At 36.2% G+C, this 72,089-nt stretch overlaps 2 long non-coding RNA genes across 2 annotated transcripts; one reads left to right on the forward strand and one right to left on the reverse strand.

Annotated features, from left to right (window-relative positions):
• Positions 1–44,871: 44,871 nt before the first annotated feature.
• On the forward strand, positions 44,872–55,058 carry LOC149171405 (uncharacterized). The gene is made up of 5 exons (XR_016259553.1): positions 44,872–45,645; positions 45,818–45,884; positions 54,434–54,508; positions 54,594–54,672; positions 54,805–55,058. It is a non-coding gene; the product is annotated as an uncharacterized LOC149171405 (long non-coding RNA).
• A 12,813-nt stretch (positions 55,059–67,871) lies between these two features.
• LOC149171406 (uncharacterized) lies at positions 67,872–68,849 on the reverse strand. The gene is made up of 2 exons (XR_016259554.1): positions 68,126–68,849; positions 67,872–67,940 (listed from the first exon to the last, which is right to left on the reverse strand). It is a non-coding gene; the product is annotated as an uncharacterized LOC149171406 (long non-coding RNA).
• Positions 68,850–72,089: the final 3,240 nt, after the last annotated feature.

Consider the following 72,089-nt stretch of genomic DNA (forward strand, 5'->3'; position numbering starts at 1 on the left):
TGGCAATGTCAATTGAAATTTCCATTGCCATTGCCTGTCTATGCACTCATGACAGGGTATGCCCTTTGTTGATTTTCATTACCACATATGTCATGTGAATAGTAGTTTTGCATGTGAAGAGATTTAATGTGATATGAGAATGAGCCAACACCTTCCATTTGAGATGCACCGCTTAGCCATGTGATTTTTTGAATTCCTACAACATTGTGTGTGTGTGCATGCATGAATATGAAGTTATCAGTTACATGTTCTCATCTAGGGCTGTTGAGAGATCTATATTGTTTTTTATTATTAAGAATAATATTTTTTTATTGCATTTCATAATAAATGCTTTATTTTATTTCTAGAATAATGTTGTTTCAACTTTCAGTCCCATAGGCACTTGTTTTATTTGTTATTATGTAACCACCCTAGTGAAAATTCCATATTATAAAAGTTAATGAAGGCAAAATAATAACCACGGTTTATGGGACACTTATTCCAAGCCAAATGTTGGGAAGATATCCTAGTGTGGGTGTTCATTGGTTTATTATGGCTAAGGAAATTGGAAATGACTAAGGCTTTGGAAAAATGGAATTTTTGGCACATTTATTTATGAAAATAATGGAAATTAGGAGAAAAGGAAGGTGAAAGGTCACATGTTGCATGTGAGGAGGAAAATGAAGAAAATAGAGGCCTAATTGATAAAGAGGCTTATGAGGATCAATTGGTACCTTTTGTCAATTCAGTTTTGGAGCTCTCTCTCTCTCTCTCTCTCTCTCTCTCTCTCTCACACACACACACTTTGGCATTGGATCAAGAAAGGAAAAAAAGGTAAGAGGAAGGTAGGAGCGAGCAAGGAAGAGCGGGATCAAGCAGCTACAATAGGATTCTTTGTAGGTATTGATTTGTATGTGTGTTTTCCTTGCTAGATTTGGCATGCATGGTATTGCATGTAGTTTTTTGTTGTTATGACATGGGCTTTTCCAGGTGTGATAGTGTTTTTCAACCCAGTCTTGCCATTTCTAGATATCCATGGTGTGATAGGGTTCTCATGTTTTGGTTGAGCTGGATTGTCGGATGGATTTGGAGTTGAGAGAGGTGGATCTCTGAATAATACAACACATGGTCTAGTAACCCCTGAATTGGACTGTGGGTTGCGGTAAAGCCAGATTTTTTTTGCCTCGGTAGGCCTAGGAATCCTTGACCGGTTAATGTCGTGATATATGGTAAATCCTAGAGGTGGTTTCCCTTAATTATGACTAGGAATCCTTGCCGGTGAATGGCGAGATATATAGTAAAGCCTAGAGAGTGGAGTCTCGGTTTTGGGCCTCGTGATCCTTGGATCGAAATGTGGATTGCGGTAAAGCCTAAGGGATTAGGAGACAGGAAAATTCCTCATGGTGTAGGTGGAGAAATTCGGTGGCATCCATGCTTGTTTTGGCCTAGTGATCTGGTGGAGATCATGGTAAATCCTGTTATTACATGTTTATTGTGTTGTCGTAGTGATATGGTGTGGATTAGGGTAAAGCTTGGTTTCCATTGATGAGGGTGAGGTGGTTTAGCCTCGGGATGCCCTGGTTAGTTCTTTTGGTTTGATTCCCACATTCATGCTTAGAATAAGGCATGGGGGTGAATGGATGAAGAGAGAATTGGCTCAGCCATTCTATGGTCTGGTGGAATGTGGTAGCCTCATCCATGAGTATAATGGTCTAAAAATTCAGTTGACCTCAAGGATGGCTACCTGAGTGGTTGGGATGGCTCTTGGGAGTTCTATTGCTGATGTGGAAGGTCTGTATGGTGTGTTTCTGTTGATTCCACTTTCTTAAGGTCACCTAGGAGGTTGAATCCCATCATAGTAGCCTCTCGTCACATTATACCCCGCTTGGTCGGTTATTTGGATAGATGTGGGAGGAGGGTGTTACATATTATTTATGAATTGTAATCATTAATGACATTATTTTCTGAAATTGATGTAAATCCTCATGTTGTTGAAAAGACTAAGAATTATGAATATGATGATGACAATGATGATGATGAAAAACAATGTATAGTAGAAAGACCCCATTAAATAAAGCAATAATCTCACTAGAGTAACATGAGTACATATATCGGTCCTTGTGGAAAGCAAGAAACAACCAAAGAGAGGGAGGGACTGAAAAGGAATGTACACATTCAAACTAGTAGAGATTTCCAGGGCCATAGGATGAGTGGCTCAAGTCATATACAGGGGAAATTTTAAGGATGGAAATTTATCTTAAAGTTTAGAAACCTTGGCGAATCCCACTAGTCCATAATATGAAATCTATAAAATGTTTAGAGATATTTTTGTAAAAATATTCAAATTTATAATATTTGTATATAGTCTATATATATATATATATATATTGGCGATTTTTAGGGTAAAATAATTACATTTTATAAAATTTGGGCGAATCAATTTTACAAAAAAAATGGAAATTAGCGAATCTTTTTTTGGAAAAAGTATAGAAAATTAGCCCATGGGTGAATATTAGCCCCTAAAATTTTCCCTGGTCATATAATTACCAGTTTTGGGCCTGGGAGACATCCAATAAGTCCTAAATTTATAGTATCTCAAGAGAATGTGCAGCAATAGACATATGTCAATAAGAATAAGATCAAGCCCAACTCCTTGACTCTCCAAAATGTAAGCAAATTAGGATGCAAAAGCTAAATTGAAGATAAATTTGTGGATAATTCATTGTTGATGGAACATGCCTTGCTTTTTGGATCTTATGTAACATATAATTTTCATAAATTTGAGAATTACTATTTTTGACAAAAAAAAATTCAAAAATATATTGAGGCAAAATTTTGTTGTACTTGTTATCTATTGTTGGATGGAACATGTTGCAAGACAATCTACTTTGATTATTTGAAGGTTTTTGTAATATAACAACATTTTTTTAAACTTGAGTTTATGTATTTGTACAACAGAAATCAAAATATCCAGATGATGCATCTGTTAAGGCGAACTTAGCTAGATCATCATTTACACCTTTTTTTCACATAAAATGAATGGCATGTCTCTCGATATAGATGTTTAGTTTAGTTTTATATGTGAAGCTTATTTGAAAAAATGGTTACATATATTTAGTTGGATCCTCATTTAAGATTGAAACTCTACCAATATATTTTTGTATACTATACATTTTTACATTTAACAATATAAAATGTGTATGTTTATGAAATATATATTTCACAACAATGATTATATTTGTATTAAAGGAGATTTTGCTTCAGCCTAACTCAAACAATGTTCAAAAGATATTACAAAATTAGGTCAGACAAGAGAGGAGAGACTCCACCCTATAAGGTGCTTAGTGAAATATAAAATTTCTCTTCTATTCCAAATATGATAACTACATTATTTAACATCTTCATGGGAAATGTGCAGGTTAAGCGTCATGTTTTTTATTTTCTTCCATGTCTTATACGTATATATGTTGGGGTTGTGTATGAGTGCCTCATGGCCTATACTCATACCTTAGCTTCATGACTTGGTTTTCTATTACAAATTTTTAGACTTTACCTTCAATAAGGATGGGTGAGATTGGTATTATTGTTAGTAGGGGGATTCCTACTATTCTCTGTGCGGTGGAGGTTACTTGGGTTCTGTTTTTTTTTTCTGAATTGAAGCAAATAGACAAGGCTTCCCTACTTGCAGAAGTGATTGATCATGTACGAGACTTGAAGTGACATGCATCAAAGATTGCTAAAAGAAATTATGTGCCAATAGACATGGATAAATTGGGAGTAGAAAAAGCAGATGGAGATGGAGATAACAATGAGGGTAGGCTTTTCATCAAAGAATCTCTATCCTTTGGTGACAGGCCAAACTTTTTTGTTGATTTGAACTGGAACCTTCACTCTCTAAGGCTCAAATATGTGGAGGCAAAGATTTATACTTTGGGTGGTAGGATGAAAAATGTGTTTATTATGAAAATCATAGGAGTCCCTGGAAAAGAATAAGACAACCCATTTGTTAATTGTGTGTAGGAAGCCCTAATGGATGTGATGGAGAGGGATGGTTGTAATGAATTTTCCTCTGGAATCTTGGCTTCAAACAGAAGGCAAATAATTATTCATTTGGATGCAAGAGGCTTTGTTATTTAAGATCTTATCATGAAGGTGGCAACATGGTAGAATGTTAACATTTATACAATGTGCAACGTTGTAACACCCCCTACCAGTTCTACCCAAAGTAACCATGCCAACTGGGGTAAACATGAGGAGATATGCTACTACTATTAGATTCGACCTCCTATGTCACCTTAAGGAATTGTAATCGATGGAACATCACATACAGTCATCCAACATCATCAATAAAACCCTTAGGAGACAAGTCAGCCACTCAGATAGGATGTTCTTAGGTCCCACTACTTTTTTACAGCTCTTAGAATATAGTCACTCTCATGGTATGGGCAATGGAGTGACCAGCAACATAAAGTCTCTCTCACAGGCCTGCCTTCCAACGACTGTGAACCATAATTTCCAAATTTGTGCCAGTGACCCCGGGATTTAAGCCACTTTTCTAGGCCTAAGCATCCCCAACCAAGACTGGCGTTATGTCAAACACTTGGCATCAATGCAACCTACAGGTCTAGGACACAAGACAGAGCATAAATGACTGAAAAAACTTATGAAACATAACCATAAGGATCACCTCCTTCTCCATTGAACTACTACATCATCAATTAGGTCTTTCATCCATCCATTTAACAATTACAAGTAAATATATGAAATAACCATGACATGAACCAATCATTCAACCATGCTTATAACCAACATAAAACCATATAAATATCATAGATATGACAGCCATTAAATCCACATATAAATCAGTGCAAAAGTAAGAGAACTTATCTTTTATTAATCATAGGAAAATCTGACCACGTTCAGGACTTCCACGTACCACCCAACCATAGACATAGCTGAACTAAATCTCTCTTTCAGACAATGACCCTCATGCCATATTCCAAGAATGAATGCAGGATCTCATAGAACAACCAAGGGAATCTAGAGGTTAAACCACATCCGCCCTCATCAAATCGTGATCATACCAAAATCAGTGCTCTGATCACAACCGAATAGAACTTGGAATGCCATCCAAAATACATCACTATACTTGAGGAATTTTCCATCTCCCTGTCTCTCATGCTTTACCATAATCCAAACCCAGATCACTAGGCCCTAAATCGAGACTGCTCCCTCAAGGTTTACTGTGTATCCCGCCAAAACCGGTCAAGGGATTCCTAGACCTTTGGGAGTGAACCTTGAGACCATCTCCGCCCCAGGTTTTGAAATCCATCCAACAATTCCAAAGATCAAAAACCAAAATAACATCCCAACATACCATGGCATATGGAAAAAGGCTAGGCTAGGCTGAAAACCACTTCATAACTCGACAAGACCATGCCGCCAACAACAAGAGAACCATACACCAACATGCAAAGCCATGCATGTCCAAACCAGCTAGGAAATCACACATGCAAAAGGTTACCTGCAAGTATTCATGTTGAAGCTGCTTCATCCTACTTTCCTTTCCTTGTTCCTTACTTGCTTTTCCTTTCCTTTACGTACTTTCCTTTCCTTGCTCCAGAGTCCAAACTAGAGTGCTCCAAGAAAACTCTAAGTGACCAAGAGTGAGTGAGAGAGAGAGAATAATGAGAGAGCTCCAAACTTGAACTTGACAAAATCTTAACACTGAGCAAGCCTAACACTGAGAAACCTGCCAATTGATCCTCAGAAGCCTTTTTATCAACGAGGCCTCTAATTTCTTCATTTTCCATTATTTTCCTTCAAGTTCCTCCTCACATGCAACCTGTGACCTTTTACTTTCCTTTTCTCCTAATTTCCTTTATTTTCATAAATAAATGTGCCAAAAATGTATTTTTCCTTTTAATGCCTTTGCCTTAGCCTTTGCCAATTTTCCTTAGCCAAAACACACACATCTAGTGATGCCCACTAGGATATCTTTGCCCAACATTCGGCTTGGAATAAATTTCCCTTACCCGTGGTCTTATTTTTGCCTTTAGTTACTTTTGTTACATGAAATTTTCGCCAGGGCTATTACAGAATCCTCCCCCTTAGGGAACATTGTCCTTGGTGTTAAACCACACCATGACCTCAACAAAACCATTGAAAAAGAAACATACTGCCCATGGAGCTTTATAACTTAGCTCGTTGCCATATTTACAATGAAATACCTGCTCAAAGAAAAACACATGACTGTAGAATTTATTGCAAATCCTGTACAAATCTACCTCTGAGATCTATGTAGAAAATCTGACTGTAGATTAACTCGATAATGCAATATACGAAAGCAAAATACTATAATCTACTTCTACTATCAAACTTACGGAAGATTAAAGATCGAGTTGAATCAGAGCTGAACACCTATAACAAGAAGAAGAAGAATCAATGCACATGAAACACAGAAAATACTCAAGGGAAAGCCTCAGTTAAAAACCCCACTATCTGTATATCATACAAGGTGGAAATACATCAAAATTATACAAAGCCTTAGCTCTCATAGCTAGCCATCTCTCAGTACAATCCTCCTAGATGCTCACATGCAATCAAAGCTTCTCTCAAGCCTTCTCCTCTGCCCTCCAAGCTCCTATTTCCTTGCGCAGTTTCTCCTGGGTGATCCTCCTGTTACCAAGTGGAAGACTGATCACTCACACTGATCCTACACCCTGTCAGAACTACACAATCCTCAAGGAACCTTTTCTTGACTGCATGGATGAGTTTCCTTTATAAGAGAAAACATGAAACTAATAGTACACTATCCTTGACTTTTAGCTCAACTAAGTCTTTCTCATAATAGACATGCATGAGTTTCTGATGAGGGACTCTTCAGTTATCTGGAGTACACTGGTTGAGTGCATGCATGCATCAACTGACTAATAACTCACAATTAGTTCCTCAAATAGTTTGGAACTAATTTAACTGGACTTAACTCAGTAAACCGAGCTAACTAATTACAACTCAAATATAACTCAATCTTATCTCCTTAATTAAGGGATAATCTCCTTAATTTAAGGGATAACTGTTGCATGACTTCAGAAATACTTCTAACTTGAATTTCTCCAACTAATTAACTCAAGATGAATTAATTAATTATTTTTCAAGCAGCTGGTGAGACTAAATTCGAATTTTAATTCAAGGACAAATTAAAATTGGAATATTCTGGATTCTATTTTTATCATTTCTTGTTGCTATTTTCAACAATGACAATATAACAATGATACCGCATATTGGAGCTTTATAACACAACTCATTACAGTATTTACAATAACCATATATACACATATGCACATTTTCTAAAACCAGAAAATAAAAGGGTGCGATGTCCGTATCAATCAACAAGGGAATCCAGAGGATCACACCTCCACCCTCAAAGTAATACTAGGATTCACCTCCTTCCCAGGAAGTCCATAATCCATTGTCATAGTCAAAGTTGCATCCAGTGTCCAGCACTACAATCCTGCACCACTTGTCCTCTCAGTGAACGGATACCTGCTCATTGTTTCAGGGCGTACTCCCAATGTGCATCTGATTCCATTTGGCAATGCTAATGACCAAAATAAATATATCTGCGACCTTACCTTCTCTGCTACATAGGCCCTTGGGAAATTCGGTCAACCCTTCCATGCAGTCACTCACCTTCCAAGCTCCCTAGCATCCCATATCTTGGGCGATCCATCCCTTAGCAAGGCTTCCTCGCATCAGAAGATACAAAACCAAGGTATATACTTGTCTCAATCATCATACCGATCGTAGCATGCTCATGGAAATCAATGAACACTATTGGGTACCAGTGTCCCATAATGGACCTCCTCCTAAAGTACTCTGCCAGCATACCGCTGAATGTTCCAATTTATTTCGCTATTGTTGTCAATTCTTGCAGTTGATTTCAATCACCCAACCAGGCATGTTCATGCATTCTTGCTCCAAGCACATAATTTCCATTAGATTCAAATAAATTGAAATGACCTCAAATCATACCTTATTAGTAGTTTGTCAATAAGGTACACTTGCAATCCTATTCTCTTTCTGTCACAACAAGTCAAACTAGCATATTTGACCAAATCAACATGTATAAATATATCACATCAGGTTAGCTCAAAACAAAACCATCAAAATCATAAATCATATGTAACCATCATAAACCATAATCATAAATCAAATGCATAATAAAATTGAAGTAAAATGCTGATACTTATCCTTTAATCAATCCTTAGCTTCCACCTTTGCTTGTATTTTGTACGCACTCTAGATCGATTGCCACACCAGACAAGCACCCAATGTCTTCTCCTCAACCATGTGCACATACACATAGTGTGCATCACACACATACAACAGACATCATACAACGCCATGCATTGTATGCATCTACACCAGTACCATATGTACCACATGTACACAGTACCACTTGTACACTGCAACCACCTTGTTACACAATAATTTGTCACCATTTGTCACCGTCCCTGTCACCCCTCTCCCACACTTTGGAGGACTCATTCCGGGACCTGTGAGAAGTGACATAACTTGAAAACACTTGCATTATATTCCTCTAAGTATGGACTTCATATGCCCTGAAGACATCTCCTGCAGAAAATCCTTAAAAAGATCCCTTTTTCCATTAGCGCGGATCCACAGTGTACTACTCGCGCCAATAGGGGAAATCCTCCAAAGAGGATGCACCAGTTGGCGCTCTATCTCAGAGATATACTCGCGCCAACCGAGTTTGGGAAAGCTTTTTAACAAACGTACGCGCGAAGGTTCTTTCATTTCAACTCATGAAGCTTTTTAAGGATAATGCCAATCCCATGGATGTCGTGATTAATCTTATCTCCCTTTCCTCTATCCATAATAGCTTTTTGAGGATAAACCCAATCCCATAGATGCTGTGATTGATCTTATCTCCTTCTCCTCCATCTATAAAAGCTTGTTTCGTTGCCTTTGACAAGCTAGTTCGAACATAGGGAGAATTATAATTTCAGAAGTCTAAGAGATTGCTGTAAGAGTCTTCTTTGCATTCATAATCAAAGAGAGAGAGGCTCGTTCCCAATCCCGACAAGCTTTGCAAGGCATATGTAGCTGATCACCCAGCCAAAGGAGGATTTGACGTCAGAACTATGGTTGTATTCTTCTTTGTTGTTTATCAATAATAGATGACTATCATTATGGTTCCACTCTTGTTGTTTATTGTAATGATGTTTGAGTTATATCTTTTCTGACCGATATATAATTGCATCTATTGGATTTTATGCTTGTATTTGTGTCGTTCTTTGCATGTGCAGGTGTCCATTCACGGAGATCGTGAGGATCATGACTGGCCGGAGCAAAGGAACGAGAGTGTCGACTCTTCTACAACACTAGCGTTGGAATCCAAGTAGGCTCTCATCATTTACCTTTAATTTGTAATTGGGAACCTGCGTGTTAGCATTGTTTGATTGTTGCTAGACCCATTCTAGGCTAGTGGGGATCGCCTCTGTCCCCAGAGGGGATTTACCTCGCCAACACACCTACACAATGTGTGCACAACATCACATGTACATAATGTTATACTCCTATAGTAATAGGTGTCATATTTCATGATTGACTGGCTGAGCTCTGTAATATGTTCATCCTTTCCTTGCTGTAAAGGTTTCCATATTATCAAAAATCAAAAAATTTAAAAAAAATGTAAAGAGGGTATACCCTAAAAGAAAAATCAAAGGGTAAAAGAATAAAATGGTCAAAAGAAAAAGTGAAAAAATGAACCCAAAAAGAAAGACCAGGAAAGTGTGCAAGTCCAAATCGCCACTACTATTTCATTTTTGCAAAATAAAGCATTGTGTGCAGCTTGTTTAACTTTATGCCACAGTTGATGAATGGCCAAACAACTTAATCTTGGCCAGTTCATGTTTGAATTTCCTGTTTTAGAGATAGAGAATAAAATCTGTCCAAATTGTTTAATCTTGGCAGACAAGTAGATAGGTAGAGAAGCAAAGGAGCTCAACTGTTTAATCTGAGCCCTTGGAAGAAATAAGTGCAGACTTAGGTAGGCTTACCATGCAAAAGAAAAGAAAAGTTGATAAGGGTTTGCCAGTCTAAGTGCACCCAAGAAAGAAGAAAAAATGTTAGGCAAAGTAGGCTGGGTAAGTAGATTGCTATTGCAGAATGAGACTTGTGATTGATTTTGTCTTTTAAAATGTGTTAAACTTACACTTCTATCACAAGTGCCAAGACAGATATTTTGGAGCAGCTCAAGCGAGGCATGACTAACTCCCCTTCATGTTTTTCCCCAAAACATTTACTAACTTCCCCAATGATATTAAGATCTGCTTAATATCACTAAGCCACTCATTCCATTTCATCATTTGCCTAAGTGAATTCCCATTTTACTTAGGAAAAATACATTCTCTCACCTCAAAACCCCTTTTCACCCTAAGCCTAAGTTTATCACTTAGCGCATTCATTTATATTTCTTTCATATTAACCATTAACTTTATTATGTAAATCCCTATAATTTCTACCCTATCTCGTATTGTATAAATATAATAAAAACCCGCAATATTTAATATCCCCGCCCGTGGTTGAAATATAACCGTATATATGTTTGTTGGTCAGGGATTAACAAGGTTAATTGAAACTTGTTAATAACCTTTTTCCTCGCGCGCAAATAATGGGATTAGTTAACCTTTCGTTAATTAATAACCTAACCAAACCCCGCGAACCAATAATAACATTGCGCCCAAAACCATTAAAACCATTGTTTTATTGTGTCGGCCCCGCACATTAACCACCTGCCATCTCCGTAGTACACCCATCGTCAGATCTCCGCCCTCACATTAGACGGCTGATAATCATTTCGCGACCCCCTTATCTGCCACTACTTAACTCCCGGGGAAGCGGCAGTATTGCCCCCGTACCACTGCCACGCATCGACCGCCCGCTATGTTCGCTGCCCCTCCGCCCGAAACCGCCCAAGCCCAAAAGCGGTGCGGGCAAAACCATTTACCGCCCCACCTCCCCCCCCGACGTCACTGCCACATCATCTGTCCCGTACGTCATGTTGACATCATTCATCCTTCGAACCAAAATTTCCCGCCAAAAATCATTTTTGTTCAATAAAGGGTAAAAAAAGAGAGTCATTTTTGTTGTGTTTTCGCTACAAACAGCGCTCCGAGCATACAATCTTTCGAGGTCGCATTTCCAATGTTTCAACCGCCTTCCCACCAGAAAGACTACACCGACGAGTTCACGGCCTCAAACAACCCACCATTTCACAGTTTCTTCCTCTTTTAATCAGGAATCAGCAAAAAGAGGGACTTCCGAGCTTACAGAAGAAAGAAATGAAGATGTACAGGGATATTTACTACCCTAGCCAGTGGCAACCTGCGAAAACATAAAAGGCCAAAGGAAAAGCGGTGAACAGGGGTCATCTCAGCATTAAAGAGCGTCAAAACAAGTCAAAGAGTATCAATGCAGAATTAAAGGCAAGTCAAGTCAGAATTAAAGAGTATTGGAGCCGACTAAGAGAAGCAGATCAGAATTTAAGAGCGCAGTTAAGACAGGCAGATGCGCAGAGCTACTACAGGACAGCTGCAAGCCGAACCCTAAAGAGCCAGCCTCCAGCACAGCATAAGTTAGTTGTTTCTACTTTGCTTGTAAATTACTTTAGGTTAAGATCCAGATATTATCTCACAGCTTTGATGAGATACCTGTTGTACATATTTTGTTGTATAAATACCCCCTTCATTAGAGTTTTGAAGAGGTTGGGTGTGTGCCGATTTCTTAGACTCTGTTGTAATATTGAACTTTGGAATAAAAAGTTGTTGGAATTAAACTCTTGACTAGCCTACTGAATGAAGAATTGAAGCAGAAGACTTGTCACAGAATTCTTGAATCAACCTCCGGATCAATAAGTCCCTTATATCTTGTGTTTTACAGTTTTCATGTTTACTATATCATCTGTGTTTCATAATCTGAATGATAAAGAAAAAGGATAATTCAGAATTTGCTTAACTTCACTTTGTTTTTAGTCTTTATTATTCTCTGTGTTTTATTCAGAATTAGCATAAACAATGAATTCTTAATTGCTCCTGTTTCCTGATTCTCTCATGTCGAGTATTTGCTAAGGAATTCTTAACTGCTCCTTATCAGTAATCATCCATTTTCCCTCTTTCAATATGTTGAAGGATTCTTAACTGCCCTTCACCCATTTGAGCCCATTCCATCTGATTCCATCCTTTATTTGTTCCCTATTTGACTACCTTGCTCTATGATTCCATCCTCTGTTAGAAACCAAATCTAGAAAGCCATCTTTCTTTAACTCCATCATGACCAATGGACTGAACTATTCTGCCTTACCTCACTGTTCCATTGAATCTCACCACCCAAACTCAAAACAAAACCCTTGAACTTCATAACTAGCCTAACACCTTTAAAAACAAAGCTAAATCATAAAGAGAGAGCCCTCTTTGGATACAGATTGGCTAGATTTTGTATCTAAAAGATTGGTCTGTGGTTATCTCTACTGTATTCCCTTTCTTACAACTTTTGGGAACAACCTGAGTGATAACACATGGCACCACTTGCACAACATGTACACAATGCCACATGTATACTGCACCACTGTACAATGTGTACACAATACCAAATGTAGCCAACATCACATGCATGACATGTGCATGACACCACATGTACATAGCATCACATGCACGACATGTACACAACACCACATGTACAACATGTACACGACACCACATGCACACAACACCACATGTACAACATGTACACAACACCACATGCACACAACACCACATGTACAACATGTACACGACACCACATGCTCACAACACCACTTGTACAATCATGCACACAACACCATATGTACATAACACTACATATCCAACATGTAGATAACATCATCTGTACACAACACTGCATATCCAACAATGTGCACAACACCATATGCACACAACACCACATATACATCATGTACATAGCACCATCTATACGCAACACTGCATATGCAATATTCACACAACACTATCTGTACCATCATGTACATAACATTGCATAAACAACATGTACACACGCAATGCATACACAACATTGCATGTGCACAACATCACAAATGCAACATGTACAATATATACAACAATAGTACCTCGCATCCAAAAACACATTGTCTCTACTAGGAATCCTTGCTCCCAGTGTCATATATATGCTTGTCCCAGCATGTCACAAACCACACTGCTTTCATTTCGTTGATGTATCCTTCCACATTACCTGTCATAAATATAGGTATAATACAAGTATACAATATCAATTCATATCAACATGATATTGACCTCATATATTTGTCGTGACTATTCTTCCTACTCGATTCCTCATGAACTAGGAGTCTCTTCATGCCATTCACCTGCACAAGAAATCATTCCTCCACAAGAACAATCCCTGACAACCCTCTCAGACACTGACAACATACATACATACATATATGATCATTAGCATAAAACAATCATCATCATGTCAGACAATGACATACATACATACATGCATACATATGTAAACATCAGCATAATCATGATCATGACATAATTACCACATAACATAAGGTCTAGGTTAAGATAACTTCCTTTATCCATGTACAACATGTACAACATTGAGAACAATTCTTCCCAACATAGCCAAGGCATTTGACACCTTGGATCCATTTAATTTACCTTTTCTAGTTACCTTTCACATGTTTGTACTACCATCTTACATTTACCACAATGGACCAACCAGTCCAACTGACTGTCATAGTCTTACCTTCCGTTGTGCTTGCTCATGCACCAAGCTTCATCCATGTCTTACATTACCTATTGAGTACCACACAACTCTCCTAGATCTCCATTAAATTTATTGTTTCCCAACCAATTCCCAAGACTCAAAACAGTAAAAGGCAAGAACAGAAACAACAACAAGAATACCATGAAAACAAAAATCAATACGACACCACAACAAAGTGGCATAGCTATGCACCAAACACAATCAAAATTTCAAATCAAGTGCAACAATCGCAAAAGACCAAAAGAACAATACTAACAATGGACACCATCACTCAATCCCCATGGTTCCCAGTGCTTCCAAAGGAAAGCTCAACCTGAACCTTCTTCAAGGTTCATGGAAATCTCTCTTGCCATGCAACTCCCTGCATTATACTACCATAAACACATAATGCCAGTGCATAAATAAACATAACAATACATCAGTTACCTTATCTTGTCGTGCCAAGCTTGTTGCCTTACAACTGAACACATCCACACCATCTCTCAAGGGACTCCAATTATCTTGACAAATCCACCTGTAACTAGAGACTAGCTAATATACCTATCAAGTACATGTCCATGAATCTAGCACATATTCATATAATGTCAACAAAATCAAGGTTAAGAAGACTCCCTATATGCAAAGCACTCATTTGTTTGGAATTAGGGTTTCCAAACCTAGCCAAAGAAATTCTTTCCCAATTCCTTTCTTTTACCTTTTTCCTTGTTGCAATCGAGGCTTACTATGCATTGTTGCATCACCCAATTGTTAGTTATATAAACATATCAACTATTACCTTGTCACTCTAATACCAAGCATGTTTCCTGCAACTTCTCACACATGTCAGCCACATGTTCCAAATATCAAGACAATCATATCTATGAATTCCAAATCAACTTTTACAAACAATCATGTCACAATCCATAGTCAACTCATAGTCACTAGACATAATGCTACAGCTATCAACTACATTCAATTACATATCAACTATCTCAACACATATATGTTAGTACAATCACCTTTAAACAGAATCATTTGAACACATACTCATATTATGCAATTCATCAAACATTCAACCAACTTGCAACATACCATGTTAAATAATTCAACTAGACGACATAATCAAACAGTCAAGCACCAAATATACAACATAAGCAAACTCGTACCTTACTATGTCTCAAAGGAGGCTATATTGTCTGCACAATCAATCTAGTTAGCACGATATAACTTCACAACATATCAACTCAAACATAAATAAGACCATGATATCCATAATAGTCACTAACTAACATGTCTACTTCATAACTCATACAAAATTATCGTTCACACATATGCAAAGTCAATCTAGATTAGTACAACACCATATCACAAATATGTTGGCTCATACCTGAATCTCATAACCCTAACCATCTGCATAGGCCAATCCAATTTAGCATGATACATATAACATAATGGTATAAATGATATAACCCTAATCATCAAGCTAACTATCATTATCATCAACAACATATAACCTAATAGTAATCGTCAAGCTAACTGTCATATAACAACAACAAGTTAACCTATAACATTATCATCAACAACATATATCATAATCATCAGGTTATCTAAGATAAAACAACAATGGCAATGCATACAACTACAGGTTACTATCATTCTTGACTATCCAACACATGTGCATATAACTACACTAATCAACTAACATCTATCATGAATGTAACCATAACATAAAAATACATGTACATAACCCTAATGTATATAAACCTAATGCATATAACAATCATTGACTTACATATCTGCATGCCAAACATACAATACATGTATGACGATTTTCTCTTACCCCAAAGTCCAATGATGCAACCTCATTATGATGCTTTGCATCTCCTGCTCTATCACAGCCAACACATTAGCATCATAACATACCAATATCATCATAATGTCCTACATTGCATACCATGACTTCACAAGGCATGTTTGACCTACTATTCATGCATAACTATAACCAAGACCATACATGCATGACCACAACCATTACTCCATTGTACACATTGCCTCATGCAACTATCAACCTGCATAAGAAATGCTTAATCAACTACACATACACATAACCGCATGTAGTCGAGCATAAGCGATCAATTATTGTAATCAACCTACAAGACTGATGCATGTAATCAAATAACCAATAATTCAACCCAACATACAAGGATATAATCAAGCTGCATATACTCATGTAACCAGTCATATACTCCTGACGATGCATTCCATAAAATCAACATCAAGTTCCTCATGAAAACCTTACTACAACCATGATCAATCATTATGCAATGAAACAAGCACATGGAATGCAAGTGTAAGAGACACACATGCAACTGACATGCATGCATGACCAACACATTCACCCAAGGAGAGCGCAACCACGCTTTGATACCACTCTATAACACCCCCTCCCAGGTCTACCCAAAGTAACCATGCCAACTGGGGTAAACATGAGGAAAGATGCTACTACAATCAGATTCAAACTCCTATGTCACCTTAAGGAAGTGGAATCGATGGAACATCACATATAGTCATCCAACATCATCAACAAAACCCTCAGGAGACAAGTCAGCCACTCAGATAGCATGTCCCTGGGTCCCACTATTGTTCTGAAGCTATTAGGCCATAGTCGCTCTCATGTTTTGGGCAAGGGAGAGACCAACAACCTAAAGTCGCTCTCACAAGCCTACTTGCCAGTGGCTATGGACCAAAATTTCCAGTTCTTTGCCAGCGACCCCGGGATTTAAGCCAATTTTCTAGCCCAAAATCCTGGCCTCTGCCCATAAATTTTTCTAGCTTCCATAATTAATTAAAAACATAATAAAAATGTTGATCAATAAAAAATCACCCTCAGGACTAGGCCCAATCATCCCCAACCGGGACTAACATTCTGTCAAACACTTGGCATCAATGCAACCTAAAGGTCTAGGACACAAGATAAAGAATAAATGACTGGAACAACTTATGAAACATAACGAGAAGGATCACCTCCTTCTCCATTGAGCTAGTACATAATCAATTAGGTCTTGTATCCATCCATTTAACAGTTACAAGTAAATATATGAAATAACCATGACATGAACTAGTTATTCAACCATGCTTATAACCAACATAAAACCATATAAATATTAGAGATACGACAACCATTAAATCCACATATAAATCAATGCAAAAGTAAGAGAACTTAGCTTTTATTAATCATAGGCAAATCTGACCAGGTTCGAGACTTCCACGTACCACCCGACCATAGACATGGCTGAACCAAATCTCTCTTTTAACCATTCACCTATGTGCCATATTCAAAGCATGAATGTGGGATCTCATATAACAACCAATCCAAGAACAACCAAGGGAATGCATAGGTTAATTACCTCCACCCTCATCAAACCGTGATCACACCAAAATCGACACTCCAATCACAACCAAACAGAACTTGGATTTCCATCCGGAATCCATCATTATCCTTGAGGAATTTTCTGTCTCCCTATCTCTCAGGCTTTACCGCAATCCAAACCCGAATCACTAGGCCCTAAATTGAGATTGCTCCCTTAGGCTTTACCGTGTGTCCCGCAAAAACTAGTCAAGGGATTCAAAGACCTTTGGGAATGAACCTTGAGACCACCTCTGCCCTGGATTCTAAAATCTATCTGTCAATTCCAAAGCTCAAAAACCGAAATAACATCCCCAACATACCATGGCATCCAAAAAAAGGCTAGGCTAGGCTAAAAACCACAGTCATAACCCGATAAGACCATGCCACCAACACCAAGAGAACCTTACACCAAAATGCAAAACCAGCTAGGAAATCACACATGCAAAAGGTTACCTGCAAGTATTCCCACTGAAGTTGCTTGATCCTGCTTTCCTTTCCTTGTTCCTTGCTTGTTTTTCCTTTCCTATTCTTGCTTTCTTTTCCTTACTCCAAACTAAAGTGCTCCAAGAAAACTCTAAGTGACCAAGAGTGAGAGGAAGAGAGAGAATAATGAGAGAGATCCAGACTTGAACTTGACAAAAGATTAACACTGAGCAAGCCTAACACTAAGTAACCTGCCAACTGATCCTCAGAAGCCTTTTTATCAGTGAGGCCTCTAACTTCTTCATTTTCCATTATTTTCCTTCATTTTCCTCCTCACATGCAACCTGTGACCTTTTACCTTCCTTTTCTCCTAATTTCTTTTATTTTCATAAATAAATGTGTCAAAATTTCCTTTTTGCCTTAGCCTTTTCGAATTTTCCTTAGTCAAAACACACACATCTAGTGATGCCCATTAGGATATCTTTGCCCAACATTCAGCTTGGAATAACTGTCCCTTACCCGTGGTCTTATTTTTCCTTTATTTACTTTTGCTACATGAAATTTTCACCAGGATTGTTAAAAACACATACTCTGGCCATTATTTTTATGAGACAATTTTGTAAAGTCTTGCTTCCTATATGCAAAGATATTGTAATGAAAAGATAGTGATAGTGGGCACCTTGATGAAGACCACAGTATGGTATTTTAATTATAAAACCCATATCCATGTGGATGTTCAATATGAATGTTGTACTATGAGATGATATTATCAAGGAAAGGTCCATCCCCATGTCTGTAGTATGAAATCATATTGTCAAGGAAGATTCCAATGCATGTTATGAAGTTGTGCTTCTTCATGTCTCTTAATCTATGTCTTTGTATGGTTACAATGCCATCAAGAATGGAGATTTTGAACAATAGGTGTGCACCCATTTTATTTTCGGCTTCTCTAAAAGAGCAGGTTAAATTTAGGAAATCTAGCATTAGTAAGGGGAACTGGTAACTTTGTATACTTGCAACGCATCTATATCATGACCCAAAAAATGGATGATAAGTCAATAATTAATAGCTATATTGTTCAAACATTGCGACAAGGTTATGAATGATTGTGGTTGATGATAATGCCTATATTTTTCTTAATATGTTGATCCTTTTTGGCTGATGATTGATGGTTAGGTAGATGGCATCAAAAGTAGCCTTTATATATGGATGTTTCATTGATGTAACTTGAATTTTGCAGACATCACCTACACTCCATTTGATTAAATGTTGCACTCATCTAGTTGTTTAATGAAGTAGTTATGATCCCTTGCTTTATTGTGTTGTAGGACCTTTGTGAAAGTAAGGTTCCATCAACCTATATGGTCGACATTAGAGGATAACACCACTGAACATTTTAGACTACCATATCAAAGCATTCATCCGCTTGGGATTAGATTTCTACTAGATTCAAATTTTTATCTCACGTGGATTTTTTCTTAACCAATAAATTTGTCTTTGGAGGAGAGTATTAGAATTGTTAATATATTAATTATTATTTTCTTTATTGTCAAAACCAAAGTAATTTTTTTCAATTTAGTAATCTTATCGGTGTTTCCTTGTACATTTTGGGGCAATTGAAGGTATAGCTTTAGTGAACAAAAATGAAGCAAAAACACGATAACCACAATTCACAATTTACATTTGAGATGAAGCTAGAAATGAAGGGATAATTCTTTATTAGGAAACAAGTTAACTACATATAAACACATGTCCTCAAACATTTCGTGTGTCGTATCACATAACCCGTTAACCATGAGCGGTTTTGTGAAGAGCGCTTCCACACTAATTTGAACTAGATTTAATGACTTTAGAGTGGAAGTGACCAATTTTTTTGTTGTTGTTTTATATGGAGTGAAATGAATTCTTCTTAATTTTGATTAAAGGCATGATTCTCCATCTTCTTTCGCCTATGTGTCATTCCAAGTTACCTATTTCTTGAGAAAATCGTTTGATAACAATAGATAAGGCATAAAACTAATTAGCTTAGGCCTGAGATTACTTTTGCTAGTTGTTTCTTTATTACAAGCACTTAGTCTTACTAGGCTTGTCCTTTTACATCTAACTTCAAATGGATATTTTTGTACCTTTCTTATCTCTTTTCTTATGGTTGTTATTTAACAACCTTAGCTTTGATACCATGTTGAATTTTCTTATAGAAACTAATCTTCTAATCTTGATAATTACTTCCAATGATTTATTAGTTCAATTTATCTCATGCCACATGTATCATTAATAAATTATACATAGAAAATCTTCAACAAAAATGTAATGACAACAATAAGATCATAAAGAGACAACCAAACACAAGAGACACAAAAATTACCCTAGGAAATCCCAACCTTGGGAAAAACCCAACCAACTTTTCTTCTTAGGAGAATTCAATCTTTAGCAAAGTTTACAATAAAAATTGTCTAGAAACCAGTGCCAATTTCCAAGCCCAAGATAACAGTCAAACATAGTAAAAAATGTCGAACCAAATCCTTCAAACTATAAAGAAGTCAATTATGGTCAAAGGGGTCGAAATTTGACATGTAGTCAACTTAGTCCTGAAGTCAAAAGGGTATGTGGTCAACATAGTCAAATGAGGTTGATTGCGGCCTTCTTATGTGGTCAAAGTCTTACTTCGTGTGGTCGCACTATCCAACACTTTGGTCAAACTGCCTATAATATTTGGTCAAACAGAGGCCTAATTCTTGGTCGAATGAGCAAGTTAGATTAGTGAGTCAATGATGGTCAACAACAACTTCAAATCTTGTCCAAAATTTATAAATCCTCATTCTTAACTATCATGTGTAAATAGAAGAATAGTTGTTGAGATGATGATCTAAATTTTGTCCAAATGTTGGAGGTTGAATTGATATTTATGGCGGTACAAAAAGGTGGGGTTTGAACAAGGGTCACAGCCATTCATAAGGTGGGTTGACCTATCTTTTTGGGTGCTACATCAAGGCTAGAAATAATAATTTTGTTTTTCATATTTAACATTTTTTTCTTTGGCTGACTTAGGAGGCCATTTAGCATGTGGGAATACCTCCTGATTATACACAAAAATTCAACAGGTGCTCCTTCACAAATAATCATGTTCTTAGAGACATGGCTCTTCAATATACTAACCACTTTTAACTAATATATATTAATTATTTATATTCATAACAAACTCTATGGTTGAATAGTCATGAATGACACCTCAAACAACCATAAATGAATTGTCATGGGGATATTTGGCCTTCAAGTGGGGATATGGGCATCATTAGGAGATTTTGAGTAGTAGGTATGGGTCTTGTGTCCTTGGACATAGTTGAGAGAGGAATCATGGGCCTTATGTCTCAGAGAAAGCTTCTAGGCATCTAGGAAAATCAATGACATGTCGAACAACCATAAAGGAGTTTTCTGGGATATCCTTATTCTTTGGATGGAGATAATTAGTACTATGAGGTTTTAAACATTAAGTATGCGTATTTGGATAAATAAATGTAATTTTTCTAATGGTGAAAGGCCTGATGGCATAATGGAGAACCTCCAAAAACTTGTTTGGCTAAAAGCCTCAATTGCAATGACAACGAACTTGATGAAGAATCAATGGCCAAAGGTCGGGATTCGAGAACGAGGCTCTAATACTAATTTAATGACCAAGGTTCATATACATAGTAGAATATTCAAAATATAAACATGTCCATCATAGGAGCAATAATATATTTGTATAAGAAATGTTGAATGTATAAGAGATATGATATATGTTATGGTTACAAATGAGGGCCCTACTGATATACTAGGCAAGGTGCTCCTTCATGAATAAGCATTTCCTTATGTTAATGTTCTGTGATTTTGAATATCGGCAAGACAAAAGTCACAAAAGATACATCAAACCACTTATGAGTCCAAGACCTAGCCTTCCTAGGCTCAGAGAGGGCTCTCTCTGTGTATTTATGATTTAACTTTGATTTCAATGTTTTAATGTGTTAGGCTAGGTATAAAAATAAAGAGATTTGTAACTTAGTTGCTTGGTTGTTTGTTTGTTTGGTTGGGGCAGGTCATTATAGAATATTTTTCATTGGGCTATGGAGTCAAAGCTGGGTGGTAACATCAATTTTCTAGAGCATTTACAAGGCATACTCTGCCCATTATTTTTATGAGACAATTTTGTAAAGTCTTGCTTCCTATATACAAAGATATTGTAATGAAAAGATAGTGATAGTGGGCACCTTGATGAAGACCACAATATGGTCTTTTAATTAGGAAACCCATATCCATGTGAATGTTCAATATGAATGTTGTACTATGAGATGATATTATCAAGGAAAGGTCCATCCCCATGTCTGTAGTATGAAATAATATTGTCAAGGAAGATTCCAATGCATGTTATGAAGTTATGCTTATTCATGTCTCTTAATATATGCCTAAGGTGGGTTTTGACCAAAGGTCACACCCATTCATATGGTGGGGGCGACCTATCTTTTTGGGGCCATTTTTTTTTCTTTTTTTCTTTTTTCTTTTTTCTGTAGCTGACTTAGGAGGCCTTTTTGGCATGCGAGAATACCTCTTGACGCTACACAAAAAATTAACACTCCCTCTTAGTGAGAGAAGTATTCTCCTGCAACATATTTCCCTTAGCTGGAAATTCTCCCTCCTTAGGAAAAGTTTCATGAGTTTGTCCTATTGATGCATGTATTATACATAATCTCATCTTGAACAACATAAATATCTAGGTTGGGCCAAATTCCTTTATGGCTCCTTAGGAAAATTTATCAAACTCCTCTTGCCATGACTGTTACACTAAAATTTGTCACCATGACTATTTGCAGTTAGTATGGCTTCATCAACTGTCATACTATCCTCCTTGGCAAGTCTTATACCTCTGCTCTTCATGTCAAACTTCAAGAAAGAGAGAAAGTCCTTAAAAGTCAATTAACTCTGGTTACGCAGTTTCTCTTAACCTTACCTGCGTGTACGCACCCCAAGTTCACAATACCTGCGTACTTGTACGCTCTGTCTATAAAGGGGTGGGTGCGTACCCCTGTAAAGGTCAAAAGGCGTGAGTTTTACTTCAAAAAAGTTACTTGTGGTCGATTCTAGAGCATTCTAGAAGTTGGTTTGACGTGTATTGAGCGCCTCCAGGTGGTTCATGTATCCCTATGAAAGAGGAACTTATCCCATCAAGAGGGGAGCTATCCCATCCAAAGAGGAGCTTATCCCATTGATGGTGGACCTGATTAACTTCTTCCAAAGCACTATAAATACAGGCATTGGGCCAGAGGGAGGGGAGGTTGAAAGTTGAACATTCCTAAGGGTAGATGCTGCTGAAATTAGGACTCCCTTATAGAGCTTGAGAGGAGAGATTCCCATCCTTTCTTAGCTTCATTTGGAAGTGGGTGAGCTGATCAAAGTAAAGGAGAACTCTTGTTGGACCCTGGGAGGGACCTGCACAACACCAAGGCACTAGTTGTAATGGTTTCTTTTGTTTCCACTTAATACAGTTAAGTTCATTTTTCTCAACAAGTTGTTATACATAATTTGTTTCATATACTCCTTGGTCTTTATGATGAATATGTTTTATTTTATGAGTTATTCAGGTGTTATGTAATCGTTTGCTTGTTAGTGAATGCAGGTTTTGAAGAGAAGGAGGAGCTCATCTGGATCGGAGAGATTGGACTGCTACAAAGCGTTGGACTAAAGGTATGTTATAAACACCTGATTGCTTGTATTCTAAATGCATATTTAGGGAAAGATAGTTCTTAATTGTCTTGTTTATCACTAGAAAGCCTTAGCTTCTAGGGAGGTCGGTTTTGTCCGCAAAATTGACTCTTTCCACATGACAAAATGGCGACCATACTGGGGAATCCATGGATTTGATTGATTTCTCTTTTGATTGATACTTTGATTTGAGAAAAGTCAATTTCTTTCTGGTTTTTGACTGATTGACTGTGAATTTGGGTGGAATAGCTTAGGGTTAAGTTAGACTTTACTTTTCTTGGTTTTGCTAGAAGTACGCAGCCTCTGCGTTAAGCACAGTGCGTACTTGTACACACTGCACCTTTGTACACAGAGCGTACCCGCACCTGTGCAAACAGGCTGCCTGCGTACCCTGTCAAAAGTTGAGAAAATTTCTATTTTTCCTTTTTTGCTTCTTAGATTTTGTTTATCATTTGTTTTTGCTGCCCAGATCCACTGGTTACCTGTCAAAAGTCTTCATCTAAGCTTGTTTCATTAGTATCAAGGGTTTTAGTGAAATTCATAGAAGTTTTAGCCCTAGGGTCTGATTTTTGCATTGGTCCTGTAGTGACTTTGGCTTTAGAAGTTGTAAAACCTTGGATCTCCCTGGTCTTTTCAGTCTTCTTAGAAGTCGAACCTTTCATAAAATCCACCTGTGGGAGAAACCTACCTTTGTGTTGTCTCTTTGCGGAATTTCGAGAAAGCTTGTTGGTTAAAGTTGTGAATTTCATTCTTAAGAAAACGAACAAAAATTTTTGATTTTTGTTTTTGAATGGTTTATGATTCTGCATGAATGAGTCCTTGGTTGAATTGTAACTGAGTAAAACATCCTGGAATTATACTTGGTAGGCTTTTGCCTCATTAGATTTGCTTTTAGGTGAATTTCTCTTAGATTTTCTTTTAGGTAAAATTGATTTGATTGTCATAGATTTTTTAAATTTGATTTTTGTTAAGTAGTTTTACATGCTTTGTTAATATAGGAAAAAATACAAAAAATCTCTTTTGAAGAAAAGTTTGTTTTAGTAGCGTTTGAAGCCTTTGAAAAGAGAAAGGATTTTTCGTGAAATAATTAGTGGTCATGTGTTGTATGCTTTGGAAAAGATAAAGAGATTGTTTCTTTGATTTTCATTGCCAAGAAAGTTGTCTTTATGTCAATTTTGCATTCTCCAACTCTCTTAGCTAGGGAATTCATTGAAAAAAGAAAAATAGTATAAATCATCCTAGGTGCATCTTTTTTAGTGGATTTGAGTCAAGTCTACACACCATCAGTTTCATCTCCACTACCTTTTGTCCTAAAGAAAAGCCATAAAAATTAACGCTTAAAGTAAAATTATTAACTTAGTAACTTTTTATTTACTAGGGCTCTGAAACACCAATATAGATCAGGCTACTGTCTTGGAGTAGGAGAGTAATTAACTCTCCAAGACAGCAAAACCAAACAAGTAGCTCATCTTGTGGTAGGATAAATCCAACTGTTTCATTTATGCTCTGGGAAAGCTCCTCTTAAAGGAGAAGCACGAGATCGTGTCCAAACCAGTGAGGGGATCAATCCTCCTTCATTGGGAACGACGCCAGATACGCACGTACTACAAACGGTAAACCTCGGATTATTGTCGAGGAGCCTGGGGTCACTTGTCGGTAAACCTTGGATTATTGTCAAGGAGCCGGCAAGGGGATTGAGCTTGATACTCTGCCCTTGCGTGCTATCGGATCGTAGACTGTTCCCCCAGGTGTATTTGTTACTGTTGGTGACCTTAGTGACCATTATCTTTAGGGTTCTACCCAAGGTGACGGTGGAGGGAAGATCCCACTGTACCTGGAGCAGACGTCGGCTAGACTCACTTGGATTTTCCAGGGGGTTCACTTCACTCGAGACGGTTAAAGTGGAGGAACTTGTGCCGGTCTATTCATTAAGCAGGTTGCCGGGGTAACTATTCCACCCGCCACTTCTGTACTGAATTCGACGATGTTGGGCTTCATTACCAACTAGTGTTTTCGGTCTGGAAGGCTACTGTTTGTGTATGGTTTGACGCCCTAGATTCTTTAGGCGTGTGATTCGAATTTGTTTGGTTCTTTAGAGACTTTAGGCGGTTTGCTTTGAGATTTTACTTTGTTTGCGTGTGCAGTAGTTAAAAGTTTTTAACTGTGGCTGAATTACCGAGACAGTCCCGTAGACTTCGGGGCCAGTCACCTGAGATTGTAACCATGGCCGATTTGTTGAGGAAGTCCCGTAGACTTCGGGGCCAACCTCCTGAAGACGTCCCGAGTCACTACGAAGGTTTGAAAGTCCTTGTAACTCCTAGCGGCAGTAAAGTAGGTTCACCTGAAGAAGGAGAGTCTTCGTTGGTAGTTCATCCTGATTACCAAAGTCTAGAAACAGGTTATAATCCCGAAGCTATTGCAGTTTCCGAGCTTGCTGGTAGTTTTTCGTCTACTAGCGATATAGGCGAAGAACCTGAGATATATGAACCTGTTACTCCAACTTCTAGTGCTCCTGATTCACCTAGGGTAGAAAGAGTCATCACCGAAAATCTTCCTTTTGGTTTGATAGCTATTGAAGAACTTGCTCCAGAAGAAGAAATAGGCGTCCCTATCCCTGAAGATCAACCCACTATTGATCTAAGGGAGCGTGAATCCATTTTTTACAGTCCACCTAGAAGTACTACTTGGTATCTTTCGTTAACTAATTATTTGGACAACTCAGGGTCAAGTTTTTCTCCACCTCGTACTCCTTATCCACCCGGAGGTATTTATACTCCTGTAAATATGTCTGGTCAGTCATCCATGTTTACTCAATCTCCTGAATCTTTCTTGTACGGCGGTCCTTCTGTTCCCTCTGGGTATCAGTCACTTTCTGGTACTTTTGCGGGAGCATCTCCTCAACCCATTGAACATGGGTTATTAACTGGAAACAATGGTAATAAACCGTTGGGTGTAGGAGACATTTACATGATGTCAGGTTCAATTCCCAGTTCTCAACCTCAAGGTGGCCAGTTATCGCCTGGGGGGCAACCTCAAGGTACACAAATTGCGTCTGGGGGGCAACCTCAAGGACAGTATGTACCTGTGGTGCAATACATTCCTCAAGGTCAACCCCAACCTTGATATGTACCCCAAGGTCAACCTCAGTATCAATTTATACCTCAAGGTCAACCCCAGTATCAGTACTTACCTCAAGGGTATCTACCCCAAGGTCAGTACTCGAGTCAAGGTTATCAACCACCCCAAGGTCAATCTTATATTCAAGGTACGGGAAATGTACCTTTCAATTATCAATCCTACCCTCAATCCGGTTATGGATCTCAATATCCTCAACCTGTCATGGGACAATACCCCGGAATGAACATAGTGTGGGATCCATCGCAAGTTCAACAGGTATTGCAGCCAAGTGTACAGTTGTCATCTCAAGCTGGACAACCCTTAGTTTCTAGTTCACCCCAGCAACCAGTCCAGTCTAATGTTTAAACTTCTGTACCTTCGGTAGTTTCTCAGTCTGGGCCTATTGCCCCTAGTACTCCATCTCAAACGACTGCTGCAACTACCGCAACATATGTTCAGTCTACCACACTTACTTCTGGAGTATCGACAGCTTCGGTTTCTACTGTCTCTGTAACCACTCCTCGGACATCTTTACCATTGTCTGGATCCACGATTCAAACTACGGTTCAGATGCCTGTAGGACAACCTGGTTTAAGTACGGTTGTCACTAGTCAACCACAATTCGCTTATCAACCGTACCAGGGACAGTACCAATACGGGCATGCTGTCCAGCAGCCAGTTTACCAGTATCAACCGTATCCTGGGTACACTTATTAACAACCACAACAACCCCAGTACGGTCCGGTTAATCCTGGTTTTCCGGGAGGATACAATATCCCGAATGCGATTCCTATTCCCAGTTATCCCGGATATCCTCCTCCTGGGACTGGCCTTGTGACCCAGAGCTTTAAGGATCCTAATCGGCAATTACCGTTTATCGCAACTTTGGATTTACCAGACTTGTCACGCCTAACGAACGATCCAATAACTTATCTTCCGTTTTGGCCGCCAATGCCAAATAAGTTGCCCAGTGACATACCCAAGTTTGAAGGTAAGTCTGGAGAGGACCCGTCGAATCATGTGATGACTTACCACCTCTGGTGTGCCTCTAATTCCATCTCGGATGATTCGATCCGCTTACGTCTTTTCCAGCGTACTCTCATTGGTCTCGCGGCCAAGTGGTACATTGAGTTACCACATGCCTCTTTTTATAATTTTAGCCAGTTAGCTACCTCGTTCTTAACTCATTTTCAGTTGCCGGTCAGATATGATAATGGCTCGGAGTTACTAACTTCATTAAAACAATCGACGTCCACTTATATTTCCGATCATATTCATGCATGGAGACGTCGAAGGCGGTTAGTGAAAGTTTTTATCCCGGACCAAATCTTAGCTGAATGGTTTGTTAAATCATTATTACCGAAGATTACTGAAGACGTAGCTAAGGCCGGAGTAGTTACTGAGGAGCAAGTGATTGCTCAAGCGCAGTACCTTGACTTAGTTTACACTCAGTCAGATATGTTACACGAAAAGATCCCAGATCTTCCTAAGTCAAATCAAATCGCTGCTGCTCCTTCGGGGTCTCATGCCGCTGATGGCATGATTGGTACAGTGAATACTAAAAGTAAGAAGAAATCCTCAAAGAATTCTTCTCCTATTATAACCTTGCCAGACTCCCCGACAGGAGAATCTTCTGCTGAAGTTTCCGCTGATATTCACATTGTAGAGTCATCTATGGCTAAATCAAAATCCGGTGGGAAAAAGAAAAGTAAGAAGAAGAATAAAGCAGACAAAACTCCAAAGGAGAAAACAGAAAAGTCGGAAACCAATGACGAAAAGCGCAAACCTCGATATCCTTGTCTTATTTCTGAAGAGGATCATTTTACAAGAGATTGCCCTCATCAGGCCGAGGTTGTGAAAATCGTCAAGGGTTCCCCAACTCCTGCTGTTTTGAAAGATCCATTTCCAAAGCAGGAGAGTAAGATGATAGGTTCTTCCTCGAGTGCCAGTGAAGAACCCATTTTGATGATGTCTCATGTAAGGATTGCGACTCGATCGCAAGATTATGGTAGTAAAAGTCCTGTTGATGGCAAAGAAGCAGAATCTTCTCATTCTAATCCATCAACCTCAGCTCCCAGTTCTGATCCACTACAGATCGAGAAACCTAACCCGGACTTAGTGATCACACCGCCCGCCAAGGGTGTACTTCGAAGGTCTGCTTTCAATCCACATGCGAGAGCGGCCCAGAATTACAACATTGTTGAGGATTTAACTGTTTCACCCTCAGCAATGTCGGCTTTGGAAGTGCTGCAATCATGCCCAGCACAACACAAATTACTTTTGTCGGCTATCGGAGCTGTTGATGTTCAGGACCCGAACCTAATAATCTTTGATCTAGAAAATAGTACACCGTGTTTACCTCATAAAATGGCTTTCCAGATCCCAGTGATAGTAAAAAACAGGCCTATTCATCGGACTGTAATTGATGAGGGAGCTTCCACGTGTATTATGTCGATACAGTGCTGGAGATCGCTTGGTTCTCCTTCACTAAATCAATCCCCGACAATTCTTAAGGCCTTTGATGGCCGTGGGTTCCATCCATTTGGCATTCTACAGGATTTTCCTATAGGAGTTGAAGGAAAAACCGTTAGTCTAGATGTGGAGGTGGTTGATGCCCCTCTAGACTACAACCTTCTCTTGGGTCGAAGTTGGTCTTACGCTATGACAGCGGTCGTTTCATCGGTCTTCAGAGTAATAAAGTTTCCACATAATGGCAAGATCGTAACCATAGACCAGCTGGCTTACTTTTCATCCGACCCATCCTCTTCAGAGAGTATCCAGCATGTCGGTAAAACGACTATCCCTTATAAGGATGTTGGAGTAGGATTAGTTAAAGATGTCGGTTTACTGGGAACTTTTCCTTTTCCTCCAATCAACGCCTTGTCTTCATTTGCATCTATTCATATGATTACTTCAGACACCATTGTTTATGACGATCCTTGGATCGTTCCTTCTGAATCTGAGATAGACTCATTTGGTGATGCAATGCCTTTAAGTCCATATGAAATTGCCTATGAAGCCGTGCAGTCTTTTACCAACCCAACTTCAACCAAAATCGACCAAATGAATGTGGTCCGTGAGGAATCACTTTTCACGTCAACCTCGGAGTTAATAACGTTTCCCGAAGTTGTGTCATCTGACAAACAACTTTGTGAAGTCCTGTGTGTAGACGATTTACCATGGGAAGATCTTCATCACAGATCTTCGTTTTTACCTGAGGATGATCGTTTTGAAAACGATTTCTCATCAATCTTTACAGCTGAATATGTCAAAGAAGCTCAAAGTCCAATGAAACATCCTGATTCAGAGCTGAATTTGGGAAACATTTCTCGCACTATTCCCATTGACATTTCAGTCAAGCCTGGAATTGTTGAGCACATTCATATAGGTGCCTCGTGTTCAGATGACGAAATTCAGACATACAAGGCCCTATTTCAAGAATTTCGCGACGTGTTTGCCTGGTCCTATGAGGAAATGCCAGGAATTGATCCCGCGATTGTTGTCCATGAGATCAAGACTTACCCGGACGCTAAACCCGTCCGGCAACGTTTGCGTCAGATTCACCCAAGAAAAGCGGCTGCAATTAAAGCAGAAGTTGAGAAGCTGTTGAAAGCAGGTTTCATTTATCCGATCCCGTTAACGGATTGGGTATCGAATATTGTTCCGGTTAACAAAAAACAGGGAACAATAAGAATATGTATCGACTATAGGTATATCAATCGAGCTTTCCCCAAGGACAACTACCCAACACCCTATATCGATCAAATAATTGACGATTGTGCCGGCAGTGAAATATTTTCCTTTATGGACGGTTTTTCTGGTTACAACCAAATCAATATTCTACCTGCCGACCAACCAAAAACGCCTTTCATTTGTCCATGGGGGACATTTGCTTATTGCAAATTACCTTTTGGGCTTAAGAATGCCGGAGCCACTTTTCAAAGGGCGATGTCTTATGCGTTTCATGACATCAAACACATTGTGAAACCGTATCTCGATGATTTGCCCGCTCATTCATTACATCGAGCTGATCACCTTGTCCATTTACGAGCAATCTTCATGAGGTGTAGGCATTATCGTATTCGTTTGAACCCACACAAATGTGTCTTCTGTATAGAAGTGGGACGATTGTTGGGATTTGTAGTTTCAAAAGCCGGCATCCGCGTCGATCCCTCGAAGGTAGAAGCTATCATCAAATTGCCTCCTCCTTCGAGTCTTCGCCAACTCCAAAGTTTGCAGGGGAAAGCAAACTTTTTACGCCGATTCATTCCTAACTACGCCGAGATTACAAAGGGTTTTACCCGGTTGCTGAAACAGAACGCTCAATTCTCTTGGGATGAGATAGCTCAGAAATCTTTTGATGCACTCAAGCACGCGTTGACCCATGCACCGTTGCTGCATCCTCCCAACTACAACCAGGATTACTTTTTGTACCTCGCCGCCGCTCATTCCACCATTGGAATGGTCTTAGTTCAGGAAGACGAATTCGGAATGGAACATGTGATATATTACCTTAGTCGGACTTTAAACCCAACTGAGCTCAAATATTCACATGTGGAGAAATTGGCATTGGCAGCCGTTCAAGCTGTCCAACGTTTTCGTCACTACATTCTACTCCGTAAAACTACAGTCATTTCGGATTGCAACCCTATGATCTACATTTTGACTAAACAATTGCTAGGGGGCAAGTACTCTAAATGGATCGTTATCCTGCAAGAGTTCAACTTGGAGTTTGAGAAATCTAAGTCTAAGAAATCCTTAGTTTTTGCAGAGTTAATGTGTGACTTCCCGCGTGCTGACACAGAAACTGTGGCAGAGGAACCCATTGCGGACGAATCTTTGTTTCTCATCAGCACTTTAGATCCGTGGTATGGGGATATAATCGTCTATCTCCAGACCCAATCCTTTCGGCTCGAAGTTTCAAAGTCGGAACGTCGAAAAATTCGATTCCAGTCCCAACAGTACAAAATTATTTGAGATACTCTTTATCGCCGTGGGGCAGACTTGGTTTTTTGCCGTTGCTTAACTCACGAGGAAGCTGAAAGGGTTCTGAATGACTACCACTCTGGAGCGTGTGGCGGTCATATGTCTGGGTATTCCACAGCCCAAAAGATATTGCGCGCTGGCTACTTCTGGCCGTCCTTGTTTAAAGACTGTATTATTGCGGTCCGGAAATGCCACAACCGTCAAGTGTTTGATCGCAAGATGCGCGCTCCACCTACTCCTCTCCACCCTATAATTACCGTTGGTCCTTTTGCCAAATGGGGTATTGATTTTATTACATGTAACCCTCACTCGGCCGGGGGGCATGTGTATATCATCCTCGCGGTTGATTATTTTACTAAGTGGGTCGAGGCGATGCCTACATTCGAGGCAGACGGCAAGACAGCTGCAATTTTCGTATTCAATCACATTATTGCTAGGTTTGGTGTCCCACAAGCGATAATCACTGACCATGGGCGCCATTTTCGAAACGTTATGATGACAAAACTTATAGGCCAGCTTGGTTTGTGTCACGATAGCTCAACTCCTTATTATCCACAAGCGAATGGTCTGGTTGAGTCCATCAACAAAGTTTTAGTTATCATGATCCGACGAATCATTGGTATCCATCGGTCGAATTGGCACAACATGTTATTTTCCGCGCTTTGGGCGTACCGAACCTCAGTGAAAACATCAACAGGGTTCACTCCTTTCCAACTAGTTTATGGTTTGGAAGCTGTGCTGCCCATTGAATGCGAAATCCTGTCACTTCAAATGGCCGTCGAATTACTTCCAGCTACTTCCGAAGAGGAGAAGCGTTTATTATACTTAGCTCAATTAGATGAGACTCGACGTGATGCTGCATTGGCAATCGAGACTCACGCAAAACGTATGAAAGCTCAGTATGATCGAAATGTGACCCCTCGAAATTTTTCGGAAGGAGACCTAGTGCTATTATATGATCAAGCTAACGATAAATTAGGTGCTGGAAAATTTGTGCCTATGTGGCATGGGCCCTACATTGTCAAGCGAAAGCTAGCAAAAGGGGCCTATGAGCTCGTAGACTTTGATGGGGACTCTTTGGGTAAACCCAGAAATGGACTTTACCTAAAGAGGTATTATGCTTAAATGATGGGTATGGAGATTTTAGTTAGGTTAGGTTTTTCTTTCTAGCTGGTGTGTTTGTTAGTTTAGACAGTGTGCTTAGCTTAGAAAGTGTGTTTTTCGTCGTTATTCTGCTTATCTTGGTTTTATGCTTGATGTTTGTAGATGTCGATGCCTCTCCAAACATACATTGGATTTGCTGATGGTGCTTGTCGTAGTACACGGAATATCTCTTCCGTAGCTTGGGTTATCTATTCGCCCTCTGACGAGTTAGTTTCTATGCATGGGGTGAGCCTCGGTCAAACAACAAACAACATTGCAGAGTACAGTGCAGTGATTGAGTTATTGTCTGAATCTATTTCATTTGGGATTCGGAGTTTGATAGTGAGGTTAGATTCTGAACTCGTTGTATTACAGCTTAATAGAGTGTATGCCATTAGAAATCCAGTGTTATTAAGGTTATTTTTGAGAGTGCGTCTCTTGGAACGTGAATTTGATTACATTGAATATCAGCATATTCCAAGGTCTTTAAATACATTAGCAGATGCAATTGCTTCTCGAATGTTAAACAGACATTTGCGATAATCATACATGTAAATTTAAAAACATTTAATCACACATGTTTAACAAGATAAGCCGGTAATAATGATATATACATAGGAGTGTGTCAAAAAATACATCGTCTTCGATCATAGGTTGAAAAACACCTTATGATCGGCAAAAATGATAAGTACAAAAAACCAAAATGTCACATGTGTCTACAAAAACGACCATCCAATCACTGGTGATGCTCTCTATACGACACCACTGCTTGCGCCACCCTACACAAGAACCTCCTAAAAGGTCCTGGGACTGCGACTACATAGCGCTGAAGCCTGATAGGAATATCATCTATAGTAGTCTTTGGTATGTCTGCCGTAAGACGCTCTAGGTCTTGTTCCAACTCAGCTAGGGTCTCTGTGGCCTCGTCCCATGGGGCCGGTGCCGCTGCAACTGGTAGTCTCCTCTCGAAAGGCCGGAGATTGGCTGGACGACGTGGCCCTACATCTGCATTTTGAAAATTATTACTGTCAGTTTTGAGACGATATAAAAAACAAAAAAAAAAGTAGATAATTTAAAACCTTGTGAAAAATGAAGTACCTGTGTCATCCCATTGTTCTCCTGGTGGAAGAACCATGTCCGGATCTCCACGAAAATCAACTCCGGCATAAGGAAAATCCTGTATCGAAAAGACCTGGTCCTTTAACCAGTGAAAGTACTCCGGTCTAAATCGGACAACCTTCGTGCCCTCGTCAGGATGACGGGCCATAACCGCAACCCATCGCGTCAATTTGGGCTCTCAGGGAAGCCCAGCCTCAACAGTGAGATGCTGTGGGATCAGCATCGGAACCCTCTCTAAAGCAAAACTCACAACTAAAGCCCCATAACCAAAGGTCTTCATCTGTCCATTTTTGGTTTTAGTCAGTTGGCTTTTTACGTTAGCCAACACGGCATCACACCAGTTGAAAATGGTGCCTCGATAGCAATCAATCGCCATCCGCATCTGGGATCCAGTGGCAATGTGCAAAGCGGCAGCCCCGCAAAGTCTGGTAACTGTAAAAGCAATGACCATAAGTTCAGGGCGGGATATAGTTTTGATCTCTATCCCCTTCTCCTTGTTCTGCGTGTTGCACCACTCTAGTCGGAGACTAGCAATGGACTGGCCACCCGGCCTAGTCCTGGACAGAGTCAAGTGTTCGCCCCTCTTGGGCAAACCAGTGAGAAAGTAAATATCTGAGAGCTCTATCTCGAGCTGGTGCCCTCCAATGTAAAAGCATTGGTCCTGGACATTCCATCTCTCTACCAGCCACTCTAGAAAGCGCACCTGGGCCCTCATGCCAGGTATGGCCCAGTATTTGTAAAGGCCGCATGCCTTCAAAGCATCAATGGAAGGTTGATGATTAATGGCGGCCAAATCGACATCTTCGTGCTCTCTCTCGCGCCAATCAAGCATGGTGGGCAATCTACACACCAAAAAACATCTGTTAGAATCAATGAAATCAAAAAAATTTGGTCCATTTTGAAGAAATTGGGGTTTAAAAATTCGTTTTGCGGGGTACGCACCCCGCCTTTAGGAACAGGGCGTGCGTACGCGGGTTCCCTTAAGGCAAGGTGCGTACGCCTGGCATTTTCCCAACTGAGAAAATGTCGGGGTACGCGGGTCACCAGTGGAGTACCTGCGTACCCCGAAAAGCGGACCTTGAAACCCCAAAGCCTTCAAAAAATGAAACTAGGGCCTAAAAACAAATTCTAAACGGATGGAAATGAAGAGGAGGATGTTGTAGAATACCTGATGAGACGACGTTCGATTTCGACGGTCGGATTCTCCGCAATGTTCATGGGAAGTTTCTTGTCAAAAGCCCTTTTTCTCTCCTCAACAGTAAAATGGTAAAAATGAAATGGTAAAAGCCCTTTTTATAGGTTTTTTGGGTAAATAAATGATAAATTGGTTGATTTTTCACCATGAAAAGGTATTTTTCAAAATATTTTTATCTATCTTAAACAGGTATGAGTAATGTGTTGGTTTTTGTGCAGGATAAAAGGATTTTCAGCGAAAATTGTCATTTTTCACAAACAAAAACATCAGAGTCATCTTTTAAGCCCTTTTCTGACTCCTAAAACATGAAAAGATTGCCGAGTGTTTCTTTTACACTCGTTAAAACAGAATTAAAAGACGGTCCCCTTATAGCCCTTTTCTGACCGTAAAAACAGGAAAAGATTGCCGGATTTTTGTCGTTTCAAATTCGATACTGGAAATAAAACGACGTGTCCTTGATCGCTTTTACTTTTCAGGTCAAAGACACTAATTATGAAAGTACTCCTTGGTCGTAAAAGATCAAGCGGTTCTCTCAAGTATTATTTTATACTTTTTCGGGCTTGGGAGACACAAATTTACGAAAAAGTTCAACCCTGGAGTCTTCTTAAGTTTTTCAGACTCTCTAAAATTGAAAAACGTCGAGTTTCTCCTATACTGGACTCGTTAAAATTTCACAGTAAAGGACCTGTTCGATTACAAACAGGAACGGACCACTCCTTCTTAGGGTTCGAATCTAAACTAAGTTGGACTCATCCGAAGGATGAGCTTATAATCAAGCACATGTTATCCTCCACAAGCTTGTAAAAAATAAAGAGTTACTTGCCAGAAATGGTGGGGGAAAAGAGAGGAAAATGAGCCTATTTGTTATCTTTTGTCTCAGAAGAAACTTTGTCACCACTCTTGAACACGACACTTTTCATTCACCTGGGTTGGGAAATCCTTTGCCTAACAGTTGATCAAACCACATTGAAAATTTTCAGCCGGTTCCAGGTATTAACTATTGGGTCAATTTCCACCAAGCCATCTGTCATTTCGTTATGTGTTCAAGAGGTCACTGCAAATAAACCATTCATCTGCAATACACCTGTCATCCATCTCGACCATCCCTGAGTCAGTCCTTACAGCTACATTTCTTCAACTTGATCTATGATTTCGTGTTGTGGGCTTGCCTGCAATGGGTCGCTTTCTATCGACATCAGCACATTATCTAGAAAGATGACCTAGAAATCGTCAGTACCTTGAAATCCGCATGCATCAATGGCAGGTTTCTCGCCTTTGACGACAGTTTACATCATTGACTTTCGATCGAAGGATTCCATGACATGTTCGACATCAACACATTCATTCACATCTCATGGATTGTACTGGGTACTTTGAGAACCATTGACATCACTGGTGGTCTCTCTCACACTTGTTAACAGTTTACATCATCGACTGGTAATCAAGTGGTTTCTACCATGTTCGACATCAACTCATTTATTCGCATGGATAGAATTGTACCTTTTCGAGAAGTAAAAATGAAGACCCTGGATCTAGTTTCCACCATCCAGGCTGCGAGGAGTTTTGTATTCATTGTACAATAGACTAATCATAAACAGATGGCTGCGTCCATACTATGTCTACAAGAGTCTATGATTATGATGTATTGCGAAATCATTCCCATATCAGAGCAGTAGTTAGTTTGTTAGTTAAAATTTTCAATCTGAGTATGGGAATGCCTACCTCAGTGATGATATGATCTTACATATGTATTTTGTGTTGAATATTTGCAGGTTCCGACTGGGCTCTCCACAAGATAATCCTTGAAATGATAAAGTACTTCACCCTTCCTAGATGATATGAAACCCTAATCTACTACAGGCTTCGCACTTTAGGGGGCAATCTGTTACACTAAAATTTGTCACCATGACTATTTGCAGTTAGTATGGCTTCATCAACTGTCATACTATCCTCCTTGGCAAGTCTTATACCTCTGCTCTTCATGTCAAACTTCAAGAAAGAGAGAAAGTCCTTAAAAGTCAATTAACTCTGGTTACACAGTTTCTCTTAACCTTACCTGCGTGTACGCACCCCAAGTTCACAATACCTGCGTACTTGTATGCTCTGTCTGTAAATGGGTGGGTGCGTACCCCTGTAAAGGTCAAAAGGCGCGAGTTTTACTTCAAAAAAGTTACTTGTGGTCGATTCTAAAGCATTCTAGAAGTTGGTTTGACGTGTATTGAGCGCCTCCAGGTGGTTCATGTATCCCTATGAAAGAGGAACTTATCCCATCAAGAGGGGAGCTATCCCATCCAAAGAGGAGCTTATCCCATTGATGGTGGACCTGATTAAATTCCTCCAAAGCACTATAAATACAGGCATTGGGCTAGAGGAGGGGAGGTTGAAAGCTGAACATTCCTAAGGGTAGATGCTGCTGAAATTAGGACTCCCTTATAGAGCTTGAGAGGAGAGATTCCCATCCTTTCTTAGCTTCATTTGGAAGTGGGTGAGCTAATCAAAGTAAAGGAGAACTCTTGCTGGACCCTGGGAGGGACCTGCACAACACCAAGGCACTGGTTTTAATGGTTTCTTTTGTTTCCACTTAATACAATTAAGTTCATTTTTCTCAACAAGTTGTTATACATAATTTGTTTCATATACTCCTTGGTCTTTATGATGAATATGTTTTATTTTATGAGTTATTCAGGTGTTATGTAATCGTTTGCTTGTTAGTGAGTGCAGGTTTCGAAGAGAAGGAGGAGCTCATCTGGATCGGAGAGATTGGACTGCTACAAAGCGTTGGACTAAAGGTATGTTATAAACACCTGATTGCTTGTATTATAAATGCATATTTAGGGAAAGATAGTTCTTAATTGTCTTGTTTGTCACTAGAAAGCCTTAGCTTCTAGGGAGGTTGGTTTTGTCCGCAAAATTGACTCTTTCCACATGACAATGACCTTAGCCTAAACATTAAATCTTTCCAACTTCTCAATAGAATTTTCCTTTGTACTATTCAACTTTTTGGTGAGAGTCCTTTGTGACGTGCCCAAGTCCTTATGGTATTTAAATTTGAATTTCATCTATCTCTTTTGTTCGACATAGCCAAGTCCATTTGTATTCTAAGGAGAATATTTGTCCAGTATTATAATTTCTCTGGAATATTCAGTTTTGGTCAACCTAGCCAAGTCCTTTTAGTTTCAAAGGTGAATGTATGCATCTTTATTTGTCAAATTCATTTATGACCTATCCAAATCCTTCTGGCTACCTCATGATTCATTTAAATGAGGGAGACATCTAACATCATACTAACCTCATTTTTTCCCACAATCTACTCATTTGAGAATATAATGGAGCTCTATTGCTCCTCTCTTTATCATGTCTCAGATGAAATGATCTGGTCATTGCTTTATGAATAGTAATGTCCTTGCAAAGACTCACTTCATCTCCTGAGATATATCCAATATACATCATAGGTACCAATGTACCATATATTAACTTGAGGTGTTCATTTTCAAATATTTGGTCCATGAATATAGACATGGACTTGTAGTTCATTAAAAAGCTAGACAATGTACTTTCAAAATCCTTCATCTTAATTTTTGTAAATCCTTTTGAAGTTGAAGTAGGTCTTCCATGTGGTGATCTTGGTTGCTCCCTCTGTCACGATAACAATCCTTCCATTATCTTTTTTTCATAAGCAAGTTATTTTATTATTGTTGCTCCCTTTATCACGTAGGCAAGTCTTTTGTACCTCTGTAACTTCCTCTTACTTGAGAGATCATATCAACAATGTTCTTGCAAACCTTATTTAGGAAAATAAATATCATTAAATAACAATTAAAAGACACATGGATGTTAAAAGAATAAAATAAAATTAATGAGAGAAGAACATAAATTACTCATCTTTTAATTTAGAATTGTTGACTCCCTCTTGATCCTTGCTTCCATACTGAAATCCACATAAAATCTCATCTTTATTATTAGCATCAGTTATATAATTTTTTTCTTGAAAGACTTGTAAGGGCTTGGGTTTCTTCATCCCCTATATCTTCTATTGTAATTCAATATTCCAAGTCTTACACTAGGGTTTTATCCTTCAAACTGTGGGTTTTACAATAGGTTGTCCTTTGCCTCCAATTTCATTGGTGATCTCAACCCACGTCATGATCCTGAGTGTTTATTAATCTATTTGTATGTGGAGCAACAATATAGTTATTGTTCTCTCCCTTTTGTAGGAAAAATCCTTCTTCCTATTATATAACTTTGTACTTTTTGATGCTGCCACAAGTCATTGTAATGGTAATCTTCACAAAGGTCTTCCTTTATAGGAAGGGTTTATAATATAATTATAAAAAAAGCACCAAAGTTATGCATAGATTTAAAAAGAACAAGAAACTTGAATAGAACAAAAAATACTTATCTCTTTATTGAAAGAATCCTTTGACATCCTTGACATTAGTTATTGCTTTCGAACCATCAATACCAAGTCATCCTTATGTTATCAAATAAATGTGTCACGCGAGCTTCACTTTCATCAACATTATAGGTTTCATATTTTGCTACTCCATCAAACTTGTCATGTGAAAATTTATTCTGTTATAGTCATGGGATAAATCATTATCCCTTGAAAATGATTTGTCACAAATCCATCACAACATGCCATCACACCATCTCGAATATGATTTTAAGCCTCTTCCTTTGTGCTCATCACTGAAATTTCTTACTTTATGTAAAACTAGGTTAGAAGACCTTATGCCTTAGCTCCCTATGTCTTTGGATAAGCTTCCTACTTAGTAAAATATACAACTTCCGTTTGTCCAAGTTAAGTCAAATATATCAAGTCAAACTTTCTTCGACCTTAGAATCCCTCCACGACTCGTGAAATCATCTTTAATTAGCCCTTCATATATTACAAGAGGTCTTTAAACATGCCTAAATAAAATCAGAAGTTATTCTCAAGCTTCTTTGTAGGGTCACAACATGTAATGCCTCAGTTCCCATCATGTTGTTGTCAAAAACATCCTTAAAAAATGTACTTCTCATTCTCGGTTTGTGTGTAGCTTATATGTATTTACCACCCTTCATTTTATGTTGCTACGACATTGTCATTCTTGTGTTGTAGCTTGTATTTTTGCTTAAGAAATGTGCCAACATGAACAAAACAAACCTTTTCAACATTTCTCTGAGTATCATTATTAGCAAAATTTGTAGCATTGTTTTAGTGATCCATTATCGAGTAACAACTATTTCAAGTCTCAAATAAGGATGCCCAATCTTATCTCAAATTCCTTTATCCCTAATGTGAGGTAGCAATAACATTGTTGTCATATAAATATCCAAAACATTATTTGGATTCCAATGGAAGTCTTCCTTAGATTCAGATTCTACCTCAAGAGCAGTCTCAGTGAGGTACGAAACTAGCTTTAAACAGCCTCAAAAAGCTAGCCTCAGAAGGAGGGTCGCAATTTGTCTGTCTCAAAGGTTTGATCTATCACAGAAGTGCCTTAATGCAACCCAAAATTCAACCACAAATAAGGGTATAGTTAAGGCTCAAGAATGGCCTAAATCAAGCCTCAAGAAGACTATGAAATTCATCCCTGTAGTTAACCTCATATCAACTTCAACGAATCCCTTGTTTTGTAAGGAAACCACCACAAAAAAAAAGATGTAAAAAAGTTAAGTCAAAATTCCTGCTTGAAAACTCAACTTTCTCCAAATCTTTAGTGCAACTTAGGCCTCAGATTACTTCTACTAGTTATTTCTTTATTACAAGCACTTATTCTTACTAGGCTTGTCCTTTTACATCTGGCTTCAAATGGATGTTTTTTTACCTTGCTCGTCTCTTGTCTTATGATTGTTATTTAACAACCTTAGCTTTTATACCATGTTAAATAATCTTATAGAAACTGATCTTCCAATCTTGATAATCAAACCCAATGATTTATTAGTTCAATTTATCTCATGCCACATGTATCATTAATAAATTATACATAGAAAATATTCAAGAAAAATGTAATGACAACAATAAGATCATAGAGAGACAACCAAACACAAGATACACAAAAATTATCCTAAGAAAACCCATCCTTGGGAAAAACCCAACCAACTTTTCTTCCTAGGAGAATTCAATTTTTAGCAAAGTTTACAATAAAAAATGTCTAGAAATCAGTGCCAATTTCCAAGCCCAACATACCAGTCAAACCTAGTCAAAAATGTTGATCCAAATCCTTCAAACTGTATAGAAGTCAATTATGGTAAAAGGGGCTCAAATTTGACCTGTACTTAACTTAGTCCTGCAGTCAAAAGGGTCTGTAGTCAACATAGTCAATTGAGGTTGATCGAGGCCTTCTTATGTGGTCAAAGTCTTACTTCGTGTGGTCAAACTATCCAACACTTTGGTCAATCTTCCTAGAATATTTGGTCAAAAAGAGGCCTAATTCTTAGTTGAATGGGTAGGTTAGATTAGTGAGTCAATGATGGTCAACAACAACTTCAAATCTTGGTCAAACTTTAGAAATCCTTATTCTTAACTGGTACGTGCAAATAGAAGGATAGTTGTTGAGATGATGATCTGAATTTTGTCCAAATGTTGGTGGTTGAATTGATATTTATGGTTGTAAAAAAAGGTGGTTATTGACCAAGGGTCACACCCATTCATATGGTGGGCCAACCTGTCTTTTTGGGGCCTACATGAAGGCTAGAAATAATAATTTTATTTTTCATATTTAACATTTTTTTCTTTGGCTGACTTAGGAGGCCCTTTGGCATGTGGGAATGCCTCATGATTATACACAAAAATTCAACAGGTGCTCCATCACAAATAATCATGTTCTTAGAGACATGGCTATTCAATATACTAACCACTATTAACTAACAAATATTAATTATTTATATTCATAAAAACTCTATTATTGAATAGTCATGAATGACACCTCAAATGACCATAGATGAATTGTCATGGGGATATTTGTCCTTCAAGTGGGTACATGGACATCATTAGGAGATTTTGAGTAATAGGTATGGGTCTTGTGTCCTTGGACAAAGTTGAGAGAGGAAACATGGGCATTATATCTCAGAGCAAGCTTCTAGGCATTTAGGACAATCAATGACATGTCGAACAACCATAAAGGATTTTTCTAGGGTATCCTTGTTCTTTGGATGGAGATAATTAGTACTACGAGATTTTAAACATTAAGTATGAGTCTTTGGATAATATATTTTTATTTTTTTAGTGGTGAAAGTCCTCATGGAAGAATGGAGAACCTCCAAAAACTTGTTTGGCTAAAAGCCTCAAATGCAATGGCAACGAACATGATGAAGAATCAATGGCCAAAGGCTCAAATTCGAGAATGAGGCTTTAATACCAATGTAATGAACACGCCTCGTATACATAGTAGAATATTCAAAATATAAGAATGTACATCATAGGAGTAATATATTTGTATAAGAAATGTTGAATGTACAAGAGATATGATATATGTTATGGTTACAAATGAGGGCCCTGCTGATATACTAGGCAAGCTGCTCCTTCATGAATAGTCATGTCCTTAAAGACATGCCTCTTGAGTGAACTAATCACTATTAACTAATAAATACTAATTATTTATATTCATAACAAACTCTATGGTTGAATAGTCATGAGTGACACCTCAAATGACCATAAATGACTTGTCACGGTGATATTTGGCCTTTAAGTGGGGATATGGACATCATTAGGAGATTTTGAGTACTAGGTATGGGTCTTGTGTCCTTGGACATAATCGAGAGAGGAAAGATGGCCCTTATATCTCAAAGAAAGCTTCTAGGCATCTAGGAAAATCAATGACATGTCAAATAACCACAAAGGACCTTTCTAGGGTATCCTTGTTTTTTGGATGGAGATAATGATCGTGTGCAGAGTTGGCAAACCTACATAGTGGTTTAGGGAATGTTGAGGCCAAATGATCACAAACAAATGTTCATTCCTAAGAACATGAGTGCATTTGTATGTGTGTGTACATACATTCGTGCACATCTCATTGCCACTTTTTTAACCACCAACTCTGTGGAAGCACCTATTGCACAAACTAAAAGCTACTATTAATGTAGATATGCAAATGCAAATATTTATATTTGGTAATTATTATTTTTTACATGGACAAAAGGGATTAGAATATTTTCCTTTATATTCATAAGATATTCTTTACAAGATTAAAAATTACAAAATTTATATTCAAATTTTTATCTCCTTTTATTTTGAATTTGTTGTATTGATTTTTTGGTTGTGTTTTAATATATCATTTATATCATTCCATATTTGGTTTATTAAGAAGTTGAAAAGACTAGCTACTCAAACTCTTATGTTGGATCCATTACTTTTGTGCTATACTTGTACTTTACGGTTGAATGGAGTACTTTTGTGCTATACTTGTTCATCGGTGAAACAATGTATCATCATACACATCTCATTTTCAACTTCTCTTTATACATATAGAGCACAGTGATTTTTCTTGATTAGAACCTAATTTGAGCTCACATAGTAAACATTCATATATATAGAGATTCTCTTTTAGAGTAATGGTTATTATGTAAATCTCCCATTAATAGAATCTCATCACAAAGATCTTGTTATGACTTCTCTAAAACTTTTTTAATCACTACATATCATAAATTATAGTGCTGATTGGAACTCTACATCTATTGAGGCTTGCTTACGGGATTGGATGTTTGTAAACCACCAATTTCCTGCTCTACCTTTAGTAAACATTTATATGTATAGAGATTCTCTTTTCGAGGAATGGTTATTATGTAAATCTCCCATTAATAGAATCTCATCACAAAGATCTTGTTATGACTTCTCTAAAACTTTTTTAATCACTATATATCATAAATTATAGTGTTGATTTGGAACTCTACATGTATTGAGGCTTGCTTATGGGATTGGATGTTTGTAAACCACCAATTTCGTGCTCTACCTTTATTCATATTTTATGGAATTTGGAGATCCAAAAATGTTTATACTTTTGAAAATATATCATAGGGCATAATGTCAAAGAATGAGGGTGTGAGGACATCTAGGACTTTTTAGGCACATCCAACTCACTAATATTTAAGAGAGATTCCTAGTTAGTTTCTTTGATAGAGCGTCTTGTATGCAATTGTGTAGAAGCTTGACATACATTACCCTTTACTTATCTTAAAATACAATTTATTTATATCTATAATTTGTTTTTATCTATATATTTTACAATGATAATATATAAAATATTATGAATTATCATAAACCTATACATTACATTACTCTTATTATTATTTTATTATCATCCCCTTTATATATATATATATATATTTAAATATATATATGTATTATTTAAAATTAATATCAAATTTGTAATAAAATCAATTAAAAATATATTTTTAATCATTAATAAACCTATTATTATTTTTATTTTTTATAAACATTTTTCAAATAAGTAACAAATAAACAACTCCAAACTATAAGTAATAATAAAAACGGAGTTGTCTATAATGCGACTTTTTGAAGATTCCGGTGACGGAATCCGGCGAAGAAATTGAGGTGAAATCTTGATTTCTTGCAGTTAAAATGGTTTTTTAACTGCATATTTGGATTCAGCACCCTGAAAAACCCCTGGGACGCTTTCATTGTGCAGAAACTAGCTATCAAACTTGCGATTCCAATAATTCCTGCCGGATTTCGACCGGAAAAATCCGCCGGAAAGGCTTTCAAAAAGTCGCGTTATAGACAACTCCAATAAAAATAGGTTACAAGTACATGGCGCACAATTCAATGCACATAACCATATTTTAATTTCAACGGTTACATTGGTCTCTGTGCGCATGCTAGCGGCGGATTTGAAAGAGGGAAAAACTTTCGAAATTCTTGAAATCCGATATATATTATCACATTTACACGGTTGGCCGGCAGAGCAAGAAAGAGTGGAGGGCGAAAGATTGTGGAGTATCTGATAGATGGTAGATGGTAGGCATTTGCTAGCCTGACCGGCAGGAGCCAGAGTGGAGAAGTTTGGCCTTTCATTTGCTACCTTGGCCGACAGAGCAAGAGTGGAGAGCAGAAGATCTGAGAGATGGTGGGCTTCTTATTTTTAGCTGGAGCTTGGCGGAGAAGGAGAGAGCAGAAGATTGGAGAGATGGTGGGCTTATTTTTAGCTGGAGCTTGGCGGAGAAGGAGAGAGCAGAAGATTGGAGAGATGGTGGGCTTATTTTTAGCTGGAGCTTGGCGGAGAAGGAGAGAGCAGAAGATTGGAGAGATGGTGGGCTTATTTTTAGCTGGGGCTTGGCGGAGAAGGAGATTGGTAGAACAAATTAGATAATAGAGCCTGACAGATTTTGGAATTTGTTGGGTTTAGACAGAAGAGCAGGACAGATTTTGCTGTTTGTTGCATTTTGATACTCTGTGTTTTCTTTTTTTCCTGGAGCATGGCCATGCTTAATTTCTGTCTGCATTTTCTTTTACTTTTTATCTATTTTGTTTCTGTTTATTTTCTTTTCCTGGTTGGTCTAGATTTGGGTTTGTTTGCTGTTTTTTGGTTCTGGTGGTTGGTCTAGATTTGGGTTTGTTTGCTGTTCTTTTGCTTCTGGTTTGAGAGGTTGGTACTTGTTTGCTGGGTCAAAGAGCTAGGGCGATGTTGCAATGAGCAAAAGAGGGAGGGCGATGTTGCAATGAGCATAAGACGGGATGATTGATTTAATTGTGAAGACTGAGAAGGTAGGTACTGTTTTATTTATTTGGTATTTAAATTTTTGATGGTAGTATTACATTATCAGATGACATAATTGTATTTCAATATCTCATGGATAGATTAGTGTTTTTTACCGGAAGTTTTATCATATTTTTTTTTTCCTTGGATTAACTTGTGCTGTTTTCTCTTGAGGTGCAGTTGAAGAACTATATGACCAATAAATAGTCCTGCAAAACACGGCTGCGGTGTATTTTTTAGATTACAGGTGAGATTAACGTTAACTTTTTGGTTTCTCTCATATCTCATAAGATTAGGGATTCACTATGGTTTTAGTTAAAAACTTCTTATTCCCAATTGCATTTGCATGTAAGGGTTGCGAAAGATTTTATAATCTTGGATGAGTTTGGTTCTTCTATCTCTCTGGTTTTTCGTTGGGAAAGACTTTATAATCTTTTATGAGTTTAGTTTTTTATGTCTTTAGTATGGTTACTGTTGATGCCCTAATAGGTTTTATTTTTGAGTATTGTTATCAAAGTTCAATAAATTGAGACTAATTTAGTGTTAGCATAAAACCCTTTAATGTTCAAATCTAAATAAGGTTCCAGGTTTCCAGAAATTTCTTCTTAGAAATTGTTTCTCTGTGATGTGTTGTGTTTGGTTCTTCAATTTCTTTGGGTTTTATTTCATAATCTGTAATGTGTTTGGTTCTTCAAATTCTTTGGGTTTTATTTTTTTTGGTACTGTTTATTGGGTTTTATTTTTTGAATATTGTTTATGAAATTTCAACATATTTGTGCTAAATCTTTAGCATTAGCATAAAACCCTCTAATAACCAGAGTCTTCTTCTTAGAAACTTTTTGTAGAAGTTCAATATGTAGAGGCGAGTAGTACAAATAATTCTGCATTCCCTGATCAGAACCACAGCAGCCTCTTTACATATTCTTGGATTAACTAGACATATAACTAAGGGTATGTTAAGAGTTGAATTACGCTGCTATCATGTACACTTAAGCAAATTAAGCTACCAGCATATTACTCGTAAATGCGTCATTATTACCCTGTATGAGTTCATCATTATATAGATAAATAAGCAACTTGTAAACTAGCAAATATTCTTCTAGATAGATGCTACATGAGATAATAGAACTACTACGTGGTGAGTGATCAGAGTGTAATACCGGTTTTCATGGAACATAAGTGAGTTCTGCGTCATTATTACCCTGTATGAGTTCATCATTATATAGATAAATAAGCAACTTGTAAACTAGCAAATATTCTTCTAGATAGATGCTACATGAGATAATAGAACTACTACGTGGTGAGTGATCAGAGTGTAATACCGGTTTTCATGGAACATAAGTGAGTTCTTAGCCCTATACGCAGCTTGCTCTTAGTATGCTTAAGCTTGTTCTGAATTGAGCTCTAGTGTTCACACTATTATATGGTTTAGTAATTGAGATTAGCCTAGAATTACACCTTACCCTGATACCAATCTCTAGACTGAATAGAATGACCTGTAAATAACCCCCTTAATCAATAGTACTATGTATAATAGCTGACATGAAAACTACGCTTTAATTACATGCATATCATAGCCAATTAATGCAATACCAAGGGCATAGACTAGATTACAATATATTGGTATCTACTGAGTACAGTATAAACCATGGCGCTAGTGGCAGGGTAATATGGAGTACAGTCAATTGCTCTAGTCACTCAGGATAAAACTGTTACAACACTAACGCAAGCTAATTAAGGGTACCTGTAAGGCTGGGAATAGTGATGCTTTATATAGCACATAACTCTTGTATTTCTACGGTTTATGTCATAGCTCTATTGTACTTGTTACGATTCAAATTTGCCCATTATGTACCTTAACAATATACTATGGACATACAAGGTAATCAAGAGTAGTATGACTTTAGAGCGTACTCATTGATAAAAAGCGAGTATAACTGGTGTTACGGGTTGAACTTCTCCACTATAATTTCACCCTAGTGGTAGTATACACTTAGTAAGATTAATAATCCAGCCTAATCATGCTTACATGATAAGTAAGTGCTGACCTTACTGAATTAAGTAGTATAATGCTTAGTGGCATTAATATTGAGTTTGACTACCATATCCAAGTGGGGTTGGTGCATGTCCTCATCAAACTTCAATATATTGGTGCTGATTTAGCATTAGCATAAAACTCTCTAATGCTCAGGTCTAAAGAAAATTTTGGGATTTCCAGAATTTTTTGTTTTCAATTTTGTTAGTTTGTTTTGTTTTTTGTTTTTTAATTTTATTATTATTTTGTAGAAGTTCAATATGCAAGTAGAATTTTATTGCAATTTTATTAGAGTGTTTTTTTCCTCTTTCCCCTTTGCAAACAGACTTTGGTTATTGGACATTTAAAATGTAAAGAGTGACGAGAAGTCCAAGCCATGTTGAGCTTATTTGGAGTGAGATTATTAACCATTCAGTGACTTAGTAACAATCAAAAAATTTTGGTTTCCAGAATTTTCTTTTTAGACATTGTTTGTAGAAATTCAGTAAGTGGGTTAAATTTTATTACAATTCTTTTAGTCCCTGCACTTTTGTAAACAGAGAATTTGGTCATTGGATGTTTTTGTTTAGTTGAGTGACATACAATCCATGCCATGTTGAGCTTATAAACTAATAAGTTGAGCTTACACAGGTTTGGGGTCAGATTATTAACCATTTTATTACAGTCATATTCATCAATCTCCATTTATTATTTTTCTCAACCAGCTTGAACAAGGTGTAAGGAGTATGGATAGACTTGCTAGTCCTAGGGAGACACTGCTCCCACTGCACATTGAAGCAGGACCTGTAGGAAGACATTTGGATTAGTCAAGAACACATTATGTAAGCAAACACATCTAATCAAGATCTATTTAAAAAAATATGGTTTCATATATCGTGCCCTTGCCTATCTAAGTTTAAGCAAGTTGCCTAGGATGAACTGGCACTAAGTGTGCTTGGGGCCTACTTAGGATAGCTAAGGAAAGAAGGTTCAAATACTTGACAGGGGTTTGCACCTTTGTTTACTCTAAGGTGGGACAAATCTTAGGGATGTGATTTATTCTAATAAGTAGTTCATGGTAAGCTCTTTCTTTTCATTCTACACAATATTCAATCCCTACATAAATGGTTTGGAAAAGGTTGAAAAGAAATGTACTTCTTACATTTTCCTTCCTATTCAGTCTACTACTGCAAACATTTCTGTAACCCAGGCCCATAAAAATGCCTTTTATGCTTTGCATTCCCTTGCATATTGATCTTAGAAAAATTACAAGTACATTCTTATCTATCTAATTCCATCCATATATGTTATGCCTTTAACAAGTTCCATTTATTAATTTTTCCCTAAAGCAATGTGGTTGGAGTTCCCTCATAACTTACAAGGAAGTGCCAGGTTATCCATTGATGAGTTTGCTGAGGAATGGATAGTCTAAAGATTTAACCCTCCTAAAAGGTACAAAATTAGTGCAGAAAAACTTCACGAAAAGGAAACCACCCAAATATTCTTTTCCCCCTTCCTATAACAACCAACCATGGTTGGTGGATAACTCTTATCCCAACTCATAGTCCATCTCCTGCTAAAGTGGACAAAGAAAATGTAAAAATGTTTGCACTTTCTGAATATTTTTAATTTGCACTGTCATAACTTAGGAGCATTTAAACAGGGTCCCTTCACTGTGTTTCACTGTGTTCAGTGTCTGTACAATTATAACATAGGAGCGTAATGTAGGTAGGCCCTAGGGTACATTCACTAGTTAGATTCCTTTAGTCTTTTGACTTCATTATAATTGATTTAAAATGCATCCTTAAAACTGCTTTAGGAATGAGCCAGATTCCTTTAGTCTTCTGACTTTATTATAATTGATTTAAAATGCATCCTTAAAACTGCTTTAGGAATGAGCCAAATTCCTTTAGTCTTTTGACTTTATTATAATTGATTTAAAATGCATACTTAAAACTGCTTGAGGAATGAGCCAGTAAGGGACTTTAAAGGTGTCAGAAATCAAATCAGTAAGATAGAAATTCAATTAATTTAAAATTTATCCTTAAATCTACTTTAGGAATGAGCCTATAAGGGATTTTAAAGGTATGAGAAATCCACCAGTGAGGTAGATGAAATATGGAGCCAGAAATGAGCATGGATGTAAGAGGATGATGTTACCAGTAAGGTGCTGTAACACACCCTTGTGAACCCTTTTTTTTCTTAACCTATCTTATGAGGTATCCTGAGGCACCCTTGTGAACCTCTTTTTCCCGTAACCTATCTTATGAGGTATCCTGAGCCAGTATTATGAGCAGTCAAACCAAACTGTTGGTGTAGGTTATCTACTTTCTATCCCTTCTTCTGGGTTTTCCCTTCAATTAAGCTAAATAAATGCAGAAAGTGGATGTCAATTAAAAGGATCTGCCCATGAAGCTATGAGCAAGAGGGGTATTCTGGATGGTGGGGAGGAAAAGGGTCCAAGAGCATCTGGCCAGTAAACATTCAGATGAACCTGGTCATTCTGGTTAGTACACATTCAGATGAACCTGGTCATTCTGGTTCGTTGGATGCCAATGGTGAGAAGATTTTAATTGACATGATCACCTATTGTGAACCCAATAATTAGGGATGGAGGGCTGACATATTGCTATTAACCAGAACAGACCCAATTCAGCATGTCTTGCAGCGTAGAATACACAGTTTATTGATGCGTGTCTATAATTTTCTGGAAGAAAGGCTTGATGACTTTATTAGCAGGCTTTTTATTTGATGACTCACACGATTAATCATAATCAAGTTTCTAGACTTTTTGGGCTGCTGTATGGCACACAATTCTCGTGACGTGTCTAGATTTTTCACAAAGAAAGGGTGTCAGGATTGCTCTATGAATAGCTTGCTGTGGGGACGAACAGTAAACTTTATCTATAACTTATATCTGGGGTACTTGGGGTTTCTATGTATACGTATATGGTATTGTTTGTTTTCTTAATCAGTGTAATCGGTTGTGTATCTTCCCTCTGATTTAAAATTGGTCACTTAGTGATCAGTCTGCGCTACTCAATGTTTTGATTTGATAATTGGTTGGTCACTTTGTTACCAGTCTCTAGCACTCAGTATTTTGATTTGATAATTGGTCATTTGCATAGTTTGTTACCATGTCCAAATAAGGTGTCTGTGCCGCAGTAGTAGATATACCAATGCGTAGTTCTGATTCACAGTCTAGCTCCCATGAACAACCATTTGGATCCACTCGAGTTTAATTAGGGTAAAGTTTTTTCCCCTTTGAAAGCCATTGCAATTTACGGAGACTGAATTGCCATCTTCTTTCCAATCGAGAAGTCTTTCAAGTTTAGGGCAAGATTTAAGATGGTCAATCTTTGTTGGTGGATCAAGAGGTTGCTACTTGTGCAATGCCTAAATCCCCTTATTTATCAGGACTTTGATTGAATAGCTTGCATGAGAAGTTCCAGATCCTTGGAATGTCCTAGTACCACTGGAATGTCAACTTTTGATCAACAGCAGATGAGGATTGGCATTCTTCTATCTCCGCCTTGTTAAAATATGGATTTCGGTACTAGATATGTGCAATTGCTATAAAAAATCAGATTGCCTGGAAATGCATACCCATCGCCCTCCTTCTAGGTTTTTTTGGAGTTTTGTAGCCTATCAGCTGCCCTCTCATATTTTGCACATACAGCTAATAATTCTTTTTTCCATCCCAGTTCTACCATAGATAGCATAGATAAGAAATCGGCTGAAAAAGCCTTGTAGTTTACTTTCCTGCTTGTTCGCTAAAATTTCATCGGGATAATGAATACTTCAAAGTTTCATGCTCTGTTCCAATTTTGAGGTGTTGTCCGGATAAATATGGCTTGAATTTTTAGACAACATGCATAAGGGTCGATATTTCCTTATCATAGATGCATAAAAGCTTCTCTTTGTGAATCAATTTCTAATAGGCTACTGATTTTGCCTGACCCCAGTGTTCATGTCAGTGCTCAAGGCATCATATTTCACTTCAAAAGTCTGTGAGAGCCAGCCTTCTGTTACAAGTATTTGGCAGATGCCTGCTTGAGTTGGTACAGTTTGCCATGTACAGTGATTTTTTTTTTTTTTTTGGGTTTTTTAATAGTCACAGTAATTCTTTGGATTTGCTTCATTTATCTGTTTAGTTCAACAAACCTTTTGAAAAGTGAGTTACAAGAAATGCAATGTGGTGAGTGAGGACCTTCAGATCTTCAGTCTGACCCTCTCTAAACCTAGCTATTACACTACTGGATAGACAAACTTAAGTTACTAATGAAGTCATTTAGTTTCACCTTCTGTAACAAGTATTTGACAGATGCCTGCTTGAGTGTTACAGTTTGCCATGTAGAGTGAACTTTTCGTTTGTCATAGTAATTCCTTGGATTGCCTTCATTTATCTATTTAGTTGAACAAACCTTTTGAAGAACGAATTACAGAAAATGCAATGTGGTAAGTGTGGACCGAACATGCAACCTTCAGTGTGATGCTCGTATTTGACAGATGCCTGTTTGAGTGTTACAGTTTGCCATGTAGAGTGAACTTTCGTTTGTCATAGTAATTCCTTGGATTGCCTTCATTTATCTATTTAGTTCAACAAACCTTTTGAAGAACGAATTACAGAAAATAATGCTATGTGGTGAGTGTGGACCGAACATGCAACCTTCAGTCTGATGCTCTCCAAGCCTAGGTGTCACACTACAGATAGACATACAAGTTCTTAATGAAGTCATTTAGTTTCACCTTCTGTTACAAGTACTTGACAGATGCCTGCTTGAGTGTTGCAGTTTGCCATGTAGAGTGAACTTTTCTTTTGTCATAGTAGTTCCTTGGACTGCCTTCATTTATCTAGTTAGTTCAACAACACTTTTGAAGAATTGATTACAGAAAAATGCAATGTGGTGAGTGTGGACGGAACATGCAACCTTAGATCTTCAGTGTGATGCTCTCCAAATGTAGGTGTCGCACTACTGGATAGACAAACTTCAGTTATTAATGAAGTCATTTAGTTTCACCTTCTGTTACAAGTATTTGACAGATACCTGCTTGAATGTTACAGGAATGAACTTTTCTTTTGTCATAGTAATTCCCTGTATTGCCTTCATTTATCGATTTAGTGTTCAACAAACCTTTTAAAGAACGAATTACAAAAATACAATGTGGTGAGTGTGGACCGAACATGCAACCTTCAGATCTTCAGTCTGATGCTCCCCAAATTGATCTGTCACACTACTGGATAGACGGGGGCTTTTACTAGACACAATCTGATACATGTCCAATTATTTTACTATTATTTCTCTCTCATCCTTAAGATACCTGTATGGGGAATATTCTACTCTTCCAGGAACCTGAAATATATCTTCAGTCTGATGCTCTCCAAACTGATATATATCATAAGATACCTGGCAACCCATAAATATATTTCTATTGCTCTTGAAGGTAAATTGCACATGTCCTCTGATGCAAATTCGCTATATTCATCCTGTATAATCAACAATGAATATATCTTTATGGTACAGGTCAATTGATGTACCATATGTAAAACATACTGAATTGTACAATGGGTTTGGTTCCCAACTGTACCGGTTCAGCGAAATTTATAATGGGTGTACATCGCTATTGATGCGAAAAAGACTCAATTGAGTTTGTCTTACGCTGTAGGACAAAACAGACTCAATTCAGTAGTTTGTCTTACCCTGTAGGGCAAACAGTATCAATCCAGTAGTTTGTCTTGTGCTGTAGGGCCTCGATCGCTCTGCCATCAACTTACTGAGTTACTGAGGCCAGGCCAGGCAACGTAGTGACTTGTGTGAGCCCAATGACCTCCCCTTAGAGTGTGGCACATGAATGTAATACATGTTTTAAATATATTTTGATATATTTAAAACATTGATTGACCATGATTGGGGAGCTTGCCACATCAGTTGTCCTCATTTGTCTGGGTGGTTAAACAGGATCATGTATTTCTGGACAAATATGAAACAGCTCTCAATTCACCACATCCCTCGCTCCCAAAATGATCAAGCTGACAGTCTGTCGAAGAAGAAGGGTCTGTCTATGGCCCTTGGTTCTTGGTCTATGATGGTTTTTGTTGGTGATAGTTCCTGTCTCATCCAGGACTTTTTCATCCAGGGAATATGATCCTTTTTTCTTTTCATCCATCTGTTTACTTGTATTTCAGATAGTCTCCTTTCGCTATATATGTATAAGACAGTTGCTGATCTTGCCTTTGATAAGACCTTTTTGTACTAATTTTGGTATGATGTAGTGTTGATCCCTCTTGGATATCCTATGACTGCAAGATTTTGATTTATATGCTTGCAAGGTGTCTGATCCTTGTCATATATTATGTACTCTTTATATTGCCTCTTTATATTGCCTCAATATAATTCTATGAAGATTTTTCTCTCTGGAAAAAAAATATTTTGATATTCTGTGAGGGCAATGACCAATCAGAGAGTCTGGCACATGTTTTTTTAACGTAGTTAATTTATTTTAATGTATTTTGTTATTTATTTTAAGGTAAGCTACCAAGTTGCTTACCTTGATTGAATCAGTCAATCTTGAAGTGCGTAAATGGCTCCTAAAGTATCTTGAAGTGCGTAAATGGCTCCTAAAGTATCTTCCAGGCAGGAATTATATCTCTGTGAAATTTACAATGAACTAATTTTTATTCTTGATCAAATATGAAAGGGTATTTAATTATTTTTTTTTGTTTTTATTATCTAATGGCATATTTGTAACTAAAAATTTAATTTTCTTATTTTATCAAACAGGTATAAAACAAGTCGACGGAGAGAGGGCTTTTGACAAGAAGTTATAAATGAGAAGATGGAATTGCATGTGAAATGGTGAGTGAAATTTTTATTAGTTACAACTATTATTTTAAAATAAAATTATTATTACAACTTTGAAGCTTCTTATCATATGAAACAGGTATAAAAAAATAGATTGGAAGCGTTTCCACTCAAACCCAGATGCAGAGTGTTGTAACAAAAAAATTATATATGAGAAGGTAAATGGAATTGTTTTGCAATTTCATACTCCATGTTTAATGGACTAATTTTGATCTGGTCTTAAAAAAATATTTAATTGTTTGTTATTTATTATCTTATTATCAAAATTATAATTTTTTAATGGTATGCAGGGATCAAGAAGGTAGATGGAAAGAACAGGACCAAGAAGGTAGATGGAAAGAACATGACCAAGAAGGGGAGTGCATTGGCAAAGGACCAAGAATCTTTGTAATTGTAAATTGTATTATTATTTTTGACGTACTCACTCAAGAACTATACTTTAATACATAATCATTTTTTTTTGAGAGGGGGTTGACCCTTCTCCCAACCTTCAAGATAGCATGGCCAAAGCTATCTTGGAGGAGTCTCATTGTCTTGGATAGTCTTAATTTTTTGGTTTTTTTTTGTTGGAGTATTTTAATTTTAATTATTTTATTTATTTATATGTCCGTCTTAAAATAAATAAACTTAGAACAAAATTTTTAGAGTATATTATAATAGCATGGCCAAATTATGGTACTAATTTTTATTAAAATTTTAATAGCCAATTATGGGTGAGTTAATAAAAACAAATTTATAAAATTGTAAAAATATATAGCATGGCCAAAGAGCCATAGAACTCTCTTATTGTTTTTTCTTTTTAAGAATTTTAGCTTAATTTTGTAATTTTGCAAATAATAATTTTATAATGGATTAATTTGATTTTAAACTTGTAATTTAAAAAATAAAAAATAAATTAATTAATTAATGTGAAATGGTGAGCGTATATGACCATTATTTTTAAAAAATATTTGATTAATTACTTTTGTTATTTGTATAAAATAAAATTATTATTTAAACTTTAAAGCTTAACGGGTGGAAGTGAAATAAAATTTTAAATTTATACTACCATTTTGAAAAAAAATAAATTAATTAATTAATGTGAAATGGTGAGCGTATATGACCATTATTTTTAAAAAATATTTGATTAATTACTTTTGTTATTTGTATAAAATAAAATTATTATTTAAACTTTAAAGCTTAACGGGTGGAAGTGAAATAAGATTAATTTTATTTTAAATCTGTGATTTCTAGACACTAAAAAAAATAAAAATTCAAATTTTTATTGGTTTCATATGGTATCCCAACCACAAATGATATTATTGAAAACTTTAATACAAATTAACAATTGAAAATTTCAAAATTTATACAAATAAGATTTTACAATTGAAAATTTCAAAATTTATACCAATAAGATTTTAAATTTATACATTTGCCTATATAAGTGATCAAGCTTTGACAAAAAGGTATAAGTGAAAAAATGAAATTGCTTTTACAATTTAATGTGAGATATGATTAATACATTTTATTATTAGTTATTTATTATTACAAAATAAAATTATATATAAAATAAGTGGGAAAAGTTTTCACTCAACCCAAATGCAGAATATTGTGATAGTTATATGAAATTGTTTTGCAATTTCATAATCAGTGAAATTTATAATGGATTATTTTTTTGTTGGATTTTTAAAAAAATATAGAATATTTAGTTGTTTGTTAAATTTATAATTTTTTAATGGAAAGAACATGGAGGGGAGGGGAGACCAGGGGAAGTGCTCAAGTAAAGTTACAAAGAATCATATATTGGAAGAATCTTTGTAATTATTTTTAATGTCTTTTTATTAGTTTTTTTTTTTTTTTAAGAAAATTTCGATTCGTTAAGTGTTTTCAATTGACTATTTTAATTTTAACAATTTATTTTAGGCTTTTTGCAAACAATGATCTCTGGTTTGCAAACAATAATTTCCCATTTATACTTCACATTTTAAAAAAAATTGATGGATCATATTATATAGTTTTGTTACGTTAGTTTTCATATAATAGCTTTTTATACCAGCCAAAAAAATTAAGTGCAAATTGTTTTATTATTTTTAATGTTCTCAAACTATATTTTAATACAATTAGATTTTTTTTTGGGAAAATGGGCAAAGCTATCTCAACATTTTTAAGAATATATTTTAAATTACTTTTTAACATTTTTCTCCCATTACTTGCAGTATTTTTTCACAAAATCAAGTTAAAATGACTATATAATATAATATATTTTTACAATTTTATAAATTTATTTTTATTAACTCTCCCATGGTTAGAGTAGAGGTCTATTAAAATTCTTAAAAAAATAATAATAAGAGAAAAATATGAACATGCTAAAGTTGAAAACCATATGCATATTATTTACCTTGTTATTTTAAGTAAGGCATACAAATAAATAAAATAAATTAACCTATTGATATATATCAAAAATATAAATTTATTATCTTTTATATTAAAAAATCAAATTTATAATTTTGTCCAAAAATTACAAAAAGTTTCTATTAAATTACACCAAATAATGCACAATATGTATACAATCAAATATCACAATATATATATATATATATATATATTTTTTTTTCTTCCAATTAATATTTTTCACTAACATTTTAATCATTTATATTTTAAAATGTAAATTTAAAATCTATATACACATTTTTATAATAAAAATGCAAATTTACATTTTCATAACCATATAACATAACTTTGTTTTACAAATATTTTTAAAACATTAATTCCCAATAACGTTCAATTAATTTAAAATACACCATATTACATAATCATTATTATCACAACACAACACTAACATAAATAAATAATAAGATTTTAATTGTATAATTTTATGGGTTAATTTTCATAGTGTTGTTTGGTCTATAAAGTTGTTATGAATAAATATATAAGAAATAATGTAAAATAATATAAATGTTAATAATCATAAATAATGTTTAGTTAAAATAGCAATTAAGCTGAAAAAGCATGTTTAAATGAGACATGACTCCATGAAGAGAGGCTCTCATTGTATCATCATTTTTATTTATACATTTTAATATATAATATTTGTATTCTTATTTTATCATTCTTTACATTCCAAGTCTTTTAGAGTAATTCATTGTATCATCATTTTTATTTATAATATTTGTATTCTTATTTTATCATTCTTTACATTCCAAGTCTTTTAGAGTAATTAATTTGTAGGTAGAAGAAACTTTGTTCACTTCAAAGGTATCAAGAAAAAGTATTGGTCAACCTGAAAAGAAATAAATATATTCAATCATTTATTTTTTTAAACATCATGGTGGAAGTCCAAATTTAAAAAGTAAATTTAAAATCTACATACATCTTTTTATAATAAAAATACAAATTTACATATTCATAACCATATAATGTAACATTGTTTTACAAATATTTTTAAAACATTGAATCCGAATAACAATAATTTAAATTAAAATGCACCATATTACACACAACCATGTTACAAGACCACTAATTTTCATAGTCATTTGTGTTTGGCTTATAAGGTATCAAGTGAAAGTATTGTGAATGTGAAAAAAGGAGTATACTCAATTAAATTTAAAATGTGAGGTTGGATTTCTTTTTCAAACACATCAATTAATTTTAAGTATTATGTTTTATTAAATAACACAATTTTATATTTTTACAATGATTCATGAATGATATAAAAAAAATAAATTAATTTAAAATACACCAAATTATGCACAATATTATATTATGTGTACAAACAAAATACACAATACAAGGCATTTCAATACATCACATTATTACATTATAACACAATTTAAACAAATATTTAAACTATAATCTTATTTGTATCACTTTTTATTTTTTCAATTAATATCTTTGGTTAAATCACATTTTAAACATCCTCTTTGATTGGTATATAGGGTATTATATGAAAACCATATGAATGATGAAAAAGATTTGAAATCAAAATCAGAAATCATTAATATATCACTTATTTGTGAAACTGCAAAATTAAAATAAATAAAGATAAAATTTTAAAACCACAATAAACAATTACATAAAATAATTACTAAAAATTAAAATACAACTCCTTCCTAACTTTAGGCTATCTTTGAAAATTGTGAGGAAGACAACCATTTTTAAAATAAAAATTATTATTATCTTTGAAAGTTTACAAGTTCATTTTTAATACTCCACTTGTTGCCAGGGAAATAATATCATGTGAAAGAGATGTATAAACTTAGTTCTAAAATGTAAAAATAAAATCTATATACATCTATTTGTAATAAAAATACAAATTTCTACTCATAACCAAATAACATAATATTGTTGTACACAGAATGTTAATGTGTATAATTTATATAAATACACATAACAAAACATATCACAGCACATCATAACACAACAGTGACACAAATAAATAAGTAAAAATTAAGGTTTTAATTGTATAAATTTTAAATATTAATTTTTATTAAATAACAAAATTTTAAATGTAAGGTAAGGTATCTTGTGGAAGTAATGTGAATGTGAAAGTGCTTGGTATATAAAATATTATGTGAGAGTAATGTGAAGCTGACTTTTTCTCAAAAACATATATTAATTTTTATTAAACAACATAATTTTAAAATGTAATTTTATAAGGAATGTAAATGTGAATATAAAGTTGAATATTTTTTTTATAAAAGCATAATTAATTATAAATCAAAATTCAAAAATCATTAAATCAGACTATCCAAGACAATGAGACTCCTCCAAGATAGTTTTGGCCATGCTATCTTTGAAGGTTGTGAGAAGGGTCAACCCCCTCTCCAAAAAAATCTGATTATGTATTAAAATATAGTTTTTAAGTGAGTACATAAAAATTAATAATACAATTTACAATTACAAATATACTAAGAAATATTCTTCTTAATATATGATAATTCTGTGCCCAAAAGCCTTTGCCAAAGCAATCCCCTCTTCTGTTCTTTCCATCTACCTTTTTGATCCTGACCACCTTAATCCTTGCATACCATTAAAAAATTATAATTTTGATAATAAATTTATTTTAAAATAATAAACAACAAACAATTAAATATTTTTTTAAGACCCTATCAAATTATAGCATGCAGTATGAAATTGCAAAACAATTCCATTTACCTTCTCATATATAATTTTTGTTGTTACAACACTCTGGAGTGGAAAAGCTTCGCCTTTTTTTTTATACCTGTTTCATATGATAAGAAGCTTTAAAATTTTAATAATAATTTTATTTTAAAATAATAAATAACAAAAACAATTAATTAAATATTTTTAAAATAAATTTCACTCACCATTTCACATGAAACTGAAAAAGTAATTCTATCTCATTTATAACTTTTTGTCAAAAGCCCTGTCTCCGTCCTTTCATGGTAAATTTCACCAGTTATCGCATATCAAGTAAACAGAGATAAAATTAGTTATTATAATTCCTGCCTGGAAGATACTTTAGGAGCCATAGAATGGCCATTTACGCACCTCAAGATTGACTGATTCACTCAAGGCAAGCAACTTGATAACGAATGATAGAAAAACATCAACTACCAAAAACGCTTGCCAGACTCTCTGATTGGCCATTGCCCTCACAGAATATCAAAATATATTTAAAATATGTGTTACATTCATGTGCCACACACTCTGAGGGGAGGTCATTGGGCAATTCAGTATGTTTTACATATGGTACATCAATTAACCTGTACCATATTTGATCAAACTATCTAAGTCCAGAGAAGCTTATTATGCCTGATTAATTTGATACTTTGAAAAGCTACAACATTCAAAAAAAGATAAAGATATTTCATTGTTGATTATACAGGATGAATATAGTGAATTTGCATCAGAGGACATGTGCAATTTACCTTCAAGAACAATAGAAATATATTTTTGGGTTGCCTGGAACAATAGAGTATTCCCCCCTACAGGTATCTTATGATATATATCATATATTTTTGGGTTGCCCGGAACAATAGAGTATTCCCCCCTACAGGTATCTTATGATATATATCAGTTTGGAGAGCATCAGACTGAAGATATATTTCAGGTTCCTGGAAGAGTAGAATATTCCCCATGCAGCAGGTATCTTAAAGATGAGAGAGAAACCATAGGAAAAGAAATATTGGACAAGTATCAGATAGTGTCTAGTAAAAGCCGCTGTCTCTCCAGTAGTGTGACAGATCGGTTTGGGGAGCATCAGACTGAAGATCTGAAGGTTGCATGTTCGGTCCACACTCGCCACATTGTATTTTTGTAATTCATTCTTTAAAAGGTTTGTTGAACACTAAAGCGATAAATGAAGGCAATACAGGGAATTATTATGACAAAAGAAAAGTTCATTCCTGTAATACTCAAGCAGGCATCTGTCAAATACTTGTAACAGAAGGTGAAGCTAAATGACTTCATTAGTAACTTAAGTTTGTCTATCCAGTAGTGTGACGCCTACATTTGGAGAGCATCAGATTGAAGATCTAAGGTTGCATGTTCCGTCCACACTCACCAAATTGCATTTTTCTGTAATCAATTTTTCAAAAGGTTTGTTGAACTAACTAGATAAATGAAGGCAGTCCAAGGAACTACTGACAAAAGAAAAGTTCACTCTACATGGCAAACTGTAACACTCAAGCAGGCATCTGTCAAGTACTTGTAACAGAAGGTGAAACTAGACTTCATTAAGAACTTGTATGTCTATCCGTATTGTGACACCTAGACTTGGAGAGCATCAGACTGAAGGTTGCATGTTCGTTACACACTCACCACATTGCATTTTCTGTAATTCGTTCTTCAAAAGGTTTGTTGAACTAAATAGATAAATGAAGGCAATCCAAGGAATTACTATGACAAACGAAAGTTCACTCTACATGGCAAACTGTAACACTCAAGCAGGCATCTGTCAAATACTTGTTACAGAAGGTAACAGCTAGGTTTAGAGAGGGTCAGACTGAAGATCTGAAGGTCCACACTCACCACATTGCATTTTTTTTTAACTCATTCTTCAAAAGGTTTGTTGAAATAAATAAATAAATGAAAGCAAATCCAAAGAATTCCTGTGACAAAAAAAAAGTTCACTGTACATGGAAAACTGTACCAACTCCAACTCAAGCAGGCATCTGTCAAATCTTGTAACAGAAGGCTGCCTCTCACAGACTTTTGAAATGAAATATGATGCCTTGAGCACTGACATGAACACTGTGGTCAGGCAAAATCAGTAGCCTATTGCTTTTCAAAGTAGAAATTGATTCACAAAGAGAAGCTTTTATGCATCTATGATAAGGAAATATTGACCCTTATGCATGTTGTCGAAAAATTCACGCCATATTTATCGGGACAACACTTCAAAATTGGAACAGAGCATGAAACTTTGAAGTATTCATTATCCCAATGAAATTTTAGTGAACAAGCAGGAAATTAAACTACAAGGCTTTTTCTTTGAGATTCAATACAAGAATTGCACATATCTAGTACCGAAATCCAAAGAATTCCTGTGACAAAAAAAAAGTTCACTGTACATGGAAAACTGTACCAACTCCAACTCAAGCAGGCATCTGTCAAATCTTGTAACAGAAGGCTGCCCCTCACAGACTTTTGAAATGAAATATGATGCCTTGAGCACTGACATGAACACTGTGGTCAGGTAAAATCAGTAGCCTATTGCTTTTCAAAGTAGAAATTGATTCACAAAGAGAAGCTTTTATGCATCTATGATAAGGAAATATTGACCCTTATGCATGTTGTCGAAAAATGCACGCCATATTTATCGGGACAACACTTCAAAATTGGAACAGAGCATGAAACTTTGAAGTATTCATTATCCCAATGAAATTTTAGTGAACAAGCAGGAAAGTAAACTACAAGGATTTTTCTTTGAGATTCAATACAAGAATTGCACATATCTAGTACCGAAATCGATATTTTAAGATAGGGGAATGCCAATCCTCAATTGCTGTTGGTCAAAAGTTGACATTCCAGTGGTACAAGGACATTCCAAGGATCTGGAACTTCTCATGCAAGCTATTCAATCAATGTCCTGATAAATGAGGGGATTTAGGCATTGCATAAGTAGCAACCTCTTGATCCACCAGAAAAGATTGACCATCTTAAATCTTGCCCTAAACTTGAAAGACTTCTCCATTGGAAAGAAGATGACAATTCAGTCTCCGTAAATTGCAATGGTTTTCAAATGGGAAAAAAATTTACCCTAATTAAACTCGAGTGGATCCAAATGATCGTTCATGGGAGCTAGACTGTGAATCAGAACTACGCATTCGTAAAGCTACCGCGGCACAGAGACCTTGTTTGGACATCGTAACAAAGTTACAAACTATGCAAATGACCAATTATCAAATCAAAATACTGAGTGCTAGAGACTGGTAACAAAGTGACCAACCATTTATCAATCAAAACATTGAGTACCACAGACTGATCACTAAGTGACCAATTTTAAATCAGAGGGAAGATACACAACCGATTACACTGATTAAGAAAACAAACAATACCATATACGTATACATAGAAACCCCACACTGATTAAGAAAACAAACAATACCATATACGTATACATAGAAACCCCAAGTACCCCAGATATAAGTTATAGATAAAGTTTACTGTTCGTCCCCACAGCAAGCTGTTCATAGAGCAATCCTGACACCCTTTCTTTGTGACAAATCTAGACATTTCACGAGAATTGTGTGCCATACAGCAGCCCAAAAAGTCTAGACACTTGATCATGATTAATCGTGAGTCATCAAATAAAAAGCCTGCTAATAAAGTCATCAAGCCTTTTTTTCAGAAAATTATAGACACACGCATCAATAAACTCTGTATTCTACGCTGCAAGACATGCTGAATTGGGTCTGTTCTGGTTAATAGCGATGTGTCAGCCCTCCATTCCTAATTATTGGGTGCACAATTGTTGATAGTGTCAATAAAAATCTTCTCACCATTGGTATCCAACGAACCAGAATAACCAGGTTCATCTTTTACTGGCCAGATGCTCTTGCACCCTTTTCCTCCCCATCTAGAATACCCCTCTTGCTCATAGCTTCGTGGGCAGATCCTTTTATTTGACATCCATTTTCTGCATCTATTTCTCTTAGTTGAAGGGAAAACACCAGAAGAAGGGATAGAAAGTAGATAACCAACACCAACAATTTGGTTTGACTGCTCATAATACTGGCTCAGGGTACCTCATAAGATAGGCTAAGAAAAAAAATGTTCACAAGGGTGTGTTACAGCACCATACTGGTAACATCATCCTCCTACATCCATGCTCATTTCTGGGCTCCATATTTCATGTACCTCACTGGTGGATTTCTGACACCTTTAAAATCCCTTATAGGCTCATTCCTAAAGTAGATTTAAGGATAAATTTTAAATTAATTGAATTTCTATTTTACTGATATGATTTCTGACACCTTTAAAGTCCCTTAATCGCTCATTCCTAAAGCAGTTTTAAGGATGCATTTTAAACAATTATAATAAAGTCAAAAGAATAAAGGAATCTAACTAGTGAATGTACCCTAGGGCCTACCTACATTACGCTCCTATGTTATAATTGTACAGACACTGAACACAGTGAAGGGACCCTGTTTAAATGCTCCTAAGTTATGACAGTATATAGACACTATATAGTGGAATTAAAAATATTCAGAAAGTGCAAACATTTTTACATTTTCTTTGTCCACTTTAGCAGGAGATGGACTATGAGTTGGAGAAGAGTTATCCACCATGGTTGGTTGTTATAGGATGATAAATATTCAGAAAGTGCGAACATTTTTACATTTTCTTTGTCCACTTTTGCAGGAGATGGACTATGAGTTGGGATAAGAGTTATCCACCATGGTTGGTTGTTATAGGATGATAAATATTCAGAAAGTGCAAACATTTTTACATTTTCTTTGTCCACTTTAGTAGGAGATGGACTATGGGTTGGATAAGAGTTATCCACCATGGTTGGTTGTTATAGGAAGGGGGAAAAGAATATTTGGGTGGTTTCCTTTTGGTAAAGTTTTTCTGTACTAACCTTGTATCTTTTAGGAGGATTAAATCCTTAGACTATCCATTCTTCAGCAAACTCATCAATGGATAACGAGGCACTTCCTTGTAAGTTACGAGGGAACCCCCATTACATTGCTTTAAAGAAAAATTAATAAATGGAACTTGTTAAAGGCATAACATATATCCATGGAATTCAATAGATAAAAATGTACTTGTAATTCTTATAATGTTGCTGAATAGAGAAAAATGGATTGTTGTTTGGGAGTTGTTTGATGTAAGAGAATATTTTCTTAGGTTTGGGAGATAGGTTAATTGCCTTGGCTTTGACTACTTCTACCGCTAAAGGGAGATTATCAATAGATACAGTCTTACGAGTCTTACTCTCTAAGACTGGTTGTCATTGGCATAAATAAACACAATAGAAACATAAGGAATGAGGTGTGTTTCTGTCCATCTAAGATCAATAAATATGCAAGGGAATGCACAACATTACTCTCTTAAATTGAAAAAACCTAAAAGACATTTTTATGGGCGTGCGTTACAGAAATGTTTGTAGTAGTAGTACACTGAATAGGAAGGAAAATGTAGGAACTACATTTCTTTTCAACCTTTTCCAAACCATTTATGTAGGGATTGATTTTGGACAAAGGCATACTAATTTGCTTCAGGTTAATATTGTGTAGAATGAAAGGAAAGAGCTTACCATGAACTACTTATTAGAACAAATCACATACCTAGGGTTTTTCCCACCTTAGAGTAAACAAAGGTGCAAACCTCTAACAAGTATTTGAACCTTCTTTCCTTGGCTATCCTAGGTCTGCCCAAGCACACTTAGTCCCAGTTCATCCCAAGCAACTTGCTTAAACTTAGATAGGCAAGGGCACGATGTGTGAAACCATATTTTTTTAAATATGGTCTTGATTAGATGTGTTTGCTTACATAATGTGTTCTTGTCTAATCCAAATGTCTTCCTACAGGTACTGCTTCACTGTGCTTTTGCCTACTTGATGTGTTTCCATCTAATGCAGGTGTGACCTCGGAGCACCGTCTCCCTAGGACTAGCAAGTCTATTCATACTCCTTACACCTTGTTCAAGTTTGTTGAGAAAAATAATACATGGACATTGATGAATATCACTGTTATAGGTAATAGAATGGTTAATAATCTGACCCCAAACGTGTGTAAGCTCAACATAACATGGATTGTCTCTCACTCAACTAAACAAGAAACATCCAATGACCAAATTCTCTATTTACTAAATTGAAGGGACTAACAGAATTGTAATAAAATTTAACTCACTTATTGAATTTCTACAAAGGATGTCTAAAAAAAATTCTGGAAACCAAAATTTTTCTAAGTGTTTAAACATTAGAAGGTTTTATGCTAGCAGCACCAATTGATTGTTGCAAGTCACTGAATGTGTTAGTTTATAAGCTCAACATGGCTTGGACTTCTGGTCACTCTTTACATTTTAAATGTCCAATAACCAAAATCTATCCGCTAAATGCACAGAGGAAAAAAAAACTCTAAAAAAATTGCAATAAAATTTTACTTACATATTGAACTTCTACAAAATAATAATAAAATAAAAACAAAAACAAACGAACAAAAAAACAAAAACAAACCAAAAAATTGAAGAAGAATATTCTGTAAATCCCAAAATTTTATTTAGAGTGGAGCATTAGAGGGTTTTATGCTAATGCCAAATCAGCACCATGCAGGAGCCCCACTTGGATATGGTAGTCAAACTGAATATTAATGCCACTAAGCATTATACTACTTATATACTACTTAATTCAGTAAGCTTAGCACTTACATTATTAATCTTACTAAGTTTATACTGCCCCTAGGTTGAAATTATAGTATTCAAGTAGAGAAGTTCAACCAGTAACACCAGTTATACTCTTTATCAATGGGTACACTCTAAAGTCATATTACTCTTGATTACCTCGTATGTCCATAGTATATTGTTAAGGTACATAATGGGCAAATTTGAATCTTAACAAGTACAATATAGCTATGACATAAACCGTAGAAATACAAGAGTTATGTGCTATATAAAGCATCACTATTCCGAGCCATACAGGTACCCTTAATTAGCTTGCGTTAGTGTTGTAAAGGTTCTATCCCGAGTGACGAGAGCAATTGACTGTACTCCATATTACCCTGCCACTAGCCCCATGGTTTATATTGTACTCATTAGATATTAATATATTGTAATCTAGTCTATGCCCTTGATATTGCATTAGTTGGCTATGATATGTATGTAATTAAAGCATAGTTTTCATGTGAGCTATTATACATAGTTCTATTGATCACTGGGGGTTATTTACAGCATTCTATTCAGTCTAGAGATTGGTATTAGGGTAAGGTGTAATTCTAGGCTAATCTCAATTACTAAACCATATAATAGTGTGAACACAAGTGTTATACGTCACAAAACAGCTTAAACATACTAAGAACAAGCTGCATATAGGGCCAAGAACTCACTTATGTTCCATGAGAACCGGTATTACACTCTGATCACTCACCACGTAGTAGTTCTATTATCTCATGTAGCATCCATCTATCTAGAAGAATATTTGCTAGTTTACAAGTTGCTTATTTATCTATATAATGATTGACTCATACAGGGTAATAATGACGCATTTACGAGTAATCTGCTGGTAGCTTAATTAATTCAACTCTTAACATACCCTTAGTTATATGTCTAGTTAATCCAAGAATATGTAAATAGGCTGCTGTGGTTCTGATCACTCAATGCAGAATTATTTGTACTACTAGCCTCTAAGAAGAAGACTCTGGAAACCCCAAAATCTTTTTTAGACTTGGTCATTAGAGGGTTTTATGCTAATGCTAAATCAGCACAAAATATTCAAAAAATAAAACCCAAAGAAATTGAAGAACCAAACAAATCACAGACTATGAACTTCTAGAAACAATTTCTAAAAAGAAATTTCTGGAAACCTGAAACCTTATTTAGATTAAGAAATTGAAAAACCAAACACATCACAGATTATGAACTTCTAAAAACACTTTCTAAGAAAAAATTTCTGAAAACCTGAAACCTTATTTGAACATTAAATGGTTTTATGCTAACACTAAATCAGTCTCAATTTGTTGAACTTTGATAACAATACTCACCCCAAAAAAACTAAAAACATAGAAAAACAAAACTCATCAAAGATTATAAAATCTTTCGCAACTCATCAAAAACTATCTTTCCCAACCGTTACATGCAAATGCAATTGGGAATAAGACGCTTTTAAATAAAACCATATAAACCATAGTGCATATGTATCTGATCCCTAATCTTATGAGATAGGAGAGAAACCAAAAAGTTAACGTTAATCTCACCTGTAATTTCAAAAATACACCTCAGCTGTGTTTTCCACGACTATTTATTGGTCATATAGTTCTTCACCTGCATCCCAAGAGAAAATAGCACAAGTTAATTCAAAGGAAAAATAATAATAATAATAATACTTCTCGTAAAAAAAACATTAATCTATCCATGAGATATTGAAATACAATTATTTCATCCAAAAATTCAGATAATATAATACTACATTAAAATTTTAAATAACAAATAAATAAAACAGTACCTACCTTCTCAGTCTTCACAATTAAATCAATCATCCCTTCCTATGCTCATTCCAACATCGCTCTCCCTCTTGACCCAGCAAACAAGTACCAACCTCCCCAAAAGAACAGAAAATAAACCCAAATCTAGACCAACCAGGAAAAGAAAATAAACAGAAACAAAATAGATAAAAAAAAAAAAAAATACAGACAGAAATTAAACATGGCCATGCCCCAGAAAGAAAAGAAAACACAGAGTATCAAAATGCAAGAAAATAAGGAGTATCAAAATGCAACAAACAGCAAAATCTGTCCGGCTCTTCTGTCTAAACCCAACAAATTCCAAAATCTGTCAGGCTCTATTATCTAATTTGTTCTACCAATCTCCTTCTTCGCCCAACTCCACCAAAAAATAAGCCCACCATCTCTCCAATCTTCTGTTCTCTCCTTCTCCGCCAAGCTTCAGATAAAAATAAGAAGCCCACCATGTCTCCGATCTTCTGCTTTCCACTCTTGCTCTGTCGGCCAAGGTAGCAAATGAAAGGCCAAAATTCTCCACTCCGGCTCCTGCCGGCCAGGCCAGCAAATGCCTACCATGTACCATCTATCAGATACTCTCCGATCTTTCGCCCTCCAGTGTCCACCCTTTCTTACTCTGCCAGCCAAGCGTGTTAATGTGATAATATATATCGGATTTAAAGAATTTCGAAAGATTTTCCCTCTTTCAAGTCCGCCGCTAGCATGCTCACAGAGCCCAATGCGGCCTTTGACATTAAAAGGAGTTGTCTATAATGCGACTTTTTGAGATTCCGGTGACGGAATCAGGTGGAAGAAATTGAGATGAAATCATGATTTGTTGCAGTTAAAATGGTTTTTTAACTGCATATTCGGATTCAGCACCCTGAAAAACCTCTGGGACGGTTTCATTGTGCAAAAATTAGCTATCAAACTTGGATTCCAATAAATTACTGCCGGATTTTCACCGGAAAAAATCGCTGGAAAAGCTTTCAAAAAGTCGCGTTAAAGACTACTCCTTTAAAATATGATCTGCATTTTATCCCTCTTTCACAGAGCCCAATGTGACCGTTGAAATTAAAATATGGCCTCAAAAATATGTACATTGAATTGTGCGCCATGTACTTGCAACGTGTTTTTATTATTATTTATAGTTTGGAGTTGTCAATTTGTTACTCATTTTGAAAAATGTTTATAAAAAATAAAAATAAAAAATAATAGGTTTATTAATCATTAACAAAAAAAATATTGATTTTATTAAAAATTTGATATTAATTTTAAATAATAGATATATATATTTTTAGGATGATAATAAAATAATAATAAGAGTAATATAATGTACACGGTTTATGATAATTTATAATATTTTATATATTATTATTGTAAAATATATAGATGAAAACAAATATATTATGAGAATAAAATATATAAAGGAACACAAATTATAGATATAAATAAATTGTATTTTAAGATAGATAAAGTGTAATTTATAGCTCACAGGGCTTTGGATTGACAGTGAATGGGTGCACTTTTAAGACACTCCTTGCGACAGGTCACTTCTACCAAAAAAACAGTGAAGTGTAATTTATGCCACGCTTCCACACAATTGCATACAAGACGCCCTATCAAAGAAACTAACTAGGAATCTGTCTCAAATATTAGTGAATTGGATGTGCCTAAAAAGTCCTAGATTTCCTCACACCCTCATTCTTTGACATTATGCCCTATGATATATTTCAAAAGTATAAACATTTTTGGATCTCCAAATTCCAGGAAAAAAATATGAATAAAGGTAGAGCACGAAATTAGTGGTTTACAAACATCCAATCCCGTAAGCAAGCCTCAATAGATGTAGGGTTCCAAATCAGCGCTATAATTTATGATATGTAGTAAATAAAAAAGTTTTAGAGAAGTCATAACAAGATCTTTGTGATGAGATTCTATTAATGGGAGACCTACATAATAACCATTCCTGGAAAAGAGAATCTCTATATATATAAATGTTTACTAAAGGTATATAAATGTTTACTAAAGGTAGAGCACGAAATTGGTGGTTTACAAACATCCAATCCCGCAAGCAAGCCTCAATAGATGTAGAGTTCCAATCAGCACTATAATTTATGATATGTAGTGATTAATTTTTTTTAGAGAAGTCATAACAAGATCTTTGTGATGAGATTCTATTAATGGGAGATTTGCATATTAACCATTACTCTAAAAGAGAATCTCTATATATATAAATGTTTACTATGTGAGCTCAAATTAGGTTCTAATCAAGAAAAATCATTGTGCTCTATATGTATAAAGAGAAGTTGAAAATGAGATGTATATGATGATACATTGTTTCACCTATGAACAAGTATAGCACAAAAGTACTCCATTCAACCATAAAGTACAAGTATAGCACAAAAGTAATGGATTCAACATAAAAGTTTGAGTAGCTAGTCTTTTCAACTTCTTAATAAAACAAATATGGAATGATATAAATGATATATTAAAACACAACCAAAAAATCAATACAATGCAAGTGGAGACATAAAAATGTGTAAATATAAATTTTGTAATTCTTAATCTTGTAAAGAATATCTTATGAATATAAAGGAAAATATTCTAATCTTTTTTGTCCATGTAAAAAATAATAATTACCAAATATAAATATTTGCATTTGCATATCTACATTAATAGTAGCTTTTAGTTTGTGCAATAGGTGCTTCCACAAAGTTGGTGGTTAAAAAAGTGGCAATGAGATGTGCAGGAATGTATGCACACACACATACAAATGCACTCATGTTCTTAGAAATGTGCATGTGTTTGTGATCCTTTGGCCTCAACATTCCCTCCATTCTTAGGAATGTGCATGTGTCAGCCCTCCATTCTTAATTATTGGGTGCACAATAGGTGATCATGTCAATCAAAATGTTCTCACCATTGGCATCCAACGAACCAGAATGCTCAGGTTCATCTGAATGTTTACTGGCCAAATGCACTTCCACCCTTTTCCTCCCCATCCAAAATATCCCTCTTGCTCATAGCCAAAATAGGGGTGATCGACCAACAGAGACTAATTACAAGATAGAAAGCTTTGGTATTAGAACTTTCTTCTAATTAAATTCGAAGACTTCTACACAGCAGATTCGAGGTAGGTGACTTCTCCTCAACCGAACATGCACGCGCAACACGACCTCTCTCCATGGGTCTTCAAACGCCTTCACCTTACAGTTCCAAGTCCTTTTGGATTACAAAAACTGTCCTCAGACAGGCGGCCCAGTAGGCTTCGATATTAATAAAAACAAGCAGAATACATAAGATTTCTTTACAAAAAGAGATCTCAGAGTTCTTTGTCAAGCCATGATCTTGAACTTCTGCAGACCCTTTCTTATATAGACTTCCTAACTTCTACTTTTCAAAAATAAAATGACAAAACAGAAATAATTGAGGGTCCTTTCGGCATAATTTTCGCCGATGGTGTCTACTCAACTTTTCTGGTACAAAAGATTCTAACTTATCCTACCAAGGTCCCATAGGACTCCTATCTGAATCAAAGTCACTATCAGGATCAAATTCTCTGGAAGAGTCATGTGCTGGTCTGTACTCATCGAGTATCTTTTTGTAGTGGCATTCCATCAGCCTATTGTATTCTTCATCAATGTCTGCTGCTGGGTCCTGGGCATCTGTCAACTCGTCCTGTAAAGTAGATGTTGTTGCTTTTCCTTTGGCATCTTCATCTAAAATTATTGTCCTCCTGGATGCTACTTTTGAAGATTCTCCCTTTTCCGTATTTGTCTTTATCCTGTGGAGGCCCGGTTGCTGAGGCGTATACATGGCTTCCTGTTTTTCCCACTTGTTAAGAAAAGGTAAAGCGCTGATTTCGATATCTAGAAAAGAATCTTTAAAAACATTTCTGTGGGTGACCTTTGTACTGCCAATTCGATGCCGTTTAAGAGTTCCCATTTAAAAATTTGAAACATATTAGTAG

Source organism: Pinus tabuliformis, chromosome 4_2 (assembly GCF_031772625.1).
Source record: "Pinus tabuliformis cultivar Carrire ecotype Pingquan chromosome 4_2, CPIR1, whole genome shotgun sequence".
In the NCBI taxonomy this organism is placed as follows: domain Eukaryota; kingdom Viridiplantae; phylum Streptophyta; class Pinopsida; order Pinales; family Pinaceae; genus Pinus; species Pinus tabuliformis.